At 36.0% G+C, this 72,089-nt stretch overlaps 1 long non-coding RNA gene across 3 annotated transcripts; it reads left to right on the forward strand.

The window, feature by feature from the left end:
- The first annotated feature begins 12,124 nt into the window (after positions 1–12,124).
- LOC106019465 (uncharacterized) lies at positions 12,125–40,913 on the forward strand. 3 transcript variants are annotated; one of them, XR_011808575.1, is made up of 4 exons: positions 12,125–12,268; positions 16,085–16,185; positions 17,517–17,645; positions 40,636–40,913. It is a non-coding gene; the product is annotated as an uncharacterized lncRNA (long non-coding RNA). The 3 variants fall into 3 exon arrangements; XR_001194322.5 differs by lacking the exon at positions 40,636–40,913 and adding an exon at positions 17,755–18,062; XR_011808574.1 differs by lacking the exon at positions 40,636–40,913 and having other exon boundaries at positions 17,517–18,062.
- Positions 40,914–72,089: the final 31,176 nt, after the last annotated feature.

Below are 72,089 nucleotides of genomic sequence, written 5' to 3' on the forward strand. Positions count from 1 at the left end.
GATCTTACATCTTAGCTGCTCTTGTATCTTACCTTGCTTGGGGGGCTTTTGCTTTATTCTGTGTAGAGATGCACTCCTGTAGCAAAAGTTATTTCATCACTCTTTTGCAAAACTACCTAACACATATGTGCCCAATCCTTGTATGTGAAAATTCCTTCACACTGGAAGGAATAGATTGAACAAGAACATGTTGCCTGACTAAACTCTTCTCCTACACCTAATGTAAACTAGCTTAAAATTACATTTTTGTTTGTTCATTTTTGCATTGCTAAAAACACTAGAAATTATTAGGAGTGTGATTTTAAAGGTCACAGGGAAAGTTCTAAATTGTTATTGGCACCTGATGTGCCAAAGTAGAGAAAGACAGGAGACAGGAAGGAGGGAGAAGAAAACTCACTTCTGCAAAATCTCTCTTTTTCTTGCTGTATACTCTTAATTCACCTCAAAGATCCAGACTGTTTACCCCAATGAAAAATGAAGCCTTCTGTCACAGAGGAAAGTACAGAAACACTTAGGCCATGAACCACAACTACATTTGATATATACTGTGAAAGTCTATCTAGCATAGACTGAGCAGATCGCCTGGGCAGATAGATATTACTTTAGTGAAACAGATTTTTTTTTTTTATTTTTAGATCAAAGAGTATACCTTTCAAAATTTAGGGAAATGTTTTTCATTCCTATTTTCACTGTGTCATTTTTTAGGTAAAGAACAGATATTTCTTCAGTTCAAAAAGATGTCATAGATACAACAGATGTGAGTCGTACAGTATTTATTGCTTGCATGAAGGAACATGAAACAGAGCCAACAGCAAAAAAAAATACAAAAATAAAAAAATAGAACGACCGGAAAGGGTAGGAACTTTGGAAACATTTTAGGTGACATTATTTCTCTTGACTTTATAATATTCTGAAGCAATTTCCTGTTTCTTTATGATGACATCGGCAGTTCTTCAGAATGAATGAAGAATTCATTCAGACTGTCTTATGATAAATTCCTCATGATGGAACCTTAATTAATAAAAAGTTAAGCACAACCCTGATGACTGACTCGCAGATTAATAGTTCTGTATATTTAATAATTCATTAATATTTAATGTTTTGAACATGACAAACACCATGAAAGCACTAAGCACGATTAGTCACCCCTTCGCAGAATTTTGGTGAAAGAATTAGCTCAGCTGGATTAGAAGGAAAATAATCTAAGTGTATGGATTTACAAACTGACAGTTGGATTTCATTACTGTAGGGATAAGAGGAATTCCTGCTGTTAAAAGTAGATTTATGGATGGCAGATGGAAAATGATGTACAGCATTGAGGACACCCTCTCTAGCATTGATGTTGGCATGTACAAATGAGATACCTACATTTCCACATTTTTTAACAATGTCTATATGGTTGTGTAGCTCTTTGAGTGTGCCTTCACCTGTCACATCATCCATTTCCTTCACTACTCTTTTACATGTTATTCTTTTCATTTCTGTGGATTTTGATTCCTACTTCTACTTACTTGCTGAGTCAGACCAATCACTGAACTTTGATATGACCTTCGATAAAAAAAAAAAAAAAAAAAGCCAGACATACTGCAGTTACATCATCCTTTCAGAAAGTAAAATTCAGCCACAAGTGATAAATAAGTTTATTTTCCTGTGAGTGTTAAACTGGAATTTCCCAAAAAAAGCATCAGGAAAATGATGTGAGGGGAATCATACATTCTGGATGTTGCCCTTATATACGGCATTACAACAGAATAAAATTTTGATCTGCACTTTTTGTCTAAGTCTAAACCATTCTTCTTCACCTCCACAAAGAAAGGAAAAAGATGCACATAAAGAATTGGAGAGAAAGAAAACAACCCCCCAATTCCCTTACACAACTGGGAATGTCTGTAAGAAGTTCATTAGAGTTTTAAATAACATTTCTTGGTGCTTGGCTGGAACCATATCTTGTATTTCTATTTGATTAATCTAGATTATATTTTCTTCATGGTGAAGCCATGACTAGAAGCAGTATATTGATTTACCAGACAAAAAACAAGTTAAACTTTGCTTATTATTCTAGAGAATTTTAAATTACTGAATGTTTCTTGCAAAATCCTCCAGGTGATGGGATTCACTGTTTTCAGATAAATTGTAATAATTGTTTCCAAAATTAGAAATGTATTCCATTTTAGGGAAGAATAAAAAATAAAATAAAATAAAATAAAATAAAATAAAATAAAATAAAATAAAATAAAATAAAATAAAATAAAATAAAATAAAATAAAATAAAATAAAATAAAACAAAACATTCTGAAGCAAGTACGCCAACAAAAAACATTAACTTTTTCTAAATGGCCCAGTAGGAGTCACTACACACTAAAAACTGCATTGCATAGGGTGTCAGTAATAAAACACTTTCAGGACCAAATACAAATATATCCAGTGTATTTAATAGCCCTTGGTACATGATACTAACAATCTTATAATTGTGTGGTCTTTTTAAAACAGGATGAAGATCTTGTCCCACAAGAACATCCCACTGCGCTTAAAAATTATCACAGCTAATCAGAACTTTTTGGAGACAGTTAGTTTATAATTAAAAATTAGAATTATTTGAGAATTTTGCTAAGCTATCATGCATCCATAATTATGAGGATCTTGTATTAAGTGTTTCTGAGTGGGTGCTATGTTACAGGAAAAACAACATAATACATGCTTCTTGTATTCTTCTGCAAATTTGGAAATAATTACTTTGATCTTAATGGTATCTCTTGACATTGTTTCTTCCAGCAAAGGTGGCACCACTAGTTACCATATTGTTGATGTATGTCTTTAACTTGGCTTCAGCCTATAAGTGCTGCTTTTATCCAATAGAGGCTGCTGAACTTCCCATCACAGCACAGCCTGTTTAAAGAAGTCTAGAGACAAAACTAACAGGGGGAGGCAGTATCACTTAAATGAAGTCGGCTTGTGGTTATAAAATTGTCCCACTGAAACAGCCCTTGAATTTTTAAGAAACCTTTTTGTTTTTTAAGAAACCTTTTTTTTTTTTTTTTTTTTTAAGAAAAAGTTCTTCTTGTATGTATGATAAATAGCTTTCCTCCCTTTTCTAATAGAAGGGAAATCATGTTTGTCTCCTACCTTTTTTTTCCCTTGATATGGACACTGTCATCCTAAGGGAAGATGGAGAAGAAGCACAGCATACAATTGCAGAGTGGTAGAAGATCCTTGGGTTGCCCTCATATAGGACTTCTATTATCTAAAGGGGCCTACAAGAAAGCAGAAGAGGGTCTCTTGTCAGGGAATTTCCTATCACTATAGGGCAAGGAATAATGTTTTTAAACTAAAGAAGGGAAGATTTAGATTAGATAGTTGGAAGAAATTCTTTACTGTTAGGGTCGTGAGGCATGGGAACAGGTTGCCCAGGAAAGCTGTGGCTGCCCCACCCCTAGTATTGTTTGAGGCCAGGCTGGATGGGGCTTTTAACAACCTAGTCTAGTGGAAGGTGTCCCTGTGTATGGCAAGGGTGTTGGAAATAAATTAACTTTAAGGTCCCTTCCAACCCAAACCATTCTATGATTTTTTTCCAGTTGCTGATAAACAATTGCTTACAGCAATCTAATTTCTCCTTTCTTTCTGGGTTGGATAGTTCTGAAGCAAAGGCAAACTTGGAAAAATCAGAGAATGCCTTGGGTTGGATGGGATCTTGAAGATCATCTAGTTCCAACCCCCTTGCCATAGGCAAGGACGCCACCCACTTGGTCAGGTTGTTCAGGGCATTATCCAACCTGACCTTGAACACCTCCAGGAATGGGACATCCACAACCACTCTGGGCAACCTGTTCCAGTGCCTCACCACCCTCTGAATGAAGAATTTCCTCCTAACCTAAATCTAAATCTAATCTAAATCTCTCCTCTTTTAGTTTAAAACCATACCCCCTTGTCTTGTCATTATCTGCCCAAGCTAGAATTTGGTCTCCATCTTTTTCATAAGCCCCCTTTAAGTATTGAAAGGTTCCAATGAAGTCTCACTGGAACCTTCTCTTCATCAAGCTGCACATCCCCATCTCTCTTAACCTTTCTTCATAGGAGAGGGGCTCCAGTCCTCTGAAAATCTTTGTGGCCCTCCTCTGGACCTGCTCTAAAAAATCAACATCCTTCTTGTGCTGGGGGCCCCAGACCTGGATGGGACCTGGACTCTAGCTGGGCCTCACGCGGGCAGAATAGAGTAAAGGAAGCACATTGTATTATGGGAATATAAAGACAGATGGTTCCCTTCATTAAGAAGCAGGAGTACTGCTATTGCAGGAGTATGGTAATTTTATGTAGAAGGCACTCTGTGGCTAGTAAAAGACATTAGGTATGTTTGAGGGAAAAGACTGTAAAAAGGAAAGCTTCTATATGGATAGTAATAATAAATTTTAAAGTTGTTGGTTTGTAGATAAGGCTTAGTTTATCCTTAACACTGTCAAAGAAAATAGAACTAGTTCTGCAGATCTGGATGCAGATCCATACAGCCTAGTATATTGATATTAGTCATTATTAGAATCACTAAGATGAGCTATTTTTACCTTGCCTTACATCTCAACTAGTAAATTTAACTTGCATTAAAATAAAGCAAAACATCTGAAATTTTATTAAGATCAAATTTTGTGAGATTTTGAGTTTGGTATTGTGGTGGTTTTGCTTTGAAATTATATCCTAAGTTTCTAACACGTGTTATCTAACGTGGGCATTCAGGATTTGCAAGAGACTAATGAGAAAAAACTTTACCCTGGAGAGGTTTGAGGAGGAAGCTGGGTTTGATCATACTGATTACTAACATAACATTTTCTAAGTCAAAACATTATGATACATGTCCTTTGTAACCATTAGAAGCCAAAATTATTCTAAGCTGGTCAGCAGAAAAAAAAAGGAAACGTTAATTTGTAAGATGCTAGCAGAGCTATTTCAGATGTTTTCAATAACTTAATGTGAAGGTGTATATTTAAAATTCCTCTGGTTTCTTTGGACAAATACTTTTATTTAAATAATTTTACCTCACAGCAAATGAAGCTTGGGCCATTGAGCTATTGTCTTGCTTGCCTTCTTTGAATGTCAATAGTTTACTGACCTTTGGGATTTTTCAGTGTCTCAAAACTTAATAAAAATGAGCACTAGTAGGCCAGAAAAATCCACAGTTAACTCATTTAGTAATACTGTTTGCAATTTCACCAGACACATTGATTTAAAAATGTTTATACCTAGTAGATGTTTGACATGCTCCACTGTTTCTAATGCGATGTAAATAACTTCATCATACTTGTGTGATGTAATCAATCATCTTGTTATTTCTTAAATATGGAAAAAAATACTTGAAGATTTCTGGCTTTTCTGATTTATTTTTAGCAGTCTATCTGCACTATCAGACTCAAACTATTTTTTCATTCTTATAAAATATTAAACAAATAATAACAATTGTTCTTACTGTCATTAGCTCCATTAACCACAGATTTCTTTCTTTGCTTACCTATCATCCTGTACCAACATATTACAATCCTTATCTTTGAATTTATATACATTGCTAAAATGGTCTCCTTTTCAATTCATAAAATACTATTTGTTATCGCTACTTTTACTTAACCTCCAGTCTTTAATTAAATTCTACCTAATGTTATCCTCCCTTTAGATTAAGCTGTTAGGATATTCAATGAACTCTTCATAAAGAACTGTAAATTCTAATTCACTTTTTTTTTTTTTTTCTATTTTTCTTCTTTGGTTGAATCACCTTATGCTTTAGGAAACTTTCCGTTTACAAGAAGTGGGCATACATTTACTGCTGATAAGGAAGTTTCTTTGTTTGCCTATTTTAAACATATCTAGGTCAGGGTCACTGGTTCCTAGGCAACATTGAACTGACCTGTAAAGCTGTTAATTTACCATGATGTCCCATAATGAGATCTTAAGGAGATATTTGGCTACAGAAATAGTGACACATATCTGTTCCCAACTGATATAGAAAAACATGTAGTGTTAAACCAAACCTGTAGTTAACTTATGTTTGTTTGCACATATGTGCACTTCCTCAGGGTGTAAAAGCAATGAACTGGAACAGGGAAAAAGTCAGTTCTTTGTATTTTCCTGTTCTTTCAAACATATGAGCCACATTCTATAATGAGTGATTATGAATTTATATAACTCGTTACACATGTAATTGTCTAAAAAACTGCAGAAAGAGTTCTCTCATAGCAACACCAGAAGTTCCAGCTTTTATTGGAGTAGAATGACACTTCATAAAGTTTATATGCTGATGATTTAAAGTATGTGTCCTGAAATATTGAGACTATAGTCAAGCAGTGTTCCTCAGGAGTCAGTATTGGGACCAGTGCTATTTAACATCTTTTTCAGAGATATGGACAGTGAGATGGAATGCACCCTCGGAAAGCTTGCTGATGACACCAAGCTGTTTGTTGCAGGCAACATGCTGGAGGGAAGGGATGCCATCCAGAAGGAGCTGGGCAGGCCTGAGAGGTGGGCCTGTGTGAACTTCATGAGGTTGAACAAGGCTAAGCATCCTGCATCTGGGTTGGGGCAATCTCAAGCACAAGTACAGGCAGGGCATAGAATGGATTGAGAGCAGCTCTGAGGAGGACTTTGGGATGTTAGTTGATGAGAAGTTCAACATGAGCTGCCAGTGTGTGCTTGCAGAACAGAAAGCCAACTGTATCCTGGGCTGCATCAAAAGCATGGCCAACAGGTTGAGAGAGGTGATTCTCCCCCTTTACTCTGCTCCTGTGAGACCCCATCTGGAATACTTCATTCAGTTATGAAGTCCCCAGTATATGAGGAACATGGACCTATTATGGCAAGTCCAGAGGAGGGCCATGAGGATGATCAAAGGGGCTGGAGCAGCTCTCCTATGAGTACATGCTGAGAGAGTTGAGGTTGCTCAACCTGGAGAAGAGAAGGCACCAGGGAGACATTATAGAGGTCATCCAATACCTGAAGGGGCCATACAAGAAAACAGGAGATTGTCTCTGTCATGGAGTGTAGTATAGGACAAGGAGTAATAGTTTTAAACTAAAGGAGGGTAGATTTACATTGGATATAAGGAAACAGTTATTTACTGTGAGGGTGGTAAGACACTGGAACAGGTTGCCCAGGTAAGCTGTGGGTGTCCCATCCCTGGAAGTGTTCAAGGCCAGGTTGGATGGGTCTTTGAGCAACCTTGTCCAGTAGGAGGAGGTGTCCCTGCATATGGCTGGGGGGTTGGAATTAGATGACCTTTAAGGTCCCTTCCAACCCAAACCATCCTATGATTATATGATTCTATGAGGTCATTACCAAGTACTTGTGTACACACGATGCTCCTTTTTAAATTTCACTTAACTCAAAAGTCTTTTCAATACAAAGTATAGATTTCAAGTCCGAAGGATTATCATACTTTCTAATCTTCAGGAGTCAGTGTTCTCCTTTTATTCTAAGATAAGAGAATCAATGATTTTTCAGGAAAAAAATTGTACACCTGATATAGAATTTAAGAATAATATTTGCAAATTTGCTAATGATTCTCAGATTAAGTGCTGTGAAAAACACTATTCATAGATATATTATCTATCTTAGCGGTGTAATGATGCATTTCCTTGCTCTGGCACATATGTATTCTCTCTTGGGTTCTGAAGCTCAGTAGAGTCCTACTTTGTTAGGCTGGTAAGCATATTTTCCTATAGGCATAACAAAGAACTTAAATTGTGAATAAAACTCCAGATATGAAAAAAATTGCTTTTTCTGATCATTACTTAGGCATATGAATGTATGCATTAAAAGCAATGGAACTGTTTGGACTGATCAGTATATGCAGTGGTTTCACTGTTGGCTCAAAAGAACTGTGCTGTAAATAGGTGAGACAGAAGTTCTAGCTGTTCAACCGCTACTAACCAAAAACATTAACTTCTTTTTAGAACATCTAAGTGCATCACTTTGCCTGTCAGTACAGTTCCAGAAAAGATTTTTGGTTGGATTGTGTAATTAATAGACAACAAGTTCTGACAAGCTTTCCTGCAAGGTCCTGGCTATCGGGGGAGGTCCCAGCTGACTGGCAGCTAGCAAATGTGACACCCATCTACAAGAAGGGCCGGAGGGCTGACCCAGGGAACTACAGGCCTGTCAGTTTGACCTCAGTACCAGGGAAGCTCATGGAGCAGATCCTCTTGAGAGTCATCATGCGGCACTTGAAGGGCAAGCAGGCGATCAGGCCCAGTCAGCATGGGTTTATGGAGGGCAGATCCTGCTTGACGAACCTGATCTCCTTCTATGACAAAGTGACGCGCTGGGTGGACGAGGGAAAGGCTGTGGGTGTGGTCTACCTTGACTTCAGCAAGGCTTTTGACACCGTCTCCCACAGCATTCTCCTCAAGAAACTGGCTGCTCTTGGCTTGGACCGGCGCACGCTTCGTTGGGTTAGAAACTGGCTGGATAGCCGGGCCCAAAGAGTCGTGGTGAATGGAGTCAAGTCCAGTTGGAGGCCAGTCACTAGTGGCGTCCCCCAGGGCTCGGTGCTGGGGCCAGTCCTCTTTAATATCTTCATCAATGATCTGGACGAGGGCATTGAGTGCACCCTCAGTAAGTTTGCAGATGACACCAAGTTAGGTGCGTGTGTCGATCTGCTCGAGGGTAGGAAAGCTCTGCAGGAGGATCTGGATAGGCTGCACGGATGGGCTGAGGTCAACTGCATGAAGTTCAACAAGGCCAAGTGCCAGGTCCTGCACCTGGGATGCAATAACCTGAAGCAGAGCTACAGGCTGGGAGATGAGTGGTTGGAGAGCTACCAGGCGGAAAAGGACCTTGGAGTATTGGCTGATAGTCAGCTGAATATGAGCCGGCAATGTGCTCAGGTGGCCAAGAAGGCCAACGGCATCCTGGCTTGCATAAGAAACAGTGTGACCAGCAGGGCTAGGGAGGTGATCGTCCCCCTGTACTCAGCTCTGGTGAGGCCGCACCTCGAGTACTGTGTTCAGTTTTGGGCCCCTCGCTACAAGAAGGACATCGAGGTGCTTGAGCAAGTCCAGAGAAGGGCGACGAAGCTGGTGAGGGGCCTGGAGAACAAGTCCTATGAGGAGCGGCTGAAGGAGCTGGGCTTGTTCAGCCTGGAGAAGAGGAGGCTCAGGGGCGACCTTATTGATCTCTACAGATACCTTAAAGGAGGCTGTAGTGAGGTGGGGGTTGGCCTGTTCTCCCACGTGCCTGGTGACAGGACGAGGGGGAATGGGCTTAAGTTACGCCAGGGGAGTTTTAGGTTGGATGCTAGGAAGAACTTCTTTACTGAAAGGGTTGTTAGGCACTGGAACAGGCTGCCCAGGGAGGTGGTGGAGTCACCATCCCTGGAAGTCTTCAAAAGACGTTTAGATGTAGAGCTTAGGGATATGGTTTAGTGGGGACTGTTAGTGTTAGGTTAGAGGTTGGACTCAATGATCTTGAGGTCTCTTCCAACCTAGAAATTCTGTGATTCTGTGAAAGTCCAGTCAGAGATAACGCAGAACAGTAACAACAGTCCCAGACACCTAATTGATAGAGCCCTTTGTGGTGTTGCTGATTTAAAGGCATGAAAGGGAAGAGATACCAAGTAGAAGATACCATCCATCTCTGCTTCTGCCTTCTGAATATTATTAAAGGAAACAAATATTTCTTTTAATATTAGTTCGCCAGCTAAGTAATTGTAATTTCCTTTAGACAATGATAAGAATGAGACAGAGTAGACAGGTTCAGGGAACAATCTCACTTTCAAAATATGACCTTCACCACTGATAATCTGCCTTTGCAGTACAGCTAGAGAAATACACAGTTCTAAAGCCCAAAATACTTTACCAGCTGGTAAGCTCACTGTTAAAGTAAGTGGTTTAGACAATTTTAAGTGTATTATTGTAACTAGTCACTTCTCAGCCAACATCATTACTTTAACATATATCATCTCTGTTTTGTCTTTTAAGAAATTCTATTTCTGGAACATCAGCACACACAATAATGTAATTAGGAAGTGTTCATGCATTTTGAGCAAGGCTTGTTTAGAACTACAGGAATAATATACATGCTTTTATCTATATATATGTAAAACAAACAAAAAACAAAACAACAAAAAAATAGTCTAAACCCTATTTTATAATGTCCCTTATAAAGTAATGTAATAGCTGCCAATACAGGGAACTCCACAGTTGGAGGTGAATCAGCAGCAGTCCACAGTATGTATACACTACATTGGAAATGCCCTCCAAGATCACCTAGTCCAACCTCTGACCTAACACTAACAAGTCCTCCAGTAAACCATACCACTAAGTTCTACATCTAAACATCTTTTGAAGATCTCCAGGGATGGTGACTCCACCACTTCCCTGTGCAGCCCGTTCCAATGCCTAACAACCCTTTTGGTAAAGTTCCTCCTAATATCCAACCTGAAACACCCCTGGCCCAGCTTTAGCCCGTTCCCCCTCATCCTGTCACCATGCACATGGGAGAATAGACCAACCCCCACCTCGCTACAGCCTCCTTTAATGTACCTGTAGAGAGCAATAAGGTCAGCCCTGAGCCTCCTCTTTTACATGCTGAACAATCCCAGCTCCCTCAGCCACTCCTCGTAGGACTTGTTCTCCAAACCCCTCACCAGCTTTCTCGGCCTTCTCTGGACTCGCTTGAGCACCTCCACATCCTTCTTGTAGCAAGGGGCCCAAAACTGAACACAGTACTCGAGGTGCAGCCTCACCAGAGCCGAGTACACGGGAATAATCACTTCCCTAGACTTGCTAGCCACACTATTTCTTATGCAAGCCAGGATGCTGTTGGCCTTCTTGGCCACCTGAGCACATTGCTGGATTGCTGGCTCATATTCAGCTGACTATCAACCATCACTCCCAGATCCTTCTCTGCCAGGCAGCTTTCCAACCACTCCTCTCCCAGCCTGTTGTGGCACTGGGGGTAAAATAAGTTTTGTTTTTTTTTTTTTAATAATTTTATTTCTACAAGAAACAGAAAGAGAAGGTCATATCTGTGATGGACACACGAACAGTACAGCTCCTGGCAGAGGACTCAAGCACAAAGACCAGAGCTTTGGAAAACAAAACAAAACAAAAAAAACAACCACCCTCAGGTCCACAAATGCCAACAGGACATGAATGCACAGCAGCCCCAGCAAGTGCAATCGCAGATGAAAAAGGTGACCCTGCTCGGTCTCTTGATAATACTGCACCTACATAGTCAAGCCTTTACAGTACATGTTGAAGCTCTTTGTGAATCTTCTGGAGAGTTACACCAATGGCTTGATATATCTAGAGATTAAAATATAACCCAAAACCAGAAGCATACCCCACCACATCCCAAGGACAAGTTAGCCAGCAACCTCTGCTAAATACCCCTCTATTAAGGAGAATTTTAAGCACTTAAAATCTAGCAGGCTACCAGGTCTTAAGAGTCTACTGCCAGCAAAAGAGCAGAAAAAAAAAAAAGCTCTAGAAGTATAAGAAACTGTCCCTAACCCTGAAAGAGACTACACCTTATGTGCCTGCTTCTACTGTTTTCAGATACTCACTGGCACAGGGAACTTGGGTGTTACATTTCCCCTAAACCCTGCTCCATCGCTTTAACATCAAGGTCCTAATTTTGATAACATTTGACATAGAGATGAAGGCATAAGGTCACATTCACAGTAAGCCCTATAATTCTGCAAAAATCTTAAGAGACCTAGAACCACAAAGAAAAAACACAAAGTAACATCATCTTCCCATGCATAAGCATGCTCTAAAAATTAGTCACCTGAAGAAGAGCTGCATGCAGTAAAGACATCTATTACTATATAGTTTGCTTTACTCTAAAAGACCCTACTAGCTGTTACCTCAAAAAGACATGCTTACCTTTCTCAACTTAGAAACACATTAACCCATACATTCTGAACCACCTAAAGAACCCTGCAACTGGCTGAAGAAAAAAACAAAACATGTTCCTCCCCTCCATCAAAGCACAGACAGACAGAAAGAGCTTTCTAGTGGGACACCTGCAGCTTATATACTATTAGACCCACCTGGCACCCAACCAATCACCTGGGAAAGGGGTGGGGCAAAGCAAAAAAAAAAAAAAAAAAAAAAAAAAAAAAAAAAAAAAAAAGTAGAAATCAAGCAGGATGAGCAGCAGCTATGTTGTTTTTGTTTATTTGGCTTAGCTCAACAGTGTGCAAAGCCCAGTACAGAGAACTAGGCTGTTTGTAGAAGCAGTAATTCTCATGCTTTTGCTTCAGCTTTTAATATTGGAAGGACAACATGACCAAGTAAGTAACTGAAACTATTTCAACTGGGATTAGCTCAAACCTTTCTTTACACTCATGGTGGATGAAAACATCTCTATATTAATTCTGTTAGATTTATAGCTGCTGTTAGTAACATTAACCATAACCTTCTTTTGAATCTGAACAGTCTTGTATGGCAGTAAAAGGATTGCTTAATGTTGGCTACCCACATTTTTTCTTTTGGGGGCCTTTAGGTTCATCGTTTACCATTTTTAGAGATCTTTCATGCAGATAATAACCAGGCAAGATTGCCTTAATTGTCTTAATGAAATTAAGTACTATGAAAACCGGGAAAATTTACTGAGTAAGTTTAATACCAGTAAACCAATGTAAGTAGTAAAAATTGTTTTAAATGCATTCATTTTCCCATAGGATCCTACTAGACAAAATGTCCACCATACAGCTAAATAAAAACATCATACGATGGGTGAGCAATTGGCTAACGGGCAGGGCCCAAAGGGTTATGGTGAATGGCGCTGTGTCAGGCTGGCGGGCGGTCACCAGTGGGGTCCCTCAAGGCTCCATTTTAGGGCCGGTACTTTTCAATATTTGTATAAACGATCTGGATGTAGGAATAGAAGGTATTTTGAGCAAGTTTGCTGATGACACCAAACTTGGAGGAGTTGTGGACTCGAATGAGGGTGGAAAGGCCTTGCAGAGGGATCTGGATAGGTTGGAGAGCTGGGCGATCGCCAACCGCATGAAGTTCAATAAGAGCAAGTGCCGGGTCCTGCACCTGGGACGGGGAAACCCTGGCTGCACGTACAGACTGGGCGATGAGACGCTGGAGAGCAGCCTAGAAGAGAGGGATCTGGGGGTCGTGGTAGACAGCAAGTTGAATATGAGCCGGCAGTGTGCCCTGGCAGCCAGGAGGGCCAACCGTGTCCTGGGGTGCATCAAGCACGGCATCGCTAGTAGGTCGAGGGAGGTTATTGTCCCGCTCTACTCTGCGCTGGTGCGGCCTCACCTCGAGTACTGTGTGCAGTTCTGGGCACCACAGTATAAAAAGGACATGAAACTGTTGGAGAGTGTCCAGAGGAGGGCTACGAAGATGGTGAAAGGCCTGGAGGGGAAGACGTACGAGGAACGGCTGAGGGCACTGGGCCTGTTCAGCCTGGAGAAGAGGAGGCTGAGGGGAGACCTCATCGCAGTCTACAACTTCCTCGTAAGGGGGTGTCGAGAGGCAGGAGACCTTTTCTCCATTAACACTAGCGACAGGACCCGCGGGAACGGGGTTAAGCTGAGGCAGGGGAAGTTTAGGCTGGACATCAGGAGGAAGTTCTTCACAGAGAGAGTGGTAGCACACTGGAACAGGCTCCCCAGGAAAGTGGTCACTGCACCGAGCCTGTCTGAATTTAAGAAGAGATTGGACTGTGCGCTTAGTCACATGGTCTGAACTTTTGGGTAGACCTGTGCGGTGTCAAGAGTTGGACTTGATGATCCTTAAGGGTCCCTTCCAACTCAGAATATTCTATGATTCTATGATTTTCAGTGGGATTTGTGGAATAAAGGGAAAGCTACAGGGATAAGAAAATGAAACATCCTTTAACATGGAGAATATGGCTGTGCAAAATGGCATCAGCATAAACTTCTCACTTCCCCTTGGTCTACTTGATTTTTTTAAATCAGGCTGTTTTAACCTTTACTGTCTTATGTGAAATTGAGCACATGGTTGCTATTAAGGAGATTAATATAGATCTAAAGTTATATATCTGTGCCTTCTTTTTTATTATGTCAGAGTAAATTAATCAAAATATGGGTTTATCCTTTTGAAACAGCACTTTGATGCTTAAGTTTCTATCACTTCTTGCATATTCCAAAGATAAAAGCTATACAGGCCTCCCCATCATTCAAAGAGACAAGACAAAACACAAAATTGAAAACAAACAAGCAAATAAAACAAACAAACCAAAAAGAAAATATTGTAAGAGAAGATAATGCAACAGTCAAATTTTACAAACCAGGTCTTGCTTAAGGATCTGGAGGAATGACATCCTGACAGAAATCCTCCAGGTGATGCCACGTGCTCCCACCATAGCTGAGAAGAACTGCTTTAATAGGTATTTCTGGACTAAAACCCTTGTTTTAGGACCTAGACATGTGAAAATTTGGAACAGGTAGAAAGGATGAAAAAGAATCAGTAAAGAAGCACACAGCGTGCATGGGTTTCTTAGCAGATAACATGCTGGCATCTTTCTTAGTAGATGACAAAGACTTTTTGTGAGATGTAGCATAACCATGTCACTCCCAGCGAATCTACCAAACTTCACGCATAAGAAATTAGCATGAGAATATGTTTATTGATACTGCGTGGCTCAAAATAATTTATAAAAAGACCAATGCCACAGACCAGAATGATTTAATGAGGTGCTTTGTGCTCTCCTGGCCCCCTCCTCTTTCTTCTAGTGCCTATGAACGCTAGCTGTCAGAATTTTGTGGACCTTGTCCAAAGACAGATTAGAGCAAAGAAGTTTTAACACTGACTTCAGCCATCTTTGTATGCACATAGTAATGCAGATACAATGTTGCCCTTCTTGCTTAATAGACTTGACGCATTTTCTTATTTACCAGGAACATTTTTAGTCAGCAGCCAAGAATCTCCTTCTGACTGCATTTATAGATAGAACTGAGAACTCTTTCACTCTATATGCTACATAGTTTATTTGTATTTATTAAGTCCCTAATGAACATTTAAGTCCACACTGAAATGAATGATGCATTTTATTAATTGTGTGTTGTTGTGTTTTTTTTTATTAATAGGAAAATAGTAAAATAAGAATAAGCATTGGCATTAACACTTAATAGCTAAATTCAGACACAGCCTTTCTCAAAACAATTTTATCCAAAGAAATACAAAAAACATTTATATAATACAAATACAATACATCTTATACAAAGAAAATATATATTTTGTTCCTTCTCCCCATCCCTGTTTTTAGTCTCACCTCCCTTTACACCTTCGCTGACCAGATGATCCTTTTGTAGACTACTACCAGCTGTGGAAATTTCAATAAGCAATTTTCTCTAAGTGCTTTCTCCTGTGTCTCCTGAACCTTTCTTATATAGCTTGCATTTTTTTCTCATTGACATAGGAGGTTTATGATTGGTTTGGCTAGCAAAAGTACAAATTGGGCTTCATTTTGACACTGTGCTTGATGTGGGAGATTGATGTTGTTGGGGACTCTTCTGTAGAAGTTCCTTCTTCATTCTTATTTGGAAATACCTGCCTTTATAAATTAACAAGCAAATTAAGGCATATATATGTATTCAGAATCTCTTTCTGAGGTAGAGGACAACATACTAGTAGTGTCTCTGACCAGTGCAAATCTGTTTATCACCACTGACTACAGTGTAGCCACGATGGCTTAGAGCAGCAGTGAATTTCAGCCATGGGACAGATTTCTACTCCAGGTTTTGAAATGCTTGTGCTGTAGTATGGTACCTTAAGCCATACTGTTTATGCAAGCTAATATTCAAAATAATAATAACAGCAAACAGAATTGTTTCATAATAGTCTTATAATAACCCTATGAGAAATTGAAAGCATGTTATTAAAAGCATACTGGTGTTAATAATGCCAACAACTGAATTTCAACTATAGAAATCTTTGTGCTTGAAATTTCTTCATTTGCATAATTTTGTTACCATCTAGAAATTTCAGTAACTGACCAAGTTCAAATAAGAAAGTTGAAACAAAGCATATTTTCCAGTCCAGCCAGTATTTACATTTTTAACCTAATCACGCATTCAAATATAGGTTTTACTTTATGAGGAATTTTAATTTTTTTACAATCACAGAATGGCCGAGGTTTGAAAGGACCTCTGAAGATCATCCAGAAGATCATCCAGACCCAGCCGAGCAGGATCACTTCAAGCCTTTCATGCAGGATGGCATGCAGGTGGATTTTGAATGTCCCCGGAGAAGGAGGAGACTCCACAACCATTCTGGGCAACCTGTTCCAGTGTTCTATCACCCTCACAGTGATAAATGCCCTCTCATTTTCAGCTGTGTTAAAACCTCCTGTGCCCATTGTCTCTCGTCCTGTTGCTGGGCACAACTGGAAAGAGACCAGCTCCATCCTCTTGACACCCTCCCTTCCAATACTTAACCAATATATACATTGATGAGATCTCCCCTCAGTCTTCTCTTTTTCTGGGCTAAACAGGCTTTTTTTTTTTCAGCCTGTCCTCATACAAGTGTTCCAGTCCTCTTATCATCTTAGTAGCCCTCCTCTGAACTAACTTACATTTGAAAAAATGTGCATTCAATTCATAAGGAAATTTATCCTCTGACTTTTTTTCCTGATTAGAATTATTCCATTTTTTTTCCTCCTTTCTGTGTTGCTCTCTATGGTCACCTGCACTGTTAAAAAGGGGACTAAGACAATTAATGTGAATAAGGTATATACATGAGATTTTTAACTGGTGTTCTACTTCATATACTGTTTAGAAACTGATTAATGAAAATGATCATCTGACTGATGGGAAAGGCACGAAGATTATTTTTCAAGCTTCTCTCTCTTTTTTTATTACATTGTTTAACATACATTTAAAGGCAGCAGCACTGATGAAAATGGACTAACCCTCTTGTTTTGTTTGTGTAACTTTAATGTTCTGATCCTTCCCTAGAGCACTGTCCCTCTGAAACAGAGTCAAGACATAACATTATTTTTCTTTACCCATAGTTTCTAATTTGCTTTGGAGTTGAATAGGTGGTTATTTTTTAACCTAAATACCAGAACTAATAACCATACTTCTGCAGATGCAGACTTACAAGAGGAGGTGGAGAAAGATAGGTGCAGCACAGGGATTTTTACCTCCCTTTCAAGGACCAGCTGATTCAAAGTATATTGCCATGTATTGTATTTCCAACCACCCTATTTTGAAGCCACTTATGGTCACTATGCAGGCAAACAAATCAAATGAGTTTATGCTGTTACACACTCATATGATTTGCTGAGTCAGGAACTTCAGCAACAAAACAAGGAAAATATGCTTGCAGAAATACGAGAAGCCAGAAATCAATGAACCTTGTATATGGGGCAAAAATGCTTTTTGTAGTTAATATAATAGTGCCTTACAATAAGACACTGGGCCATGGTGTTTTGATTCTATCATCATACGCTGCCACCTGCCAAATATCATCACATTTATACTAACCAGTTAAATGTTTCTGAAGCCAGTGAACACAAACCTACTTTCTGAGTGAAGGGCTGCTTCTTTTTTGCAGGTGCACTGAGAAGACTGAGAAATCTCAGAAGGTTAAAAAAAAGAAGAAAAAAAAAAAAAGGATTTTTTTGCGGCATACTGCTCTTTGAAAAAGCTCAACACAGACTGTTTTCTCAAGTGTACTTAAAAGGTTTGTGTCAAATCATCAACTGAGTCAGATTGTCTGAGTGAAGTCATGCTACTTTTATATACTGATGCATTTACACATTTAATTTTACATACCATTTCTTTGAATCTAGGAAGGCAGAGACCTTGAGGTGGAAGGCTCTATTCTGGGGAATCCTTGTTCATCTTAATGTGATTTTTCTTCTGTTTGTCTTCTTCCTCTTCTCATCAGTGAAAGAAAAACAAAACATTTGATTGACAATCAGCAAACAGACAAAGGGACTGTTAATGTACAGCCTTATATTTTCAAATGCTTATTTGCCTTCTGAGAAACATTCATGACAGCTATGAAGCAAAATTCCTTCTCAGTGTTCACTTTTCATCCCCTTTCTGACGTGTCTGATGTGTGAAGAATAAAGAAAGAAGGGGAGTCTTGTGCAAATTTCTCTTGGATGATGAATTCTGATGAAATAGTTCTTAGGTCCAGCCTTGGAGCTTTTACAAAATGTTTTCTTCAAATACTAAGCCCCTGGCTTGTTCTTGCACACTTGTGGGCTGGAATCCTGGACTATCTAGGGATATACCCTGGTCTGTACCCTTGTTTGTTGAGCTATATTTTTATTTATTTTTTTCCCACAAGCTTTGAAATACCTAGAATCATATAAAACTCTACTCTAGAACACTGGCAAGCTAAGAGCAGTGTCCATAGGGATCTATGCTTATGTAATTCATAGAACTTCATTTTTTTTTTAACAGACTTGTATCCTGTGTACTGTTTAATGTTTGTACTACTTAGATCAAAAATTTCCTGCTAATGCCTTAAATATGAAACTGCAGCTGTGCTGGGCCAATGTACTCTCAGTCTTGGTGATTAGGCTGAGCCACTACAATGCCCCGGGTTAGAAAGAGCAGTGCATTATCTGTCATTTACCACCTAGGCCACTGGAAGTCTTTGGGTCCAGTACTTGCTGCCAGTTTTATATTTTATCAATAGATAATAGAAATATGAAATACAGAGGCAATGAGGGGATCAGGGTTGCAGACCAGGTTACTGCATGCTAGAAACCCTTTATGGGCCAGCACAGAAACCTATCTGTATTCTTTGTATACACTCATCTTTCTTTTAAAAATTTCCCTTTCAAGGTAAGGAGTACCATGCTTTTGTTGTTGTCGTTTTGTTTTTGTTTACTTCTCTTCAAGCATAGAAATAGACCCAAAGATGTCAGCAAGGTGTCTCTCATGCTCAGATATTAAATATGCGCTTCTTGATTTGCAGCAGAGAATTACATGATATAAAATGATACAGTCTCAACAGTTTAACATGCCTGCTGACTTTGATTAAAAACAGTATTTTGTCATGATCTTGCACATTAGATAGGAAGACAACATTGCTGAAGTGGATTTTTAATAGTAGCTTTAGTTTGTGTTGAGCAGGGTCTAAATTTTAAATGAATTCCAGCATAATTGACCACCCAAACTGCTCAATATTCTCCTACTTACCTGTACCTTACTAAGGATGAAAAACTTTTTTCACTTTCTAGCATGTTCTCCAACACTTCCAACATAACCATTATAATCTCAGTCACTTGCTCATATCTGAAGTTGGCAGGCTGATTCAGAATAGCAGGACAAGCTGAAGTCTCTGTTGTTTATCCCTGAAGCTACTGTGTTTCAGGGAGAGCTTACCGACATCTGCAAGACTAGAGGGAGCCTCTTCCAACAACAGCTGACCCCACTACCCTGCAGCCCTCTGTACTATCCATGCTGAAATATGCCTTTTAGTGAGGGAATTACCATTGCAAAAATTTTGGTAATTTTAAGGATGATTAAAACCAACTTTCACAAAGTTGAATTTCAGTCTTTGGAGCGTTACTGTCTTCCAAGATGCACAGAGCACTGATGATGCATTACTCAGTGTTTTTATCAGAACAGAGTCTTTTCCTTGGGGAAACTTATCTATTACTATGCTTTATAGTTAGATAATTGTATTTACTTGATCTGAAACAATAAAAAGAACCACAGCTTAGATGATATTAAATGGTCAGAATAAGAGCCCAAAGGATTATTCCAGAAACATTCTGCACTGTAAGGCAAAATTTTCCTCTTAGAGACTGTATTTGAGCCATTCATCAAAGGGAGATTGTGGAAAAACAGATGTTCTTCATGTTTGCAGCAGAAAAACCATTTTCTGTACTTCCTTTGAAAGTCTGAAAATATTTTATATAGATTCAAGAAAAGGTAAAAACTGAAGCACTGTGACAATATTATCATTTCAGCTGAGAGTAAATGGTTGGTTTGGTTTTGTGACAGCTTCATTAGAAGTTGTGAATCAGAACCACCCATTCTGGTTTGCATTGCTTTCCTGACATAAAACAAATGCAAACTTGGCTTAACTGGTACTATTCCATGAATTATTGTTGATTAATTCAGCTACTGCTAGCAAAAGTTGCTTTGGAGAAAAACAGAACTTTTTTTTCCCCCACTGATTAGTAAAAGAAATATGTTCGTTTTTCAGCTTAAATTTGATTTAAAAAAAAAAAAAAAAAAAAAAGCTTCCTTGTGTTTCTGTGACCTAAATTTACTTTATTCCACAGACATTAAAAAAATAATAATAATTATATATTAAAAAAAAAAAAAACTATAAATTTATGTTAAACTCTGATACTAAGCTGCATTCAGGATGTCCTAATTCACATTACAGTATTATCATTACACTAGATTGTTAATGATTTCCTTCTCTTATATTTAAGACTATCCTTCTCTTTTCTTTGCATTTAATAAAAGAAGAATATATTTTAGATGAATGCAAAATACTTTTAAAGACTTTCATGAGGAGAATGGCAATATTATCACAATTAAAATGAAATGTTCAAGCAGAGCTGTCTCCTTCCCAATCTTTGAGTGGAGCTGTGCAGAGCTAGTTACTTTAATTGAACTAATGAATTCAGCCTGCAGTACCCCATGTGGATATTCTTTTACTTTAGCAGCTACATTAAAGGTTTTCTATTAAAAGTCACATTATATGGGGATGTCTATTTGTCTGCATAATCAGAAATGTGCATGTTGATTTCTCCAATTAGATATCTGACTTCTTATATTCTTTTTAATATTTTCAGAAGCATGCACAAAGCATTGAAAATCATAAGAATTTCTAACCTTTGGTTAGAGCAAGTCATGTTCTTGCATGTAAAACTATCTATAGGTTTTTGCACGAAATTTTATTGTGATTTTTGTCTTCCTTGCATACTCTCTATCACCATGTTGCGCTAAACACCACATTGATTCTGAGGTTCATAAAATGGCCAAGGACTGAGGGCAGATTCAGCCCATTAAAGCTGATACGGTATGGACTGGCTGAGATGAGCTTTTACTTTTAGAGCTTGGTATTTCATTTTTCAGTCAGCCTGTCCCTTCAGGTTTGATTCAACCATACACTGATGTCCATCAAAAGATAGACATTGTCTTCAGATCAGTTGGATTGGGCCCTCAAGGGCACATGAGGATGTTTTCACCATGGGTGGCAGCAGCAGTCTTTGTTTCCTTGAAAAAAAAAAAAAAAAAAAAAGCACTCAATTTTCAGAAGAGTTAGCAAGGACAGATATTCAATAATATCAAATTAAATAAATAATGGAGAATTAGATTTTTTTCAACAGTTCTGTTAAACAACAGCTGATTTGACAGATATGATTGTAGTTTTCATGAGTAAACTTGTGTGAATAAGACTGGAATTTACCTACAAAGGTGTTTCCTTTTTTCTTTTTTTTTCAGTCAAGCTTCTTATATACATAGCACATAATTTATATTTATAAGTGGAGTTATTTAAAATGGCTTCTTAGTTGAAGGAAACAGCACAAATCTGGCAAAGCATAAAACATACAAGGATGTGAGTGCCTTTTTTAATGTTGGTAGCAAATGCCCATTAATTCAGAAGGGGGTGAATTCTTACAGTGTAAAGTGTCTTACTGATACAAGGTTTTGCAGAGTTTTTATTTTACTTTGTTTTTAATATTTTATTTTTTTCTGTGCTGCTTACGGACAACAAATAATCTAAAAGCTTAATTTTCATTTTGCCAGGAGCAATATAAAAATAAAAAAGTCAGAAGACACAAGGAAACAAGAAATACTTTAAGGATCATCCTGTTTAAATGAAAGAGAACTTTCTTCTTTCTGACTTGTGGAGTTAGCAAATTTGTGTTATAATATATAGGAAATGACTGCACCAAAAATTTGTGTCATTCCCATTCTAAAAATAACATTATAGAAATCTCTTTGTGCATTTCCTCACCGTTGTGTAGAACTCCTTACCTCCCCCACAGAGCTAACTAATTCTTCTCAGTGTATAGAAGCTAAAGTCTTACAATTTGTAAGCCTTACAAATTGGGTTAGGTGTCTGGAGTAGATATTCTGAAGTTTTTTATTGTCTATCACACAGAAAAACATTGTTTCAATTTGTTGCATTTCAAAAGATAACTTTAACTCTTAAAAAAATATTTCTAAAAGAACTATATAGGAATGAATTACAATCATGTCAAAGATCAGAATAAACACTTAAATTTAAAATATTAATTCCATTTTATGATAGTATCTATTTTATGTTACTGAACTATTTTTCTTCAAGTGACTGAAAACAGTTCATTTTGCATCCTTTTCTCTACATATCACATGGTGATGTGTGAACCAATGCCTCTCTTTATACCTTAAAATCGTATCTGTCTGTATCACAGAGATGTGAATTTATTTCCATAGCATCTTGTAAGGTGAACAGTGTATTATCCCCACTCTAAAAAGTAAGACTTGTTGCCCTTTACTGATTAAATGAAAGAGAGCTAGAAATTCTAAACCTCCAGAATAACAGATGCAGGCTCTGATTTTGCAGAATGTTCATATTGCATTTTATACATTCAAAGCGCAATCTCTAGTGACCGCATTTGCACTTCTATAAATCAGTCTACAGTCTCAAGTTAGACACACAGAAAATGAGGAACATGTAGTTGGTAGTCTCCTCTGAAAGACTGAATTTAAGTGATTTACTGCAATCAGAGAATTATATATAGTTCCATGCAAGCATTCTGATGTCTAGGTCACCAAGTAACTGCTGTAACTGGAAGGCCCTTTTTTCTTTTTATATGGTCTTACGATTTTGGAAAATTTAGATCCACTCTGTTGGTCTTATCAAGCAATATATAATAACTACTGGCACCTACAAGTTGTCACCCTTTGTGAAATTCAATATGCCATATGGATGAGATACACACTTAATGGTTTTCACAGATATTGGTTTACAGGGGAAGACAATCTCTGCGCTAAAGATGAACAAAATCTCTTTGGAGGTAAGGAGAGACCTATGTAAGGAGGATTCTATGTAAGCTGAATCATTTTCAAATTTGACTAGATTTTCATGTGAACTTAAATGCATTTCATAACTTCATCAATCAAAGCAGGTTTTGTTAAAAAAAAAAAAAATCAATACTTTTACATGTTAGTGGAATGGTGTATTCCTTTCATGGCCTTATTTTCTGAAACAGCTGTACTGTTAAAGATTTTTGGGAGAAGGGAGTTTTTGGTGTCTTTAATAGACTAATATTTGCATGTATTGCAAATCCCATATTTTTGTTAAACTATAATAAGACCATATAAATTATAAACTAAAAATACCTAGAACCTTCGTTTTTTGCCACCCTAATAACAGAGAACTCCTAATGAGCCCCTGCCTCATTAGAAAGTTGGATGACTTTCAGCTTTAAATTAGGAGAGAGGACTGGTGGTGTATAGTTTCTCAGGCCTGATGGCAGGTAGTTTTCAACTTATTCTTTAAATTTATTAAGGACAGCTTGATTACAGCTATAAGGTTCTGCTTATAAGGTTCTGCTTCTGCTGTTTCTACTTTATTCCTGTCTATTCTTTATGGAGTAGAGAAAGAAAAAAGAGAAAGAAAAAAAAAAAGAGAGAGAAAAAAGAATGTACAATACGATGCCTAAGGTTGTAGAACAAAGCCATATGCATATTGATTTGTGTTTTGTTTAGATCTTCTAACGTGTCCATAAGAGTAGTTCTTGAATGAATCAAACCACAGTATGAAAGCTTGTCCTATATTCATCATCAAGTTTAGGGGGAAAAATACTAGTAACAGAGCTCTTCTTCATATTTTAATTAATAATGGAAGGTGACAGTTCATCTGACAGATTTTCAAACTACAAATAAAAAATGATGGAGGTTCAGCCACTGAAAATATTTGTGAAAATAACTTGCTGCAAACTCAAAACATCAGTTGGCTCCCAGCTCTGTTTTACCAGTTACATCAGGAACAATTAAGTTGTTTATCATTTTATTTCTCACTTCTACTTTATTCCATTTTATGCACTGCAAACACAAGTACTCTGTGTTTTAGATACATTTTGTCAGAATTTATTAATGTGCTAAAGTCTAATATAACTATGCTATTTTAGAACAGAAAATGTTGCTGTTGAGTTATGTCTGTTGCCATTTCAATGTCAGACTAGGATCATTTAAGCTGGAGTAAGGTGCTGATAACAGTATCAAAACAATTTTCTGGTCTACTAATGGTTTTTTTTTTTTTTTTTTTTTTTTTTTTTTTTTTTATGTAGTACCTTAAAGTAGTAGAATAGTGATTTTATTTAAACATTTTGGTGTAATGTGACATTTCATAATAATAGCCACTACCTACTGAACACTAAGTCTGGTGCAATACTCCCTCTTTTTCACAGCTGTTTGTGAAGAATGGTTCATGTTTCTGGGAATAATCATGAACAGTTCTTCAGGTCTGGTTTTCTGACATATTGTAAGGGGCTGTAATAAAAATATTGCAAGGGTATTACATGAAACAAATGTTCTTAAATGCCAAGGTCTTCACAATTATACGTCGTTTCAATTTTAAAATATATCTCCTTTCTAATATTCTTGAATCAGTTAAGATCTTCATCTTTGCTAAGTTGTTTGATTCTAATTGGAAACAAAGATCTCCAGCAATCTTGCTGACATTTGTGCTAAATTTCTTTACTGGCTTCAGATGTGCTCTCAAGTATATTTCAGAATATTAATGATGATTTTTACAGCCTTGCATAGTCTGAGATTTGTTTTTTTAAGAGCTCATTGTCATTCTTCTTGCTATTAATTAGGAAGCTAGAATGTTTGGACATGCATTTAAATGCTTCTGTAGCTTTAATATGTTGATATTAGAATTACCTATTAGTAACTACCAACCCAGCATAGCCAGCCCAACATGTATTCCAAACAACAGCAACAAGAACAACAAAGGAAGACAAGAAAAAGCAGTAACACTGAAAACATAAACAAACAACCCTCTTTTTGATATATATTTTTGATTATTTTGATATAGCACCCTTCATTTAGAAGAGCAATGCAAACTGCTGTTTCAAGAGCTGCTATTCTGATATAAGCTCTCTCCATTTAGAGGCTTTCTTGGTATAGTCACAGTGGCAGTCCATTCCTTACCTAGACAGGCTTTCTTAGCTCTGAAATCTGACAGCCTGGGTGAATTATGTGTTAATAAATGAGTGCAAGTCTATTTGAGCCACAAGATTTACTTATTCTCACCTAGTCAGACAATATTCAGTGGTAAGGACTTGTAAGGACAGTCTCATGGCCTAAAGATTCACTTGCATTGACAGGCTTTGAGGGATGAACTACAGTTCAGCTTTGTTTGATTTTATTATTTTTTTTTTTCCCTATGATCCCACTACTGCTCACTTATGAAGAGAATGCTGGTAAGAGTAAGTTTCACGTATTTATCACCCCTAGCTTCATACATTCTACCAGCTTCTCTCTGTTTCCTCTGTATTAGCTATGACACATGCCTTATGCAAATCAGGAATCTCCATTATCTTCATTATGCAGAAGTGCTCAAGGATTCCTACAATTAGTAAATTCAAACCTTTTCAATGGGTACATTTACATCTTTACAACATGTGTGTTTAACTTTCTAGAATTTACCCTTCAGCATGTTGCTGAAGCTAAAAGCTATCTATGCAGGATCCAATCAAACACAGACTTTTGCATAGATAGTCTAAACATGCAGAACTATATTGGTACATCTTTTTTAAGTCAGAGGTTTGGGGAAAATATTCATTTTCACTCACTTCTAACTACTATGAGTCAATTAGATACTAGATGTTATTCCATCCTTTCCCATTGTAAAGTCTCTTGAACTTTCTGTTCTATATCTGCCCTGGCCCCATCATTAGTAAGACAATGCACCAGTGAGCCAAAGTGAAAAAGCTGTCTCCCAAATGCTGGCAAAGCTATGCTAGTGAACACACAGCTGCCATCACAGTGAACATCAAGTCTGTTGGCAGCAGAGGAGGCAGAGGTTTAGTGGAGGAGCTGGAGATTAGTAACGGGACATTCTGAGAATAAAGATGATGAGGTTATCTGTGACACTGTGAGGGTGGTTAAACTGGAAGGACCCAGTGGAAACTCAGGGGAGTGTTCATACAGGAAGGAGAAAGATTACACAAATGCCATGGTCCATTTCAAAAAGCGGGAAAAATTATTATTAGCTACTACTTCAGAAAAATAACAGAACAAGAGAAACAGCAAAATGATATCTTCTGGAGCTGGTTTACATGCAACATTTGAGTGACTCGGTGCTTCAATCCTGTATCCAGACAGAGAGCAAGAGCAACATCTTATGTTTTTAGTGAGGGGTTTAAGGACTTGTGATATACTTCTCTCTAGGGATATGCCCCGATGAAACCTCTTTTTCCCATTCATTTTTACACCGCTTAGTACAAAGTCTGGGTAAGGAGAGTTCAGCCACTAATAGCAAAAGAGGTTGTGACTAATTATTCCACTTCATATTGACTGCAACACTGCATTTAATCATTTTATTTTCACTTAATTCTAATAAAAATATTAGAATTATCTAAACCTTAATGTAGTATCACAACATACAAAGTAACCACACCATCCAGACTGTTCTGATTACTCAGAAGTAGTCTGTTAGGATGTTAACAGCTATCTATGGTGTTATTTTTAAATTTTGTTTCAGTGCATTTCTACAATTAATACCTTTTTTATCATATGGACTGGTGTTAGTTATAACAATATCTTAATACAGTTTCTTGAAAAAGTAAGCACCCAGTGGAACATGTGCACTGTTTTTAGAAGAGTGTACTTTTTTGAGGGAAAATTCAATGTAATGCTGACTGGCCTACATTTTTGCATAGAAAACAGTGAAAAGTCTTCTCTAGTAATTTGGCTAAGGGCTATACAAGCCTAATTAGAAATGTTCAGTCCCAAAAGAGCAGAAAACTCTAGCTGGAAACAGCTATTTAAATATTCATTTCTACAACACCCACCCCCACGCCCCCCCCAAAAAAGATCTTGTTTTGTAAAAACCTTCATGTACAGGGAAAACAAGGTTACCATAAAGTTATTAATTAGTGGTTGGTAATTACTCCATCTTGCTTGATGATGTCATGAATTCAATGCTTTACTCGAAGACTGAGTTTAACTTTGTGTATTCTACATAATGCAAACCATACCTTCTTGATTTATGAGTCAATAATATTCCTACTTTAATTAGAGTAAGACTGTTGTAGAGTTGTTTTTGCTTTGTTTTGTTTTCTTTCTGCATAACAGCAAATTTGATATGTAAAAATGGCTATCTGTACATTGATTAATTTGGTCTTCGTTTAAATTGTTTCTTACAGATGATGAAACAACAATGCCTATATTGCTAGGTTTTCTTTTCCTTTTTTTTTTTTTTCCCTTTTGTGTGTGTGTGTGTGTTGTTGACTGAACTGAGGAATTGGAAAACAAATCACTTTTCTAATCCATTTCTAATTTCCTAACAACTTTTTTTTTTTTTTTTTTTTTCCTAGTGGATTACATTAAAAAAGGAAAACTGAAAACTGAGTGTTGTCGGGTAAAATTAAGCAGCAGCTGCCTGTTATAAGTCTTGTACTAGTCAATAATCATGCACAGTGTAATTCAGCCACTAGAGTTAAAAATGCATTCAGCAATAATCTTGCTTTTGGTTTAATTGTTGTATGTTCTCAGTATTTAAACTAACTCAGTATCAAATCATTCACAATCAGCAGTTGATTTTTCCCCCTATCTTTCTTTTCCTTCCAGGGTATTTACTCCTCCTGTAACTTCAAAATAAAGGATGTCTCTCCATTTGTCTTCCTTGAAAGATCCCCAAAGAGTTTGAATTCATGTTTTAGCTGAGGAAGTTTGTCTCTAACATCTCAGTTCAAATTTGACCTCAGGCTTCATGCAGCTCTGTAGGAGTGACAGCCATAGGTAGTAAACAGTTTTTTAATGATATCATTCCCAGTGCTGGTACTTGAAACCATTCCACAGATAAGGGCAACATCCTTAGATAGCAGTAATGCTGGTGCTTTTGTTAAACACTACATTTTTTCATGTCATACCATCCAAATGTGTAGTAAAAAGAATGTAATTTTCTTCATCATCCTTTTCGTGTTACATGCCGCAAACAAGAAGACAGTCAGACCTCAGGATTTTTTCATGAATGCATTGTAGTTATTTCTTGCTTGTGTTGATATTTTATACAGTTGAACATACCAGGTGTACTGAGAAGTAGTTTCCCTTAGAGTTCTGTTTGCAGTCATTTCCCCAGGCCATTTTAGAGGTGTTCCTAAGGAGCAACAGGCTACAAACTCCCTGGTAGCCTCAGTAATGCCAGGGTATGGGCACAAATATGAACTCTAGACATTCTTTAGCTGTTTACTATGGTTTTGGATTAGGCCAGCCTGGAAACAGCTAACTTTTGCTAACAGCTCCAAGCATGGACCAGGAGTTCAAACAGGTCAGGTCATCTTTCCAGCTGGTACGCTCTTCCTGGATAAAAACCACCCACATGTTGTCTAAACGTCCAGATACTCTGTAGTTTAGCCCTTTTCTATCAGAAACACAAATGCCTGATAGATATTTTTTTTTTGAGTTTTTCAGGCATGGCAACTGGCTATTGATTTACTTCCAGTTTGTTAATATCCTCAGTACATCATATAATCAAATGTTCTAAAAGGGCTCTACTCCAATTATCCTCTGAAAACCTTGTTGTCTGCTTTCTGCATTTTCTTACCCATGTGTTTTAAAGAAGGTTGAGTCATCCTGTAACACCTTAGATATGCCTAAACTACTGACTGTGTAGTTCTGCCCAGACCCAAAGGGCAGCTACTTGGTTGTATGTTATAAATCGCATTGTAGACCAGAACGCATCCTCCTCTGCCTGCCTCTCTTTAAACCAGCAATGGAACTTGGAAAGATCACAGGAAGGAGTTTTAACTTAAAATTGTTCAGAATTAGGACAATTTAAGGTGTGTGGGTATGTATTGAAATCATTATCTCCTAATAACTGATCCTAAAAGATTTATACACCCGAAAAACTGCTAGATTCATCTTTTTCTCTCCCTCTGTTCTCAAGGCTGAAATCACAATGTCACTGTTCAGTGTAAAAATACAGGGATGATTAGTGCTACTAGCAACAAGCATAATGAGAACAAGGTACTGAATACGGCAGAGGTTTTTTGCGTGCAGTCCCTTTGATAACCCATCTATAAAACAGGGCTCTGATTACTGTAACAACTATTTGAAGAAAAGAAGTTCCCCTGCTGAATTTCTCTTTTGCCTTTAAACACCATGTTAACCTTGCATATTCAGCGGAATTCTTTCAAAGCCACAGTCATGCTTTCTGCTTTCAGAAAATAATGTATTGAAGTGTTCTCATGGACTTGGCAATCAATTAGAAGAACCTATTTTCAGGGAGTGTATACATTTATATATAAAAGCTAACAACTTGGTCTTTTGCTGCTCCTTTAGAAGGTTGTTTCTTTGGTTACACTTGACTTCAGATACCAAGACAGGGTGTATTTTCATGTTTTTCAGCAGATATACTTTTTTAAGTACTTCATTTACTTGTGCTGCCTAAGCAGAATGCCTTTGGAAAAGAGGCAAAGAGAACTTTGGTCGTGAAAGTTTGTCAAGAATCTCATACCATGGAATTTCAGTGCAGTGAAAAACACTTGACTGCAAACATTTGTTGGTTATGTTCACAGGCAGTAATGGACAAAAGGGACAGCAAATTCAACCTGCTGACTTACAAGCACTGTCCTACTAGTGTGAGCCATATTAACTGAATTTGACTCTGTAGTCAGTAGGTTTCTTTCCTCCTCTTAAATATATAACTCACTGGGCAACTGAAACTGCAGGAAGCAGAAGGACTAATGGAGAAAGAATCTAATAATTATGCATGATACATTTGGGATGCTTGTTGTTTATGATCATTCAGTTATTCTGAAATTTAGAACTCAGCAGTAGATTTTGTGGTTTTGTAGGAAGAACAAAAAAAAGATTAGAACTGTGTTGTACTTAAAGGATAAACATTATGATGTTCAGAAAAATGTAAATACTTATATCTATTTAAAAAAACATTGTCATTAAGAGGACAATAAAATGGCTGTGATAATGCAGCATTAAAGTAGCAAAACATTTCACTAAATAGCAGAACATTATTATTTGCTTTACATAATTAACTTATAAATAACTGAAATTCAGACTTTTCTTGTTCAATTACATTTAGTAACAGATGAAATTATGTCCCAGAAGTTTCCAACAAAGTGGTTTATTCACACATTTTCAAAATAATACATTTTCAACATTAATATGTTTTGTTAATTTTGAGTAAATTTTCATGGCAGTAAATTTTTGAGTAAAATTTTGAGTAAATTTTCATGGAACCCACATTCCTTATATAAAAATTGCAGTCAGTCTTCTCTTTCAAACTCTATGTCCTTTCATCAAGAGTAGAGATGTTTCCATTTTTCATGCCTGTTAGTTCAAGACAGTTCTTTCTAAAAGCACTGTATTGTCCTTAACTGACACTTTCAAAATCTTGGATGGTGACTTGGACAATATCCTCCCATATTTTCTTATTAGGCAAAGACATAAGCAGCCAAAGAGAGATGCTTCATTCGGGAGATAGGAGTCTTTAGCTACAACAGAGTTCTCAAGATTGCTGTGCAAAAGTCCTTTATGAAGGACTATCAATTTCCATTCTAAGTATATTATGCTCTTAATGCTTCTTTCATGCTCTATTAACCCATCCCTCTTAGAGTTAAGCATCATGTAAACCCCCTAAGAGTACAAACTGTTTGGCTGATCTTTGAATTTGTACACTACTCATCATACTGTGACTTACTGCCAGTTTGGGCTTATGGCTCATCCAGTGGTAGCTGACAGTGCATTTGGATAAATCACATGTTGAGGACTATTTAGTTATAAGATTACATTCAAGTTATGTTGTAACTTGAGTTATGTTGTAATATTTTTATTGGTTTGCCCAAGCAGCTGTCCTTCCAAACCAGGTTTTCCTTTATCAGAACACTTTTCCTTTTCTATAAATATGTTTCTAGTTGCAATACCCACAGCCTACTATCCTTCATAAACTAGGCTCAATAACTGACATATGCTTTAACAGATTTTCAGAAATGAGTATTTTCATTCATTTTATAAATTTGGTTACTTTTTAGTGAACAAGTAAATACAGATAATTTTCAAGCCTGAACACCTATACTATGAAACTGGATTTTAAGATTAAATAATTTGTATAATGTAAACAAAATTTCCAATGTTCACATTAAAATATGTCCTGATATAGCTGTACATTTAACAGGGAAATCTTTTCGATTTCTCAGGTTATGGAGAGATGTTAAGAAACTTTTTTTTTTTTTAATGTCTTTATTTGTCTAATTTCTTTGTTGGATGCTATTTAACAGTACTGAATTATTTGGGCAGTGAAGGATCTTTTCAGCATTCAGTTTAGAGAATGGATGATTGTCTCAGAAAGAAACAAGGAATGGGAAAATCATCTATTTGTATAGACCTGCCAATTTATTGCAGAAATTAAATGAGGCTCACTCAATAGAAATTGTATGGTATTGCTGATCAGTGCAGTAAATTAAAGATAGATTATTAGTCAAAGAATATGAGTTATTAAGTAAAAAGACAATAATTTGTCTTCTGTAACATCTCTGTGAATGTTAACTTATTTAGGAAACATCATCTGCATGGTCACTTTTGTTATTAAAAACTGTCAAACACTCATCTGTAGAAGCCAAAATGATGTAGTTCAAAATGCTCCGAGAGCCTTGTAGTGTCCCCTCAAAAAATGTAGGAGGAGAAGGTTGTGGAATGTGGAAAGGTTGTGGAATGTGGACACTTGTATTTGACTTTTCATATTAATATAAACCCATTTTATAAATATACTTGAAGTACAGGTCTGCCAAAGCAATATATTACTTCAGCTCCCACAGTGTGAAATATAAATAGTGTGTAATTTCAGCATAAGAAACACAATATTACAGAAAAACTATTAATATGGACCTTAAATCTTTTCATTTGTTCGTTGGACCTTTCTTAAAGTATGATTTTGCAGTTCTTGTTGCTGTTACTCTAGTGATTTAACTACAGTTCTGAAAATGAATATGCTTTTGAGCCACAATCATTATTTCTAGCTTAGAATGGCAGAGTGACATTTTTTTCTTTCTAGGCCAAGGTTTGTCTTCAATTCTGTTGAGGTACCAGAGACAATTATAGTGAATGAAAATACATGAACATTCTCATCCAGTTTCAAAAATGAATAGTAGCAGAGACATACAGCAAATGATGCACTGAGATCACTTGCTTTATTTTAGTGGCATGAGAGCAGGGCAAAGCACCTGATTACACGGATATCATATAGCATTAAAAATAATTGACTGAGCTAACTATTTTATGAGCTCAACATGAGCAATTTTTTTTCTCATCTTGAAGTCACACTGCTTCTCCATGACAGGAAGACTAAGTTCAGCTGAAATCCCATCTGTTTTCAAAGCATTATGTAGTTCCTCCAGGTTGGTTACTTACTGCTGAGCATGATGAATAGCTTCATAGTATTTAGAAATTAGGTGACCTAGGGAATTCTTAAACTTGGAGATAAGCTTCTTTTTTACTTCATCCATGTTACACAGATTTCTATTTAAAGAAAATTGTTGTTTTTCTAAGGTGAAACTAAAAATATTTAATTGCCCTCCTTTTTATTAAAATTAGACTACTGCAGCATCAGAGCACCTTAAATCAACCAGCTATGATTTAAATCCTCACATCTCTCAAGTGAAAACAAACAAAAACACTGACAAAGGAAGTACTGTTCCTCTTTCCTTCCTATCCCGTTTATTAATGAGGAGATGACGCAGGGGAAATATGCCTATACCAATAATAGCAATCCAGCTCTATCTGTATGATGTCTACACAGATGTTACCCTAGAAGGAGAACTACACAAATGTTGGTAAATTGCTTGTGGGCAGTTGCACTAGCAACACCAGTTCTGTATGTATGTTCTAGCAAGTCAAGCAGTGCAAGAGACTAGCCACTGTCAGAACAATACTTAATGGTTTCTGCCTCAGGTCAAATCTTCAAAACAATTCATAGGCACTGAACCAATCTAAAACAGTCAGTTTCAAAGAGAGCAAATGGGCTATGGCACTGTTTATTTTACTACCACAGGCATATTTGCAGAAGTCTGTTTCATAATATACCATGAGTATCCATGAGAATGGAGTCCCTCATTTTCTTCTTCTTGGAGTACTTCCTTCACTCTAAAACCAGACTGACACCATTTCTTCCTTGTGGCTGCTCTTTTTCAGTGTCTCAAAGAGAGAGAGAGTTTGGATTGAATATCAGCAATCACAGATGCTGCTGTAGTTGCAAATTCTTCCCTGTCTGGTTATGAAAACTGTTATTTTAGAAATGCTTGGAAGAAGCTTGTGTTATTGAGGAAAGTCAAGAAAATAACCTTGCCAGCAGCAGTATTGTCAGGGCTTGACATCAGATGTGAAACCAAAAGAGGTCAGGGAGTCAAAACTCAATTCTCTCAGCTATAAGAAAGTTCATTTCAACCACTTTGACAGAGTATGGTAGAGGTTCATCTGCTTTTGAAAGCTTTTCAACCTGGGCATTTTCATGCCTCATATACGCAGTCAGGACTCACTTGAAAATGAAGTAGCCCCTACCTTCCTCATGAAGTGGACCACAGAGGTCCACTTCATCAAGGGCTAACACACAGGTCACAGGAGCTGTTGAAAGTCACCGTTTTTCTTCTCATTCTTGCTTACTTGATTCCTGGTTAAAGAAGTTATGAATTCAATCATTTCATCTCTACCTTGAGAGCTTCTACTTGATAATTCTTCTGTCTATGGAAGCTCCTATGATATGGATCCTGTATGGATTCGTCACAAATTTTAATTGTGACTAACATGCTTTGGTGATCACTTTTCATACAACTGATTTCAAATATAAAGGAAAGTAGATGTACATTTTATGACAAAAGAAAGGATTGGAAATATATTAATAATGCTAATTATTAACAACAACGTAATTAATAATATATTTATATTAATACAAATATTAAAATGTAAATATATTAATATAATATATATTGTATTTATATTATAAAGTAATATTAATTAATACATTGCAGTGTAGATATACATAAAGTCAAAGGAATAATAAGTGAAACAAAAAATTCAAAGGCTTTTTGTATAACCTTTTAAAACTGAAATTAAAGTAAATTGATAAGAACAGATTTAAAACTGATGGCAAGACATCTGTTTTTCACAGTTGAAATCTGTTTAACTTCTGTTTAACTTCATTGCCATAATATGTTAGTGAGTTGAAGAGCTTAGTAAGCTTTAAAACAACTAACCATTTACATGGATAATGGGAACACCCACTGTTATATTAGATAGAAAATAATGATTTCGTACAGAATGGGAATAAATCTTCATATTTTTATACAGAAACATAATTAGCTGACAAATATTAAGAAACAATTTCCATATGGACCTGCTATTTTGAAAGAAATGTTCATATAACTTGGAAGGAAGGAAGGGAGAGAGGGAGAGAAAGAGATGAGAGAGAGAGAGAAAGAAAGAGAGAGAAAGAGAGAAAACAATTACTGGTGAAGTAAAAAGACAGCATGTTTTGTGTCAAATAAAACCTCCAGTTCTATTTACATTTTTTAATTGAAATAGACTGAAATAATAAATAAATCATTATTATTAATAATTACCAAAAAAAAAAAAAAAAAAGCAAGCATCAACTTCTGAAAACCTTTTCTTTGAGAGCAACTGTTGAGGTTTCTGGATTACTTCTGGAGAGCTGAGGCTGGATTGTAGCATTCATGGCATGTCCTTTTGATGACAGGGACTCTAAGGTTCTGAAGTAGCTACAAGGCAAGCCAGGAGATGAGTAGCAGGATCAATCATGACTACCTGCAGAAGCCACCTTATCAGAGAAGTGCAGACTGTTAATCTTGTTAACTAGTTGGTATTGCACTCACTCAGGTTTATTTTATTTTTGAATGAAATTTGATCACTAGTTTTTATTTGTTTCTCCCCCAGCTGATTCTAAAACTATGGCTTTTTTAAGTCTCTCCTGTTAAAATTGATATTCTGTGCATAGAAAAATTAAACAAAATTTTGGCCAGACAGAGAAAAAATTGAGAGCTTGATGCCTCTTGTGCATGTACTTGTGCATATCTTGTTTATGCAAATGGAACATCTTAATTAGGGAGAAAAAAAAAAAAAAAAAAAAAAAGTAAATCTTTCACCAGTACCATTCATCTTTAATTTATTTTTTTTTTTAACAATATTATATTCAATGAATATTATATTTTTCATCAGTCATTGATTTACAAACATTTTCACAGGTAAGAAGGAGAATATATGTGAATCCAGAGATGAGCATTTGCCCAACTCACATGGTGGTAACCCAGAAATGCATGTTCTAGTGCATGCTTTATGTCAGTGAAAGGCAAACACCATAAACAGATCAGAAAACCAAACCATAAAAGTCACTATTCACTTGCATCATTTATATAAAACTTAGACAGAGTTAGACATAAAAAGAGACATCTGCTATGCAGATATCTACATTGAGATTGGGTGAACCTACCTATTCTCTTTGTAATCTGTCTGATGTTTATTGTCCACAGTACTAAGAGACTATTACTTATCCCAGTACTAGTTTTGTTTTATTAAGGTACCTTCAATCTCCACCACTCTTCCTTCATATTTTTGTCTATGTGAGAAAGCTGAAATGTATAACATTATTTTAATGAAATTTTAGTGCTTTTCTTGTGTGTATAGGTCATGTATCAGCAGGTATATCCTTGTCAGTCAGCTCAGTTGATACAATTTTTAGAGATGATATTCTGTCTACCTATAGTCTCACCAGTCACCTGTATCAGTATCCATCAGCACAAAATTATGTCTTAAGTCCTTAATTTTCTGTACTAGCTCCAGAAGGTCACAGTACAAACTCAGGATAAGTTTAATCACTGAATATAGTAATTGTCTTTACAAACTCAGAGCTCAGTAACGAATAATATTGTACAGTTGCTAAAAATTGTGTACTAAAAGCAATTTCTTCCACCCATTCTAAAAATGTTCAATAATTTCTTTAAGTGTGTATGTATTTTTGCATTTTTTTCCCTAATTCCTTTTTGCCTCTCTTTCCCTTCAATCAATGATTCACGATAAAAGATATTAATTAAACTCTCCATAGGAACATAAACTTGGAAAAAAAAAAAAAAAAAAAGCAAACTTGCTTTTCAGGCATCTCTCTGTGAACCTTCCCAGGTTTGACATTCACATTTAATCATAGCCTTCAAACAAATTAAATTCTATTGTGTTGCTTCTTATTGTGTTTATTATTAATATTATTTTTAAAATATCAGGCAAGGCATATTCTATATTGTTTGCCCCAACATATTTTTAGACAATTATATTGAACTTCAAAAGTATGAGAAATATATGTCCATCTCCTTATTATATTGTTCTTCAAGAAGCAGTTTAATTTTCTTTAAAATTGAACAAACTCAGTTCATTAGCATTTTGATGAAATTAGGAGGCGAAGTCTAAGAACCTGATTGTATTCTGATGGAAAGTAAACAGCAAAGAAGCAGAAAAGTGTTATAAAGAGAAATAGGAGATTTAGAACTCAAAAATGGCACTAGAAATGATCTCCACTTCATTGTCTGTGATGTAACAAACATGTTTTTATTAAACTATTTTATAATTGGATTTTAGACCTGGAGTCAGGATAATTTCTGTGTTTAGAAAGAAAGAGAAAGAGACTGAGAGATAAAGAGGGAAGGAAGGAAGGAGAGAAAGGGAGAAAGAAAGAGAGAGAGGGGGAGAGAGAATGATAGAGAGAAATAGAAAGAAAGAAAGAAAGAAAAAAAGAGAAAAAGAAAGAAAAAGAGAAAAAGAAAATTATTAAGTACATGTATCTCACATTTCAGATACAAAGAATACAATGAATACACATTTCAGATACAAAGAACATTTGTTTAAATCAAAAATATTTCAAAAAGTCTCCAGCAGTGCATATATGCATAATATAATATTTTCAGGAAATCGTGTTCTGAGAAATGCTTAAATTCACTTCTATTTAAAGATAACCAACAACATGTATGTGTTTTTTTTTGTTTGTTTGTTTGTTTGTCTGATTGATTTTAAAGGTGTTTTTGTGTGGTGGGTTTGATGGGTGAACTGAGAAGTGAAATAAAATATTATGGGTCAGCTTGAACTTTTTTTTTAAACATGAAGAAAGTTGTAGGTATGCATGACCACTTCAAAAATTAGAAACTCATTATTTCTTTTGCCACAATGATGATCTTTAGCCCATTGACTAAGATATTCTTCAGAGATGTTCAGAGGCAATCATTACTTTTCTTACCGTTTACAAACCACATCTCATATACTCAAGAATCTAGCCTGAGTTGGTTTATTGTGACATATCCAACTACTTTTCTTTTTTCTAATTCAATTTGAATTCAGTAGTGACTTCAGGCAACCCAAATATACATTTGTTTTAGAAAATAGTCATTGTAAAATATTCACCAAGACACAATTCTTGGGCCCTTGGGGTTCAGACAGAGCTGAAGATGATGCAAGAAATGCAGGCAACATTAATAGCAAAAATTCTGTTGATAAATTAGAAAAACATTCAAATATATACGGACAGTTACTATATGATTTACTATATGATTAGATCATTTACTATTCTAAATGATCTGACTGGCTTGAAATAACTTAGTCGTAACTTTATTCTCTTTAAAGGACACAGAAAAAACATAATCAACTCTTTTCAAAGTCCTAATTCAGAAATCCCATCTTTAAAATGTAACTCATATGCCAGCATCTTAGCTGACATCTTAGTTGCTAAGCATGGCACTGGCCAGAGCAGAGCCACTTGAACAGCTGGCTGCAGAACTTTCTTTTTTCTCTTGCACTGAACCATGTTGTTTGGGCTCTTATATGACAAATCACAGAGAACAAGGAGAGATTGGGTATTCAGAGACTCTGTTTTATTTATTTCCCTTTAGCAGTGGACTTGTTTAGAAATATTTGTTCAAAAGGTTCCCATTTCACTTTTCTTTCTTTGATCTTTTAATCAAAGACCTCCAATTTTCATATTCAAAGAAAAACGATATGATTGGAGATTTAAATACTGATATTTAATGTTAAATCTTCTGCAGTAATTGTAAACATCACTGACAAAAGAGATTGGACATGGCTGACTAAGATTCCCCCAGAAAACATAATTTTCAAGGTTTTGATTGGTTCAAAATTAATATCTGCAATATTAATAGCAAAATAAGAAAAACATCGGTATTTCTTTTAGGATATCAGAGGTGGAAACCACAGAATTAAATAAAAAGAAATTCAAATAGCTTTTGAAGTTGTGTAAGGAAATGTTATAAATAGGGAATTATGATAAAAAGCTAACAAATTTAGGAGGAATTAATTATCCTTTTTAATCATATTCAACCTCAATAACACAAATTTAATAGGCTTATACCTTTCTGCCAATTTCAGTAAAGATTGCTACTGATCAATATCATTTATTTTCAAGAGAGTAAGGCAAAGGCTAGATGCTAGTGACAAGAGACATTTTTTTTTTATTATTATTTTTTTTCCCCAAAAGTGTCTGAAAAGTGGCATAATGCTGTCTGAAACATAGAGGTCATATACCAAATAATCATCAGTTTTATCCATCTCTCCTAAAACTTTTACTTGCAATTATTTATTGTTTATTTTCTTACTCAGCATTGCAAGAATTCAGATAAATTACAGTTGTTTGGAACAGAGTGTTTTCTTGACATAGGGCAGTTGAGACTTCCTATAGAATTCACCATAGAGAAGAAATTCCCAGTACTACATGAGATACAGATGACCCTGGATGTAGAAATACATTACAGCATAGTATATTTGTGAGACACATTTTTGTCTTAAAGCTGGGCAACAGATTAAGATCCTGAATGTCCTGTTTTGATTCCTGTTTCTCATAAGTGATCTCATACACCTTTTGTTTCTGCTGCTTCAGTTCTCCGGCTTTCTATTTACATGGACATTCCCTCCATTTATTTTATTCATTTATTTGTTTGCTTGTTTGTTTTTCATTTATTTGTCAGATTGTGCTTTGAAAACTTTCCAGTCAAAACAGAGAAATAGTTTTACAAGCTTCATTTGGTACTCTCCAGCCACTTCTCATGGCTTTCAGCTTACAGTTTTCTTTTTTTTTTGTTTTTTGTTTTGTCATCCAATATTACATTTTGTTTCTCTTCCCAGCACAAAATTGCACCATTACTCATTATTAGTTCATTGAATTCACAGCTATACCTGTGAATTCAGGTATATGAGAATTTAGAGGGCAGGAAGTGTTCCTTGGCAGTGAGATGAGCATTCCATACTGTTAAAATCTTTTACCGCTAGAATATGGCAGCCATACTTTTTCCTTTATTAGTTCCTTTATCAAAAATACACCATGATTGCTAGAGTTGACGGAAAGGTTGAGACAGAAGTTATGGCTGCATAAGTCTTCCACCACAGGGAAATAGATGATGCTGCCAGCTCTGCTAATTCAGTGATCCCAGTTAAAGAAAGAAACTACAGACTAAAATAAAACATAAATGCCTTAAAATAGTTTTTTTTTGTTTGTTTGTTTTGTGTGTGTGTGTATGTCCAGGATCAGGATTCACTTTGTGATTATCTATAATGGGTTGACTATATCTCAGCATTTTTTTGCTGCCTACACACAGTAAAAACAGACAAGAACACATGATGTACAAAGGGCTAGCCAACCAGAAACCAACTCAGATTCAAGAAAAGCTAGCGGGTGTTTCATTTATTTAATGCACTTATACCCTGTTTTTTAAAGACTGTGTTAATCTGAGATGATGATGCTAATGTTGATATAGGTTTCCTGAACTGGAGCTAGTTCACATCCTGAGTACCAGAAGGTGAGAGAACCTCAGTTCTGCATGCAGTTGCAGATAAGCAGTTGGCCTCCGGAGGCCCCCCAACCAGTAGCTGGCTCCAAGAGATCTGTATTAGTGGCATGGGCACACAAAAAAAAAAAAATGCTTGGAAACAATCAGTGCCTTGCATGAAACATCTGCAACATACTGATACTTAATAGTAGCAGGCACACATATTCTGCTGAAGTGCTAAATACAATGCAATGGTTGAACTAACTCCCATTTGGGAGTTAAGTTCATTGCCTGTTTGAGTGCATCTGACTGCATGCTTGACTCATACAGGCATGTACTGGACAGGCATGTCCAAAGCTCTTCTGGTAGTAGATGCCTATTCCTCCTACCTCTCCTTTTCAAAAAAGGACAGTTTTAGTCCTGTTTGTCTGTACAGCATTGTGGTTCAATTACTGTAAAATAGTGGTTCAACAAAGAGTTCACAGTTTAGAGATGTGTGGAGAAAAGAAAAGAAAACAAACAAATAAAATAAATTGATTCTAAAAACTAAGGACAGAGATTTACACTTTTTTTTTTTTTCCTGGTGAAATGTGTAATGACAAGCAGATTTTGTGACTCATAAAGGACAGTGACATAGTAAAAACAATGGTGTGATCATTTAATTTTCTTTTCTTTTTTTTTTTTTTTCAGAAATACTTGGAGGAGGAAGGAGCACTGGAATATACAGAAGTTCTGATAGGGAATCTTTTGTTGTAAAGACTGAAGAGGCTTAAGCTGTGCACAAGTACTTCTCTATTTTATGTCATTGAAGTTCATTATAGGTAAGGTGGTACATGTGCTACATGGAACAAAGACAGCAACGCTTCTTATATTGTATGAGACAAATTTGAATGAAGCCAAACAAAAATGCATGGATAAGTGAATATGCAAAAATGCCGTATGGCTTATTTTGAAAACACTTGCATACAATAAATCTGGAACTATCTTTTTTAAAAATATCTAACCATCTGCATTGACTTTATTTCTTGATAAACACAATTTTAAACCTTTATACATTATATGTCTTTAAAACTTCAGAGCAGTCAAAATATGTGACTTTATCATCATCTTCCACAATATTCTCATATCCGTCTAGTCTGAATAAATGGAAAACCAGATTTGGATCATAATATGCTTAGAGGTTGATAGCTAGCAGAGTACCACAGGGGTCAACTGTAATTACAAACTGCCCTTACCAATGCCCCAGAGCAAGTGGAGTGCTGCATCCTCAACTTTCCAGATGACATCACATTGGAGAGATGATTTGTTGCTTCAGAAAGCAGGCTGACATCCTGAGGTCTGAAAAAATGGTTTGATAGGAACCTTATGAAATTCATCAAGGTAAAATGTGAAGTCCTTCACCTGGGAAGAAAAAATCCTTTGCAACAACACAGGCTGGGTACTGACTGGCTGGGGAGCAACTCTGTTGAAAACCTGGGGAAGGCTGCACAGGTGCTCTTAGAGTACCTTGACAGGAAGGATATGCATCAGCATCACAAGCTGTGTGAACAGAGGTAGTCAGGAGGCGAAGGGAGGACACTATCCCCCTACTTGGCACTGAGTATTATGTTCAGTTTTGTTTTCCCCAGAAGACATGGATAAACCGGAGAAAGTTCAGCACAGGGCCACAAGGTTAGTCAGGGGCCAATGCACAACATATTAGAGCAGACTGATGGACTGGGGTTTGTTCATCCAAAGAGATGGTTTCTGAGGGATCTAATAGCTGCCTGACAGTACTTTCAGGAAGGTGATCAAGGAGATGAAGCTAGGCTGTTCACAGTGGTACACTGAGGGAGCAGAGGCAAAGGACATGCACTGAAATAATATATATCCATACTGGATATGAGTTAAAATCTTTCTCTCCAATGAGGACAGTCAAGCAGTGAGCTGCTTGCCTACTTGTCACGTTGCTAAGAGAGATTGTACAGTTCCCTTTCTTGGACGTTTTCAAGATCAACTGAAAAAAGTCCTAAGCATTCTGGTCGGACCGGAATGTTCACTGAATTCACAGCTATACCTATAAATAAAAGAGGTAAATAAGACACTGCTACAGTTTACAGCTATCACCTGTAAATAAAACACTGAGCAAGTTTTGAGCAAAAGGTTGAACTAGAGATCTCCTGAGGTCCCTTCCAACCAGAATGATGTTAAGGTCATATATAGATCTGCTCTCCAATCATCAGCTTACATGCAAATGCTCAACCACTGTGTTTCGTCATTTTTGTTTCTTCTCCTTTCTTTCTTTTTTTCCTTCTTTTTTATTTTTGTGTTATAAGTTCCAAGAGGGGAGCCTTGACTGATTGTATAAATGCGGACATGGCAACTGCTACTACTGTGTTATAACACTTTCATATCATGAATCTAAATTCGGCCCCCCCCCCCCAAAAAAATTAATCTGAACACAGAAACTAGTGGTATAGCACTGGATTTTCATATTAAGTAGAACAGTCTTTCTTATTAATCCTACATTTTTTTCCAGTCCAAAAAGCTAAATATATAAATAATATATATATATGGTTTAATTTTCCAGCTGTAACCTTCAAAATGATGTCAGTTCTTAAAGATATCTCATGTTGTCTTAGCTATCTTTCATTATATTAGGTAGAAAGACTGTGTGATTTGGGAACTTCAGTGACAGGTGGGCAGCATAAGTGGACACGTCAGGTTTTTCCACGTTAGACCGTACTGACAATTTTTTTTACTTGAGACAGCATGTGAGTGTAAAGAATATCCATGCAACTTTTCTGATCTTTAAAAAGCATTCCAAAAGAAATTCACCATTTGAAGATGATTCATTGTAATCAGGTAAGTTTGGAAGAGTCACTTAAGTAATGGTCACATAAGGTATATGACCATTAAGATAAATTTATAAAAAGAGATTCCCTTAAGACTGAAGAAAGCACCTGTTTGTCTACTTAAGGCAATATAATTTCCAGCCACTCTGTATTCTTACTGTGAACTCCAAGTCAACAACATTTACTCAAGCTGCATGACATATATTGTAAGTTATGGTTTAAGTGATTTAGCAATGTGTTTATATCCTGTTTTGTCCAGCTTAGCAGACAAAAGAATATTTAGCAATTTTTCCTACTTAGTGATTAGTAGCTGATGGATGATGATGGTATTTTAATAAATTGCTTCTCTACAGTTGAGTGATGTTGTTAGCTTTGTTATTGTTCCTTGGAAGTATATGGCTTCTTTACATTAGAAATGTGTACCACTTTAACTGTTCTGGAAAAAATTACATCATTGCTCCAGTGTGGGTATGGATGAATTTATATTTATAAATGATGATTAATTCAGGCATAGCTATTTTCATAAAGGATGTGCTATTAATAAATAGCTTTTGTATCAGTGGACTTGTATCCACGCTACTGATGCATCTGGCTGTGCTTGTTGTAATCTGGGATCTTAGGACCATAAGATAATTTGTGTTGGAAGGGACCTCAGGTGATCTCTGGCCCAACCTCTGGCCCAACTATAAATCTTGTTGGATGTTGAAAGTTTCCAAGGAAGTAGAGTGCACCTCTCTGGGCAATATAGTCCACTACCTGCTTGTTTTATCAGGTACTTTTTGAGCATGCTCCCCTTCCTTTCTTTCCTCTCTATGAAACACCTTCTGTCATCTCTTTTCATAGTATACATTTAAGCCTTCCTCTGCTTTCTTCTATGATTCTCATCAATACCTGTATCCTAATAATCTGTCACTGCTACATCCTCATTAGTGTTTCTTTGTATGCAATGATACCAACACAGTTATGCTTCCTTTATCCATGAGACATAACACGTATAGACTTTCCAGTTATTGCATTCATTTAAAAATCTGTCAATTCTGTGAAAATTTAGACAGCATTGGGAACACTTCTCAATGCAGTGTTTTTTTTTACTTACTCTTTTTCTGCACATATTACTCAGTGGCCAAGTTTTGTCATGCATAGTACCTGAAATAGCACTGCAAATTTTCTCTAACCATACACGGGCTGCAAATTCATTCCTATTTTTAACAGTCTGAGTAACGGAATGATCTGACCAATTCCACTTCACAACTACAGCCAAGTCAGTGTCCTCTGATACTAAAAAACAAGTTTCCTCCATTAACCTGAACATCTAACTTTTTAGTGGCACCCTGACCCATCAAACTGCAGCTCGAGTCTGCTCATCTTCTTCATCTGAGTACATAATGATCATCAGATGATTCTGTCTACAGTCTCCTTTTTTTTTCTTTTTTTTTCTTTTTTTTTTCTTTTTTTTCTTTTTTTTTTTTTCTGATAGTTTTACTGCTGTCTTTCTCATCTTTTCTTTGTGAATATCTTTCAGGTTAAATAGCAGAAAAAACACTAGTTAATCAAGAAAGACTTTAAATTTCACTGCAGAGGATACACATTTCTAAAACATGAAAAACTGTACTAAATGGTAAAGAATTAAATTAAATTTAACAGTACCAGAGCCCAAGCACTGTGATTGTCATGTATTGATACATGGGAATCATGGGCAGGAATACACAGGCACATTTCTGGAGTTATTACAAGCTAGTGATTAATTTTCAACAGATATTTTGAAAGCAGCCACCCTGTTTTAGACAATAAGAGCATCTACCATTATGGACATGACTGAAACTTGCCTGCTGGCTGCAGACTCAAAGTGACACAGAAACTGCTCAATATATTAATATCCCCATCAGTGTAGAAGATGTCACCTCAGGGAATTAAAAGGGAGGGTAATATTTCTCTCATTTTGTTATAGCAACAAGGGTCCACAAAAAAATATTTTCCTAATTGCTGATGGTTCCTTGTGTTCCTTCAGCTGTGATGCATATGCTGTTCACATGAATGTGGGCTGTGTGCATGCAGTGAGTGTAGCCTCATATTTTGATTCTTATTTCAATTCTTTGTTAAATTCCTTTTGCTTCTTTGTTCAATATGTAATACTCTTTGGAAGATTGTGTTTAAAATCCCTAATCTATCAAACAGATAAATAACTGCAAAAATCATTTTCAAATTTTTGAATAATGCAGATAGCTCTGTGCCAGTATTAGTAGGGTTTTTGTTTCCAAAGATGTTTCTTTCTTTTTTTTTTTTTTTTTTCTCTTAATGCAAAAATCTACTATTTTTCTTTCTTTTGTATTTATTTATTTATGTGGCTTCTGAAGAAGTATGAGTTCTACAATATAGAGTTTAAAATAGATTTATTTAAAACGATCTGTAGGTTTAGAGGTTTAAAATGATCTGTAAATTCTAAAATGACTAGTGCACACCTAGTCATTTTACTTGCCAAACTGGATGAAATTTCATTAATAATATGTGATAAAATAGAATAAAACAAGATTACTGTATGTATAATTTTATGCTATATCTATGTATGCCTTTATGGATATTGTATGTGTGTGTGCATGTACACATGTATCTATATCTATGTACAGATATGTACGTACAATGCATGAAAAAAAGATCAGATTTCCTCCTTGGCACCACCAAAGATTTTTAAATGCCTGAAGATCTAGCATCTGTGGAAGGATCCCATTTCAAAAACATTAATAAGCCCAAGTCTGGAAGGGCTGAAGTAGAAAAAAAGCACTCTTAATTATGTTGATACTTGGAAGGTTACCCCCATGTAAAACATCAGGGAGCATGACTCAGGTTCACATTTCAATGTGATTTCTATTTTATGTTGCTAGTGTGCCAGGTAATATTTCAGGTCCAACTAGTTTAATCAGGTATTTCATAAGAATTGTCAACACATTATGCCATCCTAGATACATTTTATATTAAGGAGTAACACGTTTTTTCTCATTTTAATGTGGCACGTAGGCACTCTTTTCCTATGCTCATGAGTGAACAGCTCCAATTACATTCAACAGAAGTTTCTTTTCTCCAGAAAGTGGAAAACAGGGTTCTCTGTATCTGCTTCAGCTCTTATAAAAAAGTTCTACAGAAAGATTTTCAGAAAACAGATAAATGAATGAACAATATCAAAATATTGTTAATTATCAGTTAATTCCTTTCCTCTCATTGAATTTCTTATGAGAATGACAAATTTTAGAACAGGCATGAGCATGTGTTGTAAAAGTCATTCCTTTGGCTGATGATATGTGTGCATTGGCAAAGACAATGAATAAATAGATATGTAAAAAAGGATGATGCTTTTGAAGGAAAAAAAAAAAAAAAAAGTTAATTGTAACTTCAAACATCTTTCCTTTCAGTCAAATTATTTCTGCAATACACAGCTTGAACATGGCAGTGCAGCTTTTGGCTTCATATAGCATATTGTTTACAGGTCATGTTTTTTCAAAGACAATTAAAATACCATGTACAGGTAAATTAAAACAGTTTTTAAAAAAGTCTTTTCTGTCAAAAGTTCTCTTATCTTTTCCATAATCATTACAGTATACTGTTATTAAAAAATAAATGAAATCAGGTGTTTGAGATGTTTTGCTTTGTTTCAGTTTGTTTTCCAGCATAAATATTGTGCTTACTATAAGCTCGCATAAAGAGAATTCTGTAGAGAGATTAAAATTTGCTTATGTTTCTTTTGTTCACACACCTGTAAAGTAAGTCTCAAGTATATGTTCCTATTCAGTTATTCTGCTGTCTTTATAAATACATTTGGTTCAATTGTTTACTATTGCAAATATAAGTCATGCTCTTTATTTTAGTTGTGTGCTCTCGTGACTAATTGAACATGGTATTTTATTTAAGGCTTGAAATCTTGACTGAGCACCAGGGTAATATTTTTGTTTGTTTGTTTGTTTATTTCAATCTACCAACTGTTGAAATGCATAATCTTTTGAATAACCTTGTATCTAACTCTGTCAAATGACTATCTGGGTGAGGAAAGCAAACAGAAAAGACTGGTAAATATACCATTTATTTATTTATTTATTTACTTCTGAACATTTGCACAGAGATGCATTCTATCAACTTCCCATTTTCCCCTGCATAACTTTTTTTTTTATTCTGGCAGGTGTTTAATTAGCATTTTCTCTAGTTTTGATAAACTGCTCAACTTCAGAGCAGAATGCAGTTGGCCTTCATAGTTTCCTTCTAAGTTGATTAAATAGTTCTCAGAGTTCTGGCCTGCTCTGTGGAACTCTGAGAAGAAAAATGTCATATAGCTGTAAGTAGTTCTTTTTGTCAAATTAATTGATACAGTGTATGTCTTGTATTTAAAATTCAGAAACTCTTTGTTACTCTACCTTAGAGAGCAAACATAGCATGGACCAAAAGCAATATAATAAAGTTAGTTAATGTATTATTTTAAGACTCAGAAGTACTACGATTAAATTGCTGAACTAAAGGTACATTTACAAAAGGGACAGTTATACCCTTATACTATTATCTATTAAAGAGCAGTTCAGACTTTGTTGAACCAAACTAGATACATGCCTTGTTTGTAAGTATAAAGCTCTTCCATAACCAAATCCAAAATTACTTCCAGAAATGGTGTGCTTTGCAGCAGCCAGAAATCTGCAGAGAAAGCACATCTTTGTCTCATATTGCTTGTTTTGGTAGCTGTATGTTTTACTAAATACATATAGTCACAGTTTAGAACTAAACACTAAGTTATAGGAGGGTGACTCCACAGAGCCTGTGGACTCCATGAACTATCTTTCAAATGAATACAACACTACAATTTTTAGCTTCAAGCAGGTCTGTTGGCAGATGATAGCAGTACATATACTGCTATTTTGTAAGCAATTTTTTGTGATTCATTTCCACGTGGTATGTTCTGCCAAGCTTTTCCTCAATAAATTGTTGGTCATTACAGGATTTTTTTCAGGTAACATAAGATAAAAATCAACCTATCTGTCTCTTACCTGGTAGACTCTCACAAATAAATCACCCACTCAAACAAACTTCAAAGAAAGCAGCTGTCTAATCTGTGATTTAATTTGCTGTCAACTCTAGAGAAAAATCTTTGTAATGTCACACACTAAAGCAGAAACTTCAAAGAAATGCTGATTGCCAAGGACTGCAAAAGAGGTTTTTCCTTCCTACACTGAAAAATAGTTTTAGAAATATAAATCAAGTTTTTTGGTTTGCCTTTTTTTTTTTTTTTCTTTAGATACAGTCAGGATTTTGATATCTAAACACAAATTTTGTGCATTCAGCTGCAAGAATAGTGTACAAGCAAAGAAACTAGTGTTAGAATCTAGCAGCGGTCTGCTAATTTTTACAGAGTGGATTAGATACAGAGTAGAATGTGAGGTGACAGCTTCAGCATGAAAGTAATCTGGGGCGCTGGAAATAAGGGTACTGGTAGGTCAGTAGTATCTTGTTTTGTTCATAATAAACAACAAACTGTATAACTTTAAGATCAACGTGATTAGTTAAAAAAAAAAAAAAGGCAATACAAGGAAGCACAGAACTAAGCTAAAAGAGTTGAGGCTAGTCAGAATTTTAAAAGATCCCATGCAGGCTTGATACAATGGTTTAATTTAGCTGCTAGTTGCCTACACGCAAAGTTGAAAAGTTTTCCACATGGTCTGTAACTAAAAGGCTTCTCAGGCACAGTACAACATAGGTTGAAAAATATTTGACTTTTATATTTATTAGTGGTACAAATAATCTGGGAAATTCAGCTAGATTTAAGAGACATTAAATGTCAAACACAAAATCTGCCTGATTCTGTTAACATCTATTTCTTCCAATTTGGGAATCAAATGACAAGCACTATAGAAAAGGTCATCTCTTGGTTAATCATCTCTTGGTTAATGGTAGCTCTGAAAGAAAATGCATTGGATTGAAGCATAGTACTTTTTTTTTTACTTTTTTTTTTTACTTTTTTAACTTTTTTTTTCCTGCTTGCAAAGTATTTGAAACACTATCCTTTGCATCAATCATGAACTCATGTAGGCTGTAATCAAGAAGATTGTATCATAGAGTACTTGAAGAGACTGAAATATCTAAAGAAAATGTACAGTAGTCAGACATAAAGTTTCTATTGTGCCCAAGAACAAACATGATTTGAATTGCTGCTTGAACAAGAGTCTGGCAGAATATGTAGCAGCAGCAAAAGCACATCCAAATCATTAAAAAGTAAATCTTTATTCTGTGAGAGGTTTGCACAGGTAAGAAGAGTCAGGTCAGTCTCTTCATCACAGTGAGGTTATAACAGGTGATACTTGTGAATTTTGCTTCTTGTTATCAGTGCAGAAATATATATATATATATATATATTTAGGAAATAAAATAATAATAATAATAAAGAAACAGCTATATACCAAATTATATTTTGTGATTCCCTGCTGAAATACCAGTGACATTAAATGGACCAATAAATAAATAATGGAATAACAATTTAATTTATTTAATAATAGCATTGATGTTAAAATTAAATTTCCTTCTGTAGCTTGACTTCAAATCATGCTCCCTTGCATGTTGTGAGACCATTGTGAGACAGACTGAAAAAATGTGCTAATGAAAAAAAAAAAAAAAGACAAAACTGCACATAGCCTTTTATCAATGAAACTTAGCAAAACATTTTTTTGTTTTTGTGAACTCTTTTCTGAGGTGTTGGTGGCCAATATGCATCTCACTCTATGGAGCTAATACTTTCAGAGTTTGCAAACCTACTATTTGCAAACCTTGCATAAAGTGCTTTAGAATTTGAAGCTAACTGTGAACATCTTGGACGTTTATTCTAGGAAGTTGTGATTTTTATGCCAAAAGTTGAAACTTTGCATGACATTCAAAAGCTATTTCCACAAAGTAGTAAATTTTCAGAAAAATGAAATGCATGAAATATGTAATATATTGTCCCCTTAACAACAGTGACAAAATCTACAGAAAGTTAGATCTTGTCAGAGAGTGAAAAAAGTAGTTGGAGAACTAAACAGTTATTCATATTTTATTAAATATGGAAACAAGACACCAATACTTTAAACAACACAATATTTATTTCTTACTGATTAAGTCTTCAGACCCCAAAGAAGTTAAGAACTCGCAAATCTCAAACTCTCTCTCTCTTTAATGCACATTGTTTTTAAGCAGATAATGTAATGAGTATTTGAAATTCAAACAGACTGACTCATACATACATCTGAAATACAAAAATAGTGAATACAGAGGACTCTGTACTTGGAGAGTGTAACTGCAGTCAGAACAACCTGCGTTGGCATTCCTGTCTAGAACTACATCTTTGATGTACTCTGTATGTATATCAGTAGGCTGACTTTAGTAGGCTGCCCACTCCTCTCTGAGCATCTTCAAGGCATCTTTAAACTTTGACCTCGGAAGCAGACAGTTGGTCAAGACAGGAACTTGGCTGAATTTTTATTTTATGAAACAGAGTAAAATATGCCAGGGTGCAGCACAGGCCAGCAGCTCTCTGGTGCTGTGAGTGGCAGGGGCTCCCCTGGGATGTCAGGGCAGGGACTGTTAGCCAGGCCCTATCCTACCAAGAAAGCCAGGAACAGGGGGCAGGCCAGGAATCATTGGTGGCAGCCCCAGACCTGGTCATCAGCACCTCCCTGGGGATGGTAATGTGTCCAAGGAGGACGTTAGCCCTTTTGACTAGGCCTAGCTGTGGTGGAGATGGAGACCAGTAAATAATCTTTAAAATGCAATATAAAGCAGATTATGTGTGTGCAAGGGTCAATGGGGATATCACGATCACTTGCAAAGTCATACAAGCAGATAGACGAGGGAAAATAGCAAGATTATAAACTAGGAGATGCACTGTCCTGAGAAGCAGCACATATCATATCATCGCTGTCATATCATCGGAGATATCTAGCAGATATCTTCTATGAGATTTAGAGAAGAAATTAACAGAAACAAATATATTCATAAACAGTTGCCTGACAGAAAAGGACTGGGTGATGCATGTCGACAGCAGACTGAGTGTGCCCCCAGGTGACCAAGAAAGCTGCTGGCATTCTGACCTGCTTCAGAAACAGTATGTTGAGCAGAACTAGGGATGTGATTATCCTCTTGTATGTGACATTGATGAGACTGCACTTCAAACATTGTGTTCAGTTTGGGGCTCCTAACTACAAGGATATTGAGTTGCTCAAGCATTTGTACAGAAAAGCAACAAAGCTGGTGAAGGGACTAAAAAACAGGACTTGTGAAGAGTGACTGAGGGAACCGGGATTGTTTAGTCTGGAGAAGAGGAGGCTGTGGGGAGACCTTATTGCTATCTACCACTGCCTGAATGGAGGTTGCAGCAAGGAGGGTCTCTTTTCTCAGTTGACAGGTGATGGGATATAAGGAATTTTTTTTCAAATTGTACCTGGGAGGTTTAGATTCAACTTTATGAAGAATTTCTTCAAAGAGAGGGTGGTCAATGGAGAGTACTGCTGACGGATGGAGTTCCCATCCTTAGAGTTAATTAAGAGATATGTGGATATGGCTCTTAGATATGGTCTTGGACATGGTTTAAAGGTAGATTTGGTAGTGTTAGGCTGATGGTTGGACTTGATGATTTTGAAAGTTTTTTCCACGTGAGGTGGTTCTAAGATTCCACCTTTCTAAGAGCTGACAGTCCTTCTAGAGTACTGTTTTTTAGGGAGGTATAAACAAAGCTATGGTGATCATCAGTCAATATCTTTCTTTCTGTCAAATTAAATTGGTTTGAGGGAAATTAATTATTATGTGGACAAAAGGAAACAGGGAAGCTACTGGAAATGATTGGAAGCTGCACATAAGAGAGATGGGAGGAAAGAAATAAGTAAATAAATAAATAAGTCTCCAAAACAGCTTAATTGAAATTTCAAGGTAAAAAACAAAATAGCTTGTGTTGGTGCCATTTCTCCTAGAAAGCCTTTTCCTCATGGCCATAGTTTCATTGGTACACAGGAAATTGCTAGAGATTTCCTATGCTCCTGTTTGTTATTTGGAATACATTTTCAAGGAGATAGCAAGTTAAATTTGCAAATTTCAAATCTAGGAAATCAAAATGCTAGTGTATGGGAGGTCTCCATGGGTCCTGGTCAGAATCAGCTTAGAAGTGACATAAAGGGACATCATGAAAATTTTGTGCTGACAGCAGCTTCCATGAAATTAAGGTATATTGTAAACTGGTACTTAAATGTAATGAGCATGCTTTCATATATTATCTTCAAGACATTTTTTTTTCTTTGAGAGCTTGTGACTCAGTGTTGTCTAAAATTAATTAAAACTGAAATAACATGTATTATTTTTAATATAAAGTTTCTGGATTCTCCTTTTTTTTTTTTTCATGTCATATGAAATAAATCATGTAGTTTAAGGATTCTCAGACAGAGGCCTGTATTTTTTTCCATTCTGTGGAAGAAAACAAGCTAAAACCATATAAGTAATTGGTGTCACTTGGTAAGCAATAAAGAGATTCTTATAAAGGTGTGTAAATTTAGGCTGTATTTTACAGATAAGGAATAATTAAAAACAAAAAACAAAACTAACCAAACAAAACAATATTAGAGGAACATTTCATCCTCTTTCCACCACAACATAAATGAATCAATGTTTACTAATCAAAGTCAATAACAGAAAACACCATACACAAATATGTTTACAGCTGTGGTTGCTTTACTTGAGTGGGCAGCTGAGTTCTACCATGGCCACTTTCACTCCCCCTCCTCAAAAAGGAAGGGGGAGAAAATATGACATAAAGGGCTCAAGGGTTGAGATAAGGACAGGGAGATCAGTCAACAATTATCATGACAAGCAAAACAGACTCAGAGTAGGGAGATAGCAGGATTTATTACCTTTTACTAACAAGCTAGAGAAATGAGAAACAAAGGGAAGAAACCAAAAACACCTTCCCCCCATCTGCCCTCTTCCACTTCCTCCCCCCAAAGAGGCGCAGGGAACAGGGGAATGGGGGCTGCAGTCAGTCCCTGATGTTTCGTCTCTGCTGCTCCTTCATGGTCACTGTCCCTGCTCCATGTGGGGTCCCTCCCATGGGATGCCATTCTTCCTGAACTGAGCCTTCGGGGGCTTCCCACCGGCAGCAGCTCTTCAAGAACTGCTCCCACACGGGTCCATACCACGGGGTCCATCCCCCAGGAGCAAACTGCTCCAGCACGGGTCCCCCACGAGTGGGCAGGAGCTCCCTTCACGCCCCCTACTGCTGTGTGGGCTCCTCTCCATGGGCTGCAGCTCTGTCCCGAGGCTTGCTCCTGTGGGGGTTCTCCATGGGCTGCAGCCTCTTCCAGGCCACATCCACCTGCTCCACTCAGGGACTCCTCCATGGGCTGCAGCGTGGAGATCTGCTCCATGTGGGACCTACGGGCTGCAGGGGCACAGCCTGCTCCATCAGGGGCCTCTCCACAGACCACAAAGGACTTCTGCTCCAGCTCCTGGAGCACCTCTCCCCCTTCCTTCTTCACCAGCCTTGGTGTCTGTCTGCAAGGCTGTTTCTTACTCCTCTTTCTCTCCGAGCTGCTGTTCCCAGCACTTTTTTTTTTTTTTTTTCCCCTGTCTTAAATATGCTCTCATAAAGGTGCAAAGAACATTGCTTATTGGCTTGTCTCTGGCCAGCAACAGGGCTCTTGTCTAATACGGGGCAGCTTCTAGATTCTTCTCCCAGAAGACACCTCTGTGATGCCCCCTGTTACCAAAACCTTGCCACCAAAAAACACTGCAATGGCCAAAAGCAAAATTTAACCTAATAAAATGGCTTGGCGCAAATTAACTGCCTATTTTCCTCATGTCATAGTTATAAGATTTAATCATATTATTATTCTTTGCTTGCTGTGACCCAAAGGTTTTGCAATTGGTAATCAGTCTTTAAATTTACTTATAATTTCATTTTACAAATGATAAAATGACATGAAATATGAAATACATGTCTTAAAAATTAGTGCTTTCCTGTTTTCTTTCTGTAATTTATAGCCTTTTCTCAATTAATTCATTTTTTTTTTTCCTCACAAACTGAAATCAGGAACTTGCTTTCAGATATGACTGTTAAGTTCTTTTCAAGTTTAGTATCAAAATATGTCAAAAACCCAAAGGAGTAAAAGAATTTTTAAACCTCGTGATAGGATTTGAACAGTTCCTTTAATATCATTTTTGATCCCCTTTTTTCTTCATTCAGAGTTCATTTTTAGTCTGCGTAGTATAATTACATCTCATTGTTAATCACACCATGAAATACAATGTAGATATATTTTACTTCAAATATATTTATAAACAGTTGTCCAGTTGCAAAACGCTTTTCCAAGTAAACTATGATAAAGTGCTTTAACCTTCAACAGCATTTATATTTAATGGCATATGTGAAAGAGGATGACATTCAAACTTCAAAGCAGCAGGGATGATACATTTCCAATCATGCTGTCACAGTGAGATCTACAAACATACTAGTACCCAAAGAACTGCTTTTTGTTTTACTGAAGTTCAAACATTGTTTCATCTCAAACAATATCTAATTCTACTAGTACTTCAAATCCACCAAATGGACATGACAAATATATGTGATATTTTGGTAAATTGATCACTTAATACAAAACTTAAATAGTTATTCAATCTGTCCCAGAATGACCACCAAAATTTAAAACATTATGATGTTAATATGGCTAATCATCTGTTTATGTCACGGTATCAAAAACACTGTGAATACAGTGACATGAAAAATGTCATTCAATTACTTCAGGTCAAGACTACAGGTAAAAATTGTTCTCTTTCTTGCCACTAATTAAAGCTGTGGATTGGCCTGAAACTATTGTTCATTTGATTTCACCACAATTTTGAATGGGATTAATTTCATATAGACATCTCACAGTATGTTGTCCCATGCCAACATAGTCTGTCTGAGATTGCCATGTTTTTAGCCTATGAAAAGAAAGAGGTGCTTTCAGATGTCAGTTTCCTTAGGATAACTGTGTAAAATAATTGAACGGACCCTCACAATTGCTTTGTTCTGCCCATAGCTTGTAAAGAAGCCAAGACTGTATAACTTGAAATTAGATGGTCGATTTAGAGATGTCTGACAATAGAAGAGGTGAAAACCACCCTTATTACCAATAAGAAAAATGAGATAATAAAAAAATAAATATTCTATATATAATTATCACCACATTAGGTAATGTGGTGATAATTATATATAGAATAGAATAGAATAGAATAGAATAGAATAGAATAGAATAGAATAGAATAGAATAGAATAGAATAGAACAGAATAGAACAGAATAGTTCAGTTGGAAGAGACCTACAAAGATCATTTTTTCCAAATATCTGATCACTTCAGGGATAACCAAAAGTTAAAGTATGTTACTGAAGGAATTACCCCAATGTCTCTTGAACACTGATAGCCATGGGGCATCAACCACCTAACTAGGAAGCCTGTTCCAGTGTTTGATCAACCTCATGGTAAATATTTTTTTTCTAATATCTGTCTGATACAGCTTTATGCTGTTCCAACATATCTTATTATGGGTAACCATTGAAGAGACCAGCACCTCCTTCTCCATTTCCCTGTCTCATAAAGTCATAGAAAACAATGAATTTGCTTCTTAGTCTCCTTTTCTCCAAACTATATACCTTTATTTAAAGAAGTTAGTGCCAAACAAACTCTTCAATATGCTTCACTTCAACACAGCTGTTTCTTGCTCATAAATTGATCTCACTAAAGGATTTAACTACTTCTGTAGTCTTCAAAGCTAATCACTCTGAATCTTGTTACTCCATTCATGAAAGGAATTAGAGTTTACATGCTGAAATGGCATGTTGTTCTGAAACAGTGAAATTCCATATTGGGCTGTGTGAGCAGCGTGCAGCAGGTAATTGTTCTCCATTATTCTCCAATATAGTAGTTCATTAGCTTCTGTTTAGTTTTGGCTTTAATTGTCAACAAAAAATGAGATTAATAGAATAGACTCCAGAAGAGAGAAACAATGGAGAACATGAACGATGAGGAAGATGTAAAGCTTAGAATGTAGTTAGTTTGAAGGTAGGCTAGGTAAGTAAAAGAGTTCAGAAAAAAAAAATAGTCTTCTAATAGATGTTAGAAGTATTTCAAAGAGTATTCGCAGACCCTTGTGTTCTTGACAGAATAAAATGATATTGAATTAAACAGATATAAAAAAAAAAAAATATACATGAGGGTATAGTGGGTTTAGTAGTGGCAAGGTTTTGATATCAGGGGCCCAAAGGGGTGGCTTCTGTGAGAAGGATCTAGAAGCTGCCCCATGTTTGGTAAGGGCCCCACTGCTGACCAGAGCTGAGCCAATAAGTGATGTTGTTTTGCGCCTCTGTAAGAGCATATTTAAGACAGGGAAAAAAATGCTGCGCCACACAGCAGCTGGGAGAGTGAGAGGAGCGAGGAACAGCCTTGCAGGCGCCAAGGTCAGTGAAGAAGGAGGGGGAGAGGTGCTCCAGGCGCCGGAGCAGAAGTCCCCTGCGGCCTGTGGTGAGGACCATGGTGAAGCAGGATGTCCCCCTGCAGCCCATGCAGTACCACGGTGGAGCAGAGTTCCACGCTGCAGCCCGTGGAGGAGACCACGGTGGAGCAGGTGGACCTGCACCAATGGAGGTTGCCGCCTGTGGAAGACCCCTGCCGGAGCAGATTCCAGGCCGGACCTGTAGCCCGTGGAAAGGAGACCACGCAGGAGCAGGTGACCTGGCAGGAGCTGCTGCCTGTAGGGGAGCCAGGTTGGAGCAGTTTTCTCCTGAGGGATGGACCCCGTGGTACGGACCCATATCTGGAGCAGCTCTGGAAGAGCTGCTGCCTGTGGGAAGCCCACGCCGGATCAGTTCATCAAGGACTGTATCCCATGGGTGGGACCCCACAGCACAGGGGACGAGAGTGACCGAGAAGGAGCGGCAGAGAAGAAGCGCTGTAGACTGACCATAACCCCCATTCCCCCGTTCCCCTGCACCACTCGGGGGGAGGAGGTGGAAGAGGGTGGATGGGGGGGAAGGTGCTTTTGTTTTCTTTCCTTTGTTTCTCACTTCTCTAGCTTGTTAGTAATAAGCAATCAATCTTACTATCTCCCTATGCAGAGTCTGTTTTGCCTGTTACAATAATTACTGTGTGATCTCCTTGTCCTTATCTCAACCTTTGAGACCTTTTCATCGTATTTTCTCCCATTCCCTTTCCCTTTAATTAAACCTTTCTCATCTCAAACCTCAAGTTCTCTGTGTTGTATTTTCTCCCCCTTCCTCTTTGAGGAGAGGGGGAGTGAGAGAGCGGTTGTGGTGGAGCTTGGCTGCCCACCTGAGTAAAACCACCACAGAGGGAAATATTCTTACTGATAAAACTGGTAGATTTTTTTAGAAGATTATGGGAACCTCAGAAAATGTGGATCTTAAGAACAGACAAAAATAAAAATAATAATAATAATAAAAATAATAATAATAATAATAAAAGGCTAATCAAATTCCTGTTAAGAAATGTATTTATAAATCATATGCTACTTAGGCCTAAAAATGGACTAAGTGATATACTACAGGTCTGGTCTTTTCCTATCCTATGTTTTTGTCAGTCTTTGTAATTTAAGTATCATAACTTTATGTAGACATTATGTCATTATATTTAAATATATAACATTATAACTTACTAAACATATTCTAATTCTTTTCCAGGTTGTCAAGGTCAATTAACATTCTCTCTATTAAAGATCCTACAACAAACCATACTCTGAGAAAATGACATTAACATAGACTTAGTTTGACTGGTCAATTCAGTACGTATGTATATATATGTCATAAAGCTTGTATATATATTATAATAATTACAAAGCAGAGAATAGATTGGTACAAAGAAAGCATATGGATTTGCTTACATATTATGGTGTTGCTCAATGTAAGAACAGCAGAACTGTGGTTACTCTGAGAATTTTTCCACTGTTGTACTAGTAAGAGTTTTAGTTTTCAGATAAAGGAACTATTTATAGGAATTTGTTTTCAAATTTCAGCTTATATGATTTCAAACAGGATATTTCAAAAGGATGTAATTTTGAGGAAAAGTTGATAGAAAATAGGTCTGATTTGAAATGGACTTCATTCTGAGGTTGTTTGAAATAATAATAAAAAAAAATGGATAAAGATCTCAAAGAATTCTGAAATAATAGCAAAAAGAAAATATTCATTTCTTTTTTTCTATTTAATTTCAAATACAGAAGCAAAGCAGGCACCTTGCCAAGCCCTGAGGAAATCATTGATGGACATATGAATGTCAATAAGATGATACATTCTTCCCAGATAAATGTTAAAAAATATGGTATTTCTAAGGGATGACACTAGTAAATTGGCAGCCAAATTGTTTCTGAAGAATAAATCTGAAGAAACAGTTGCCTTTTCTTATACACAAGCCTTTTCTTATTTACATTGCATTTACATATAGAATCTCTTCATTTATTGACTGTTGTAAGATTATTATTTTTCTTTTTTTTTTTTTGTCTGAAATTTTCAGTAAACTCATTTTTATCTAATCTGACCAATATCTGACTAGATTTCCTGATGCTAACCTTTTCACAAATGCAAACTATTATGCTGAAAAGAATACAAAGAAAAATTTGTAGAACACTGATTTTATGATAATTATGGATGTAGAAAAAGTACACCACAGATCCTGCCACAAAAGAATCTAATATATCAGAATTCTTTATAAATTAAAATAAGAGTTGATCATAGAAAATTGTTCTGTTTTGTTTTGTTTTGTTTTGTTTTCTTTGTTTTGTTTCACAGAAGGAAAAATTCGGTGCATTTCAGCACCCTGCACTGCCAAATGGATTATTCATCAGATTCTGTTTGTGCATACATTATAAAATCAGTCTCCCACTTTTTAACAAAAGAGCTGTCAGATACCATGGTACAAGGACTGAAACAGAATCATACACAGAGACAGCCAGATAATTACCAGTGAAGAGCATGCAATACACAAACAAAAAAAAAGTGAATAGCTTTTATTGACAAAAGTTCTTCATTCTTGACAGTAGCCATAGTCACTGCATCCAGCACAAAACCTTTTCACAATGACCAAAACAAATGCCTGGAGTTAATTGTAAGAAGGCAAGGACACTTCTGCCAAGTACTGTCTTAGGCTTGAATCATATATGGCTTAAGAGTCTCCTCTGCCAGAAGTGCTCTGTTTGTATTTAGTAACCCAAAGCAGATTTTTATTCTGTGTTTTTCCAATCTTCCTATGAAATGTGTAAAATTTTAGAAACCATAGCACCCAGGAACAATGATTTTTACTACTCATCTATGTATTGTATTGGAAGCTACCGATACATCTTATACCAGCAAAAACTTGTGTTAAATCACAAGAATGGTCAGTGTTTAACATGAATTGAAAACTGAGTCTTATGTAGTTTGGTTGTTATTTAAATCAGTGTTCTACTACAAATCTTAGAACTAGAGTTATTTCCATAATATTACAGTCTGTGCTCCGAAACTACAACATTGAAAACAGTTTAGAATGCAAATAGGCAATTTCTTCAAATGAAATGCCTGTCATATAGGAAATAGTCCATTGAAACTGTAAATTTTCACTTGTATCTTGATTTCCCACCATTATGCATCAGTTTTATTATTCTATAATGGTCACTAAAGGTGTGGAAACCATTAAGATTATGAAAACACCAACAGGGAAATAATCTGTCTCACAGTAAGATTTATAGAAACAAGTAGTTTTTCAAACACATGGAAATTCATATCTGAGAGGCTTTACTTTTGGTCTGCACTAATTACAAGCAAGTTGTGAAATGAAGTCTCCTTCATTTGTGGCATATCTGACAGGAGACAGCCTCAGCATCTTGTCATATGCACGACATATAGCATATCATGAGTAACTGATCTGCTCACTTTCTGTTTTTGACACTTCTAAAATATTAAATGAAAGTCAGTTTAAAAGCCATTGAGGTGAGTTACAACAGACCCAGAAAAAAAAAAAAATGTAGTCATCTGTCTGATATTTCCTGATATTCATTCACTCAAAGCTCTTTAAAAATATCTTTGATGGAAGTAATTTCATAAATTAAGTATGCCTTGGTTTGCTTGAAGGGCCATATCTTAATTTTTTATTCAAGTCACTTTTTAAATCCCCTAAGATATTAATAGTGCAAGATGAAACACTCAAAGCCTTACTCTTTAAAGTTATTTCCTAAAATGTAACCTAAATATTCCTGTACAGTGTATTCAATTTCCAGATTTTCCGTGGAATATCCCTATGTAGTGGGCCTCATTGTGTTCAATTTAAATTCCTCAGAGAGTTAATAGTCAATGTTGATGGTAGAAGAGACAATGCAGTAAATAAAGTTATAACAGCCTCTGTAACTATCACACTTTACCTCTGAGGTATTTGTAAGTACTCATATCATTTGTATAGTCTTTCCGTCAAATTATGGTATATTAAAATGTCTTAACTTTTTTCATATGTCACAGCTCCAAATCCTTCTTCCTGGATTTATTTTTTTTTAAGTTTATAAAATTATTTTTCTACATTGAGTATTGTCAGTGTGCATAGAGGACTCTGAGTGCAGGAACAGCAACAAGCTATAGCTTACTAAAACCTACAAATGTTCATTCTCATTTAAATTCACTGAAGAAAGATAGTAACTTTTTTGTTGGAGCAACACACTGAAAAGTCTTACTTGGTAACCACAAGTGTCTGCTATCTTTTTCTGCTCTTTCTGAACAGACAGTTCTCTGCTATGACAGAGCTACAAAATTAGCTAATCACTATCCCTGGTATTCACCCCCTGTTTTTTACAGAAGATCCATCTAAAGTCAATCTTCTGCTTCTCTTTAAATTGGATATTCTTGCTCCTGAGTAGCAAAGAAAAAAATTGCAAGCTTGATCTACATGTTTATGTACTTTATTTTTTTTTTCCCTTTTCGGTATTCTTAAAGATATTTGAGTTGAAAAATTTATTTCTGAAACCATTACATGCCCATCCAAAAACAATTTTAATAATAAGAAAGACACAGTTATCACTTTAAACTCTGTCCTTTTATTTACAATACTACTGTGCCAGATTGGAGTGGTTTCAAATTTATTAAAAGCAATATTGTGCTTGTAAAGATCAGAGGCAAGCAAAGAAACCCCAGAGACTGTGAGAAAATACTCTGAGAAGGTTTCAGTGAAAAAAAAAATAAATATATATATATATATATATAAAAATCACAGCCACTTCCAGGCAACTCCCAGGCAACTGTCAGGGTGTTTAACTTGTGTGATCTGCTGACATCACTGGTCAAAATAATACAGCTGAAGGTTAAGGGCTAGCCTACATAGTGCTTTGTCACCCTGCCAGATATGGAATACGCCAACACTTGCTAGCATCTGTGCTCAGTAATTTCTGATGCATCCAGCAGAAGTATGCAGGACAGCACTAGCTTTTAACAGTATCTCTATAATTGTCTTCTCTATAAACAAAATATCTTTCAGATGACTGGACAAAATAATTTCAGCTTCTTTAGATTTTCCAGCACAAAGGAGTAGAAAGGCTTACAGGACCATGTCAGTTACTCTTCTTTAAAGTCTTATATCAACTGAGAAATTGAACATTGCTTTGAAAGTACATACAGAAATCAAAATATTTTAATAGAAATGTCATATTTAATCCATAGCAGAATTAGACCATAATGTTGCAAAGCAGCTGACCAGACTTTGCTATTGATGCTCAACGTATTTTACAGTTTCTTATTGCAATCATGTTATGGTAGGGCAAGCTGTTTGAGAATTTCTTGATTAATTCCTATTTTTAATTGCCTGAGTTTCCTGAGTGCTAGGGGAGCATGATTTCTTTAAAATAGAAAAAGAAATATAATGTACCTTTTTATTAATAATAATGATAATAAAACATTAAAGGTAACTTTAATGCCATTTTTTATGATAGTGTATACATCTGTGTATGACGGCATAGAATTTATGAAGAACCATTTTTTACAGATGAAGCAAGATGAAATTAACAAGTGAAATACAAGCTTTATTTTGAGCAAAGTATCTATTTTTCATGGCTTGCTCATAAACAGAAGATTTTTAACTCCAGTATTCATTGTCTTTAACAGCTTAATGTCAATAATGCCTTCAGTCAGTATGAAACTATAGTTTTCCTAATTCTCATTTGCTTCCTATATCTGTTACCGCATATTTTAATTGCTGCCTTGATGGTCTATTGGAATTTCTCTTCCTTTTTCTATGTTCTTCTGCACTATGCTATACATGATTAAATGCCATATTTCAGTTCTTTAATTAACCCTGTATCTAACTCTCACTCATTCTTCCAATGTTGCATATTCTTAGTGGATATACTTTTCTGCCTTCATTGTGAAATATCACAATTCCGTTCTGAATTTATTGGTTTATTCCTAACATCTCTGCTCATGGGACTTGTGCCATTTGTAAAATCTAATATAATGGAAGTGTATATGTAATTTAATTAAAGTTCTGTAAACAGTATTTAGGCTCACAGTCTTCTATGTTACACATTTTCTATACAGCTATAGAAGTTTTTTTTCATTTTAATGATTTCTCTTCTTAAAGGGTGGGCAGAGGGAAAGGTACTACTGAAACTTCTGACCTTTCTGTCTTTCCCAAAGTAATCCTACATCGAACCTCCCCCTCTTTTACGGATGTGTAGGACAGGTTCATACTGTCCTACAGTATATACTTTGGGTATAAACTGCAGTCTATACCAGTATATAGTACTTTATACTATACTATATGTTTCTGTAGTACTTGGGTCATGCTATAGTATACTGTTCTGTAGACCTTGAGTTAGTTCATTTGAAGCTTCCCTTTCATACCCATACAAAATACAATATACAATATGACAATGCTTTTGTGACAGAAGGTCCTGTTCCTGCAATACCTTTAAAATTATGCCTTAAATATTTCTATGAGAAACTTTTGTTTCAATGAGTATTTCTATTCCTACTGACACTTACTATATTTGCTCACAGATTTTCTTAGAAATCAGGACTGTGATAAATATTTTTCTTCATACTGTAAAATTTGCACCAAAATAATTTATTAGATCAAGCTGCATTCTTGGGTGACTTTATGTCACACAAGATGGTTTAGTAAACCAAGAACCATGAATTACATAATCTGGAACCATAGTTAATTTCTTCTGCAGGCATCAATTATTTGTAGGAGCCTGTAGTTAAAAAGCAAGCTGTCAGACAAATTCCTAAAATCCAGGGTTTGAATCCAGGGGAAGTTGCATAGGCTAAATATTAATATATATATATATATATATATACACATTAATATATTATATTGCCCTGGTTTCAGTTAGGACAGAGTTAATTTTCTTACTAGTAGCTAGTAGAATGCTATGTTTTGGCTTAGGATGAGAAGAGTGCTGATAACATGATGATGTTTTAATTGTTGCAGAGCAGTGCTTACACCAAGCCAAGGACGTTTCATCTTCTCACTCTGTCCTGCCAACAGGCAGGCTGGGAGTGCAGCAAGAAGCGGGAGGGGACAGACCCAGAGTAGCTGACCTAAACTAGCCAAAGGCTAGTACCATACCATCTGATGTCATGCTAAACAATATATAGGGGTGGCTAGCCGGGCGGAGGAGGGCCAGACTGCTCGGGGTTAGGCTGGGCATCCATCAGCAGGTGGTGAGCAATTGTTTTGTACACGTTATTATTAGTAGTAGTATTATCAACATTATTTTTACTATTATTATTGTTATTATTATTTTCCTGTCTTAATAAACTGTCTTTATCTCAACTCACAGGCTTCACTTTCCCATTTCTCTCCCCCATCCCAGATAGAGAGGGGGAAGGGTGAGCAAACAGCTGTGCGGTGTTTAGCTGCCAGCCAGGTTAAACCACAATATATATATAATATATATATATTATTAAACATGTAGAAATATCCCACTGTAAGCAAAGAAAAATTTTGGGATCTCCTGACACAACTTAACAACTATAAGTCTATGGGCCCTAATAACATGCATCCCAGGGTCCTGAGGGAATTGGCTGATGTAGTTGCCAAGCACTCTCCATTTGATTGGAAAACTCATGGCAGTCAGGTGAAATCTCTGGTGACTGGAAAAAGGGAAACATCATTTATTTTTTAAAAAGGGAGAAAGGAAGACCTGGGAAACTACAGACCGGTGAGCCTCATCTCTCTGCATGGGAAAGTCATGGAACAAGTCCTCCTGGAGGCACATGCAGGACAAGGAGGTGATCTGGGACAGTCAGCATGGATTCACCAATGGTAAATTACACCTGACCAATCTGGTGGCCTTCTATGATGGAGTGACTGTATCAGTCATCTACTTGGACTTCTATAAGGCCTTTGACACAGGCCCACAAGACATCCTAATTTCTAAATTAGAAAGATTTGAAGGGTGGACCATCCAGTGGATAAGGAATTGGCTTGATGACCACACCCAGAGAGTAGTGGTCAATAGCTCTATGTCCAGGCACAGACCAGTGACAAGCAGTGTCCCTCAAGGGTCTGTGTGGAGACCGGTGTTTTTCAATATCTTCATCAATGACATAGACAATGGGATTGAGTGCACCCTCAGCAAGTTTGCAGATGATACCAAGCTGAGTGGTGCAGTTGATACCAGAGAAGGAAGCGATGCCATCCAGAGGGACCTGGACAGGCTGGAGAAGTCAGCCCATGTGAACCACATGAAATCCAAGAAGTCCAACTGCAAGGTGCTGCATCTGGGTCACGGCAATCCAAAACAATCTTCATTATTTATCCATGATTTAAGAATACCTGAAGTACAAAAATGGTTTGGAAACATAAGGCACTTTACTGAATAAATGTTTATTTCATTGAAAACAGTTGCTTGAATAAAAGTATTTAAATATACACATATATATAAAGTATTCTCTTCAGAAATATTTATTCTTCTTCTTCAGAAATGAGCAAATAAGATAATATACATTAATGATCTGGTTATAAACACAAATTTTTGTTTAAGACATCATTTTAAATGAGAGAAACTTCATTCAACCTAATAAGAAGCTAAGGGAATATGCCTGTGGTCTGTCTATCTAGGAAGAAACATCCTCAGGCTGGAAGGAAAAACATGATTTGTATGCCATGTCAGACAAATGCAGAGCTGACATTGAACTAAACATCTTTTTTTTTTTTTATTGTTGTTAGTATAGCAGGAATTGTACTGTGATGCTCTTCAGGTTCTTACTTTTCCTGGTCCTTAGAGAAAGTCCAGATGCTCACCTCTATTATAGTTTTTCAAAGAAAACCTCTATGTTAATTTTCTTCTTATACTGGCATTTAGACTGAAAGATGGAGACAAAGGTAACACATCCTACTGGAGCAGTATGATTTAAAAATGAAACTCATCAATCTGAAAAAAAAAGAAAAAAGAAAAAAAAAAAGTTTTCTTTTAAATATTAGTATCATAAGGGTTGTAACTGAGGAAGATCTATTTTAAGGGACTATTGATTTTTAAATGTTGGTGTTTAGCTTGCAGTTTCTGTTGTCTCTTCCAGGATGTGTAAGTAATTTCAATTAATCCTAATTACAGAGTAAACTTAGATCCACAGAGGATTTTACAATTTGTTTGGCTCTCAATAAGCCAAAAGTCAACACCACTTTTGGATGGGTTAAAATAGATAAGAAGGCACATGCTGAGACAATGAAAGTGTTCTTGTTTAAATAACATGCAGGCTTTTAATCCAAGACTCTGAACATGCTTTGAAAATTGTGATTCAGGGAAATAAAAGCCCCGAAAGACCACATTCTGATATGGTATAAAAACCAAAATGAAACCAGACTCAAGATGTACAAAAAGAGATAGCTTTGGAAGAACATTGGAAAACTAGGAAAACTAACAAGCAAAACCTCAGTTTTATTCTTAATATGAAAAAAATGAATTAACTGTCAGAAATGCATAAATCACAATTTCCTGTGACTGTTAACCATATAGTGTGGTAATATAGTGGTAATAATATAATTATAGAAATTATTTTTAGAATATATGAGTTAAGAATTCTTTGTAAAGGAATGTAATGTAAGTTCTTATCTTTCAGCAAAGACTAACAAACAGCTGGAGAATCTATGTGCGTGTAGTCTCTTGTCACTTTTATAAATTGCCTTTGAAATAATTTACAGCTGGTATTTATTTCTACAGAAGTTCTCATTAACTTGCCTTTGGGTCAAACTGTTACAGAAACTTTGTCTTGATTTTTTGTGAGACTATCCTTACATTTAAAGCTGAAATACCAAGAAGAAAAATACCAGCCTTGGGTTTAGTGCGCTAATATCTGGCCTTTTGCAGAAAAGAATGAGAAGATCTACCCATATATATATTTATTCACAGATACTTACATTTACACATGTAGCAAAGGCATATGTAATTTATACCTACAAAGCTTAAGAAACATTTTGTCTCTTTTTTCATCCGATACTTAAAATGAGGACTGAATAAAATTGCTATTTGATTCAAGGGTATTCACTGCAGAAAATCAAAACAGAATGATTGAATATGGTGTCAATAAAACAATTTATGATAGATAATTTTCTTTATGACTCAGTGAGAATATTTTATAACTACTATAACTCATTTGATTACAAAATATATTTATTTGCATAGTGTTTTAAATAGCAATACTAATATCAATATATATATTTATGCACATCCATTTAAAAATATATAACTATTTATATAAACTAAGCAAGCAAATATCTCATTAGTTTGAATATTTTAGTTCTATTTTTACAACAAAAATCTTAGCTTTTGGAAAGAGCTATCCTGTAGTGCAAATAGCATATTCTTTGTAATATTACTTTTACAAAGAAGATTATACATGAAGAGATGAAAACACATGTTCACGATTAGACAAAGGTGTACAGCCCAGAGAATGTTTCTGGTAGTGGCCAGTGTCAGAAGAAGAGGGCAAGTGTTGATACACCAACAGTATACTCTAAGTTTCTTACAAATTGCACTTTAGGTGAAGATTGATGTTTCATGCTCTTACTAAATTTAATAACCATTAAGAACTTTAGCACCATAAATTGACTTAAATACTTTTTAAATTTGAACTACACTTTCACTATCTATACCATACACCATTCTAAGTTCTACAACTTATTTATCATATTAAAAGACATTTTCTTATGTGATTAATTAATTTTAAATTTTAATCTAATATTTTTGAGGTAAGCATAAATATAATTTAAGAAATTAAAGTCAATGGTTTCTATAAGCTTCAATACACTCACAAATGCATGAACTGAATTCTTTCTGCCTCTTCCTTTCATTCACAAAATGATATTATAATGATTGTTTCTGCATTTCCTGGAAGTAAAGTATGAAACAGACATATTTTTGTAGCTAGAAAATAATGAATAACTAGTTATAATTAGTTATAAGGAAAAACAAAACAAAATAAACAAACAAACCAAAAAAAAAAAAAGTAAAGATCTGTAGAAACTAGAAAGCATGGACTAGGAAAGATGTGGAGTCTTTTCACTGAAGTTCATAGGAAGATGGCAGGCAAAAACCTAAGAAGCATTTCTTTAGCACAACTATGTCAGAGCACAGACAAACTGAAATCCATTTCAAATCCATTTAGTTGCATCTTTATATTTCTTAATAAGTCCATATTGTTCTTTATCTTGATCTTTATGAATCAAAGATAAAGAAGTTTTTATACTACATTTTGGCATTCCAGGAAACCAGTGCCTAAAGGAATGTAAGAGAATTTTTTGTTAAATTAATAAGGCTTATCTATAACATCTTTATAAGTGCATAATAAAAACCCTGATGTGTGTTCTCCCTGCTCTCAGCATGGAATAAGCAATGCTGATCTCAAATATAACAATACAAGACTAGAATTACTATTTATTACAAATTGAAATGGAGACAAATGTAAATAAACTGCAGTTTCCAAGTTTTTGATTTAATACTGTAAAACTGGAGTGTCCTTCCATGTCTGCTCTGAATCATATATTTGAAGGTAATGAGTAACCCCAAAACGTTGCTCAGCCAGGTTGCACAAGGTAAACATGGCATATGGACATCACACAAATGCTAAATAGAAAGGGTTAGAATGTACAAAGGTAAAGATTGGTAGAACAAGACTTTTTTCTGATTTTATTCCACTCTTTTAATTCTTCAATTTGACTCTAAATGTTCATTTGGAGAATAGAATGTTAGCTATGATTCCCGATAAGTCTTATCCAATGATCATAATCATATTTAAGCTGTCAGATAAGATTATTTATTTTCCTCTGGGTTAGATGCTCTAATAGTTCGTAGTCATGCAACCTTACTGCAAGTGCCTTACTGTATTCTGAATCGATTCTATAAGTGTTTACCTGGTGCTGTCATAAGAAAGTTTCTTCTTACTGCCACTGAATAAAGGGTGATATTCCTGGTTCAGGAAAGAACCACATATGCTCAGCCTTATGTAGGCAGACTGTTACTTTACACCCATTTTTTTGGCATAATGATTATATAATCCATAGATAAAATTGGGCACTTGGACCTCCAGATATTTATATTTAAAGATAATAACAACAACTACAACAATAATAATAATAATTAGACCCTTAACAATTTCTAATTTAAGCAAATGGAAACTTTACGTGATGCATTTATCAATTACACACCAAGTATCAATATGTAGAAAAGCAGCAGTTTACAGAAAACCTGCTTCACTTTATTAATTATTCTTACTTTTACATCTTCAATAAGAAATGTAAAGATAAAGCAGTAGTTAATGCTCAGGCTATACCTTTTTATAATATGCTGGTGGCTGTTTTTTAAAGCCAAAATATTAAAAGCAATAAGTTAATATCAGACAAGAATTCATTAAATTCCCACCTTCACACAGCTCAGATGAAAGTAAGAAAGAGCATTCTGGTTGGGTTATTTCTGAGGTCATCCAAAGGAAAGTGGCAAAGACTGTCAGATGCATTTGATACAATTTATGTTTTGAGTCAATTGTATATTTTTATACTTTTAAACTATGAGCACTCTTAATCATTATTATGACTCCTGAGACTTGTAGTTTCATACAATTTCCTAAAAGTTTTTTTATGGATGTTGTCCTCAGCTCTGTGACGAGAAGCTTTGGCAGAGCAAAACTTAAGATCTCTTAATTTGCTCAAAATTATATGAACCTTCCAATCAAAACGTATGGTTTAGTTACTACTGAAAATATTCAGTTGCCTCTAAACTATAGTCATGCATGTAAAAAAAATAAGCATTTTGAAAATAGAATGTTAATTATAAAATTACCATACTATTAACAGAGCAAACAAATTTTCTATATGAAAATAGAAGTACAAAAAAATTACATTAAACTTCTAAGAATGTATTAAAAGTACATATATTTAAATCTTAACTGCAGTATGGGTAACTGGCTACTTAAGAAGTAGAGATATTTTATGACAAATAAATACAACAAAAGCAAGTAAACCTGGGGGAAAAAAAAAAAAAAAAAAACAGTATCATAAGTAATTTTAAAGTATGTTTGTTCATCTATTGCTGGAATCATAGATGTTAGGCTCAGTTCACTGATAAGGTATAAGTATGGTAGTTAGAAAGCCCACACAGTTTCCATCCTACCTATGCTTATATTACACTGTTATTGACATCCCAAATGGCAGGCAAGAAAGGATGAAAACTGGCACATTTTTTTCCTTCTGCCTCCACACCTTTTTAGTCTTAAAATGGATTTCAATTACAGTGGTTTTAAATTCTCTGGAGTCAAAAAGTTCAGAAATGGAAGAAATAAGATCTTTACTTTAAGCCATGAGAAACAGATGTAAAAAAAAATTCAACTTGATGCCTGAAGATTTAAGCATATGTGCAAACCTAACCTTGTGAATTGTAGCTGTGCCCACAAATCCATGGTCAATACCACCCCACATATCATATACTAAATAGAGTGAATATGTCTTTTTATTGTTATCTTTTTATTTTTCCCTTGCCTTTTATTCTTTCATTGTCTTTACTTTCTTTCTTTCCTTGCCTTTCTTTGCCTTTCATTTACTTTTTGTAAGAAAATGTTTTTGCCCTGTTGGAAATGCATTTACTTCCAGTCATAAAGAACAGGACATTTTATGTAAAACCAGAATTCCTAAGAAACCTCATCCCAGAAGCTTTTAGCTCACATTTTTCTCTACAGACACTAATTATGTTTGGCCTCTGATCATTCTTTTGGGATACTGGGGATGTTTTGGCCTCCGTGAAGCTCCTGCAGTACAAATGCCTACTACAGTAGAAGACAACTGTCTTCCTTTTAAAACGGTTTTGCAATTCAGTGCCATAGATGAGGTGATTGTACTCTTGGAATACTGAAAGGGCTGGATTGAGAGCAGCCCTAAGGACCTGCGGGTGTTCGTTAACGAGAAGCTCAACATGACCCCACAATGTGCACTTGCAGCCCAGAAAGCCAACCATATCCAAGGCTGCATCAAAATTGTGGCCAGCAGGTTGAAGGAGGTGATTGTCCCCTTCTACTCTCCTCTAATGAGACCCCACAAGTACCAAGTTCAGCTCTGGAGGCCCCCAACATAAGAAAAACCTGTAGAAGTGAGTCTAGAGGAGGGTCATGAGGATGATGAAAGGGGTAGAACACCTTTCTCATAAAGACAGGCTGAGAGAGTTGGGGTTGTTCAGCCTGGAGAACAAAAGGCTCCAGAGACACCTTACAGTGGCCTTCCAGTACCTAAAGAAAAGCTGGAGAAGGAGTCCTTGTCAGGGAGTATAGTGACAGGACAAGAAGTAATGGTTTTAAGCTAAAAAAAGGTAGATCTAGATTACATATTCAGAAGTTCTTTACTCTGAGGGTGATGAGACACTGGAATAGGTTTCACACAGAAGTTTTTGTATATCCATGCCTAAAAGTGTTTAAAGCCAGGTTGAATGAGGCTTTGAGCAACCTGATCTAATGGAAGGTGTCCCAGCCCGTTATGGGGGCTGGAATTAGAAGATCTTTAAGGGTCCCTTTCAACCCAAACCATTCTATGATTAAAAAAAAAAAAAAAGAAAAAAAAAAAAAAAGAGAGAGAGAGAGAAAGAAAGATAAACGGAACACATTTAAGAGCTACATGCAACCTAAATGGCCTTATGCTATGGTTTTAACTGGGACAGAGTTAATTTTGTTTGTAGAAGCTCACACAATGCTTTGGATTTTTGATGAGAATGATGGTGACAACACACTGATGTTTTTAGTTGTTGCACTGCAGTGTTTACAGAGAGACAAGGAATTTTTTGCTTCTCATACTGCCCATCCAGGGAAGAGGAAGGAAGTGGAAAGGGAACACAAGGACAGCTGACCCATACTGACCAAAGGGATATTCCATACCATAGGGCATCATGATCAGCAATAAAAGCTTGGGGGGAAATAAAAAGGAAGGGGTCATGTTCAGGGTAATGGCTGTGCCAAATATCTTCTGATGTATGTACATGGCATTCTACCCGTTTTCAGAAGACTAACTGGGAGCATCTAACACATGGAATTACTTCCTAATTTCATTGTGTAGAAACCAACTGATACCACCACGTCCAGAAGGGTAATTCAACCTGCAACTTGTAAAACAAAGATCAACACAGCTGAGCTGTCACAGTTTGAATATATGTATTGAATGCATGACCGTTAAATGCATCCACCAAACTAAAGAAACCATGCAGCAGAGAATATGAGAAAAATAGCGGTTCATAATATTTTTTTCTACCTTATATAAGGTGTATGTTTTTTCTGGTATTCCATTTTCCAATCTGTCTGACAGCCTGCCTTGCCTGAGTATAAAAGAAGAAATTAATATTTCTTTTCTTTCTTTACTTTATGCTAATGTAATGCACACACTTCTCAATGACAAATGCAGCAAGATTTTATTAGCATATGAAATGAATAGGAAAAGAGACCGATCATTAAGAGAATGTTAAACTCAGATGCAGTCTGATAATGTAACTAAACCCTATAACTAAGCCTTGAATCTAAGGCCAAATAAAATAAATAAATAAATATATTTTATTTTGTATTCACTTTGAGAAAGCTTCAAACTCTACTGTGAAGAAAATTTTCCCATGTAAATAATATCATCCAAATATGTTCAGAAGTAGAAGTTAAAGCTGCAAAGAAATGTGAGCACAGCTTCAAGATAATGTTGTATTACAGCAAAAGTAAACATTGGAAGTCTAGAAAATAAACTTTCAGGACTATAAAATCTTTTTTAGCCTATTTTTTTTTATTTATATAATGTATATTTTAATCTTTATG

This window comes from Anas platyrhynchos, chromosome 3, assembly GCF_047663525.1.
Source record: "Anas platyrhynchos isolate ZD024472 breed Pekin duck chromosome 3, IASCAAS_PekinDuck_T2T, whole genome shotgun sequence".
In the NCBI taxonomy this organism is placed as follows: domain Eukaryota; kingdom Metazoa; phylum Chordata; class Aves; order Anseriformes; family Anatidae; genus Anas; species Anas platyrhynchos.